The 72,089-nt window shown below is 45.5% G+C and overlaps 1 protein-coding gene across 1 annotated transcript; it reads right to left on the bottom strand.

Annotated features, from left to right (window-relative positions):
* Positions 1-14,491: 14,491 nt before the first annotated feature.
* cacnb2b (calcium channel, voltage-dependent, beta 2b) lies at positions 14,492-71,881 on the bottom strand. Its single transcript, XM_030116056.1, has 14 exons — positions 71,834-71,881; positions 37,201-37,266; positions 34,782-34,904; positions 34,396-34,535; positions 33,798-33,859; positions 30,563-30,588; positions 27,941-28,021; positions 27,781-27,839; positions 27,020-27,129; positions 26,727-26,735; positions 25,277-25,428; positions 21,933-22,028; positions 18,639-18,812; positions 14,492-15,121 (listed from the first exon to the last, which is right to left on the bottom strand). Exons 1-14 carry the CDS (start codon positions 71,879-71,881, stop codon positions 14,492-14,494), a joined length of 1,776 nt encoding a protein of 591 aa, XP_029971916.1.
* Between the last annotated feature and the right edge of the window lie 208 nt (positions 71,882-72,089).

The following is a 72,089-nucleotide window of genomic DNA, read 5'->3' as shown; positions in this document are numbered from 1 at the left end:
AAGATGCAACGCGACGGACATTTGAATAAACTTTATTCAGTTCACAATGACTGTTTCTTAATAATGATGTACATTTAACAAGCTGAGTATGGTTATAGATATAATTTTCCCTCCAATTTTTGTGCTCGTAGGTATGTTATGTTACGAGATTTCTGATTGGATTTACATTGATTAAAAATATTAAAAAAAAAAAAAAAACACTTACATCTGACAACAAGTCCATGTTGAAAGCGACCATGATGTACCGAAGACGGCGAGCCGATCTTTGTTGAAGAGCCGAAAAAACTCTCCGTCGATAAAGCATCATAATTGGCATAATAACTGGTCCGTTAACGGGACACCGGTCCAAACGGCGACGTTAAGCGAGATATATTGCTGAAAGATTGGCTTCTTGTTTTCAAAGTAAAAGCACAGATTTATCACTGAGGTTTTTTTGCATGAGAAAGGGAAAGGGGTGGTTTATTTTGGTGAAAATAATCGGAAGTGCGTTGCTCACTGCGGCTGGCTTGAATTTCTCCGAATTCGTCCGAACAAAATCATAAACGGCTGATATTCGGACAAATAAACGACACACTCGGCTCTAAACCACCACTTTGTCGCCTAATTTACAAAAAATCTCGATGAAGTTATACATTTAAAGAGTTTAGAGCTAAAGTGAAATCAGCTTTAGCAGGTCGATTTCTGCTCAGGGAGGAGTGCAATGCATTGTGGGTTATTATGTAGTATGCTGTAGTGTAAACGCTTCGCATACTGTTTGATGGACTGAGTAAGCAGGATGCAGGATGGATAGTATGAGTATGGAAGGATGTAGTAGGCAGTATGCGGTTTCGAACACAGCCTAAATCAGTGATCGTTGCTCTCATCACTCACAGCTCCTACCTCCACTCAGTGTTTCTATCCAGTGACGATAGAAACATATTGAAATGAGCCTCTTCATCAAGTGGTGCTGAGTCTAAACCAGCAGGATGAGGAGAGGTCATGACCTTTATCTGGAGTTTGGTTCCACTGAGAACAAAGACTGAAGACCAAGATGTGAGGAGAATCTTCAGCTGGTAGCAGATGAAGCCACGGAGCTTAAGCAGAACCTGATCACCAAGAAGCAGAGTTCAGAGACTAAACAGATCAGAGAGTGAGGAGAACATCAGCCTGAATCAGGAATGGAGAATGGGGAACACCTGGAGGAGAACCGACACACAGAACTGACAGAACTGGAGCTCAGGTAGGTAGGTGACGTGTGATGTGGTAAGTGACGCACTTCCTGTGAGACGGCAGATTCAAACTAAGCACGCTGACAGATTCATATGTTTACTGAATTTCACTAACTCGGCTCTAAAAAGTCGTAGAAGTAGAGAAATGAGTGTGTTTTAGGTTCACCCTGGAGCACAGTGAAGAGGATTTGACCAGCCTGACAGAGTACATAGATCGCTGCTTCGACCGGATTGTCATGGGGAAGCCGAATCAAACATCCACCCCCTCTACTTCCTCATCGAAAGCCAAGAGACAGCGGGAGGAATCGTCTGGAGCTATTTCTCCACCTGCGAACGACTCGACGGACGTTCTTATCTCCACAGATAAGAAACTTTCCAGCCTCGATGCTCGCCTGAACCTGTTGGAAATCCTCCACAAGGAGTTCCAGGCTGTGCGCGAGTCGCTGGAATTCAGCCAGCAGCAGGTCGAGGCGCTGGCGGCGGAGAACGTCAGCCTCAGAGAGTCGGTGAAGACCCTCACGGAGGGGCTGACCCGACTGTCAGAGGAAAACAAGAAGATTAAAGAAACGGTGATGGATCTCCAGGCCAGGAGCATGAGGGACAACTGAGTGTTCTCTGGAATCCCGGAGCAGACGGAGGAGGACCTCGAGGCGACGGTGAAAAGTTTCATCAGAACGCAGCTGAAGCTCCCGGAGGAAGCAGTGAAAAACATCTCCTTCCACAGGATCCACCGCCTGGGAGGGAGAAGACCCGGCGAGTCCAGACCCAGACCCATCGTGGCCAAATTCGTGAACTTCAAACAGAAGGAGCAGGTGAAGAGCCAGGGCCGGCAGCTGAAGGGAACCCACTACGGCGTGAATGATCAATTCCCGAAGGAGATCCTGGATCGGCGCAGAGTTCTGTTCCCGATCAGGAAAAAAGCGCCGTCATCGCTGTGGATAAATTATTCATCAACGGCCAGCTGTTCCGTGACCCAAACATCACTCCGTGGCTCTACTGATCTCAGGTGCTGCATTCTCACTATCCCATAATCACTCCGTAAATATTGATACATAAAACAGCCATAAATTAATTAATAGTCAGTCACTGCCCGTCTCCACTGCACTGCTCACCCTGGATGTGTTTTTTTAAGCATTTGTTTCTTTTTTCACTCTCACTTTTTTCTCTCTTCATCCTTTTTCACTCTCACCCTCTCACGCTTCACTGTAGCTGCACCCGTTACCATAGTAACCCGACACGCGGGGCGCACCGGGACATCGGCTTGTTGACACACATCACTGTACAGGTTCACGCGCACTCTAAGCATGTTGATAGACAGATTCAGATTCACACTCAGCTGACATGCACGGGTGCACACCAGGAAACAACGGGCTCCATTCAGACACCAGGTTCAGTGAAATGCATGTAACACTCATAGCTGTCTAGTCATGAACACTCTCAGTTTCGTTTCCTGGAATATCCGTGGGGCTGGTACAAGGGAAAAGAGATTAAAAATTACCCATCGGCTTCAGGAGCTGCAGGCAGACATTGTCTTATTACAGGAAACTCATCTAACAAACTCATCAGTAGATCTTCTCCGATCAACAGTTTCCACACTTGTACTCAGCCTGTTACAATTCCAGGCAAAGAGGAGCAGCAACTCTTATCAGTAGAAGGTTAAACTTCTCTACTGACAGTTCAATCATAGATCCAGAAGGCAGATTTGTTATTATCACATTATCTATCCAGAATGTTAAATTCTGCATTGCTAACGTGTATGGACCTAATGTTGATGACCCCTCCTTCTTTCACTCCCTCTTCTCCTCACTGGATGATCACTCAGGTCACACATTGATTATAGGAGGGGATTTCAACATGGTTTCTGACCCACAGCTGGACAGACTGAGTACCACAGGAAGTCAGCGACTCTGGCAATCCTCAGAAACTGTGAAACAGTACATGAAGGATTCTGGTCTTTGCGATGCCTGGCGCTCTCACCACCCCACTGCAAGAGAATACACATTCTTCTCTTCAGTTCACCATTCCTACTCTAGATTAGATTATTTCTTAACGAGCAGCACACTGATGAATGACATCTCAGAAATCCAAATTCATCCCATCGACGAATAAACCACCAGCTAGAAACTGGAGATTTAATACATCATTACTTAAAGATCCAGAGTTTATTAGCTATCTAACAAGAGAATGGTCTATATATTTAGAAAATAACGACTTGCCAGATACTTCAGCATGTGTTCTTTGGGAGGCAGGGAAAGTGGTGATGAGGGGAAAAATAATTTCCTTCTCCTCACACAAGAAAAAGAAAGAAGCTTCAAGAACTTTAGAATTGGAATTAAGAATTAAATGGCTGGAGGAGGCTTATCATGTCTCCCCACAAGAGAACATACTGAAGGATATAAGGAAAGCTCAACTTGAACTGAATGAAATTCGAGATAAAAAAAACTCAATTCCTGATCCAACGACTCCGTTTAGAGAACTTTGAGCATAGTAATAAATCTGGAAGATTCCTGGCGAATCAGTTAAAAACAAACAAGGAGAAAAACAGGATTTCAGCTGTTAAAGACTCAGAAGGAAACATCAGCCATGACCCGGACAAGATCAATAATATCTTTAGAGATTTCTATCAAGGATTATACCGATCACAAATAGACACAACAGATGAGGAAATTAATACTTTTTTTAATGATATTAACCTTCCAAAATTGAAAGATGAAAATAGAATAGTGTTGGATTCTCCTCTTTCAGTGGATGAACTCCATAAATCTCTGCAGGATATGCCCAACAATAAAGCTCCAGGTCCAGATGGCTATCCAGCAGAATTCTATAAAGAATTCTGGACCATGTTGGCTCCCACTTTTCATAAAATGGTAATGGAAATAAAAAATAAACAAACAGTACCCTCAAATATGAACTTAGCCAAAATAACTTTAATACTTAAACCAGGGAAAGACCCCACACTTCCGTCCAGTTATCGTCCTATTTCATTAATAAATGTAGATCTCAAAATAATCAGCAAAGCCCTGTCCAGGAGAATAGAAAAGATAACCCCGCTCATAATACATCCTGACCAAACAGGGTTCATTAAAGGCAGCCATTCATCCACTAACATGCGCAGATTAATTAATATAATAGATTACTCTACAATACATCATCTAGAATCCATAATTATCTCTTTAGATGCTGAAAAAGCTTTTGATCGAGTAAATTGGAAATTTCTATTTGGAATATTAACCAAATTTGGGTTTGGAACGTCTTTCATAGACTGGATTAAAATCTTATATAACAACCCAGCTGCATGTGTAAAGACTAACGAGCAGACTTCTCCAAGCTTCTGTCTGCAGCGAGGAACCAGACAGGGCTGTCCACTCTCTCCTCACTGTTTGCCATCTTTATCGAACCTCTGGCAGCTGCTATAAGACAAAATAAAGACATCAGAGGGATCCTGGCTAACAATAAGATAGAACATAAAATAAGTCTTTATGCAGATGATGTATTGCTTTTCCTGCAGAACTCTCCATCTTCTATCTCCCAGACAATCACACTTATTGACAACTTCTCACTAATATCTGACTATTCTATCAACTGGTCTGAGACTACAGCCATGCCTATAAACTGTGATTTACAAAGTATACCCAATGCTACAATCCAGTCTGGAAACATTAGATATTTAGGCATAAACATTTCTCCAAGGATATCAGAACTTTTAAAACTAAATTACGTTCCGTTACTGAAATCAACAGAGGATGACCTCTTACGGTGGAGACGCTTACCTATATCTCTTATGGGGAGGGTTGCCACCATTAAAATGATGACTTTACCTAAGGTTAACTATTTATTCTCAATGATACCAACCAAACCATCGTCTGGCTGCTTCAAAACACTGGACTCATACATATCTAAATTTCTCTGGAAAAATAAACCATCACGTATCAGTTTAAAGACGCTACAACAGACTAAAGACAGAGGTGGACTAGACTTGCCTAACTTCAGTAATTACTTCATAGCCAGCAAGCTGCAATATATCTCCAAATGGCTTAAACCGAACAATCTAGATGAGCCATGGCTGGATGTAGAGCAAGCATTATGTGAGGATCTAGTCATCTCTGACCTGCCATTCCTCAGTCCCGCCATCAAATCCCATCGCTGTTTTAAAAGTGTCAACATCAGTTCCTCTTTAATGGCTTGGTGGGACTTTCTAAAGCTAACCAAATCTTCTCTGATCCCGTGTAAACTCACACCCATCTGGAACAACCCGGACATCCTGCAAAACAAAAAGATGATAAACTTCACTCAGTGGAGAAATAAAGGAATCAGCCAGCTTGCACATATCATTGAAAACGGCAACTTTCTATCATTCAATACTCTCACCTCACAATATGGAATCAGCAGCACAGCATTTTTAGAATATCATCAACTTAAATCTATCATAGGTAAAAAGTATACCTTTAATCAATTGCAGGGACAGCTACCTCTCGGGGTCGAAGAATTCTTAAACCTCAGCTCCCCAAAGTTGCTATCAAAGATATATAAAATATTATCAAAGGTAGAAGATGAAATCTTCCTTCCGACCTTAAAATGACAGGCTGACTTATCTAACAACTTTGACCAAAATGCGTGGTCACAAATATGTTTAAATACTTTCAAAATGACAAAGAATTCAAATATACAACTAATACAATTCAAAATTCTGCATAGAATTCATTACACAGGACGAAGGATGTTCCAGATGGGTCTATCACAATCTGATATCTGTTCACACTGCAATGAGAACATGATGACAGCTCCCTCCATGCCTTGTGGTCCTGCACACCAGTGCAGAGGTTCTGGCTTCAGGTGTGTGAAGACCTGTCAACATGGTTCACTGCAACATCCCTGCAACTCCCACACTGAGCCTTTTAGGTGATCTGGGTGAAATTAACATGTCGATAAACTCTGTCTACATGGTTCTCACCATCTTGTGCGTCGCAAAGAAAACTCTCCTTGTAAATTGGAAATCCAGAAGTAATCTGAGTATCAGGCAGTTTAAGAATCTTCTATTAGATCATATCAGCTTGGAGACGATGTCTGTCTGTTCAGAGGATCAATCAGCTGAATCTGGTTCCCTCTGGTCCCCTGTGATCAGCTCCATCACTTCATGTCAGGGGAAGATGAGGGCCTCTCCACTCTGGGGGTTGGTTGTTGGTGGGGGGGGCCTGATGGCTGCGGGTGGTTGGCACTGTCTTGGGGTCGGGATCTGGGCTGCTTCGCTGGGGGCTGTCTTCGTGTTTGGTTTGGATTGGGGGTGGGGGGGCCGCCGGTTGTTGGGGCTGTCTGGCGGCGGTGGGGCGGGGGCCCCGGGGGGCCGGGGTCGGCGGGTGCCGGTTCATGTCCGGGCGGCCGGGGTGTCCTGGGGCGGGTGTGGCTGGGGGCCCTGGGCCCTGGTGCCTGGGGGCTCTCTCCTTCCGTGAGGGTGGGGGGGTCGACCTGGCTGGGGGGGCCGGTCGGCTCGGGCGTGCTGCCGCGGCTTCGGTCGCTGCACGCCCTGGTGTCTGGTTGCTGCCCCGGAATCCAGGGCATCGGGGTGGGGGGTTGTGGTGGTGGGGGACAGGGGGGTGGGGTGGATGGGTGGGGGGTGGCGGGGGAGGTGGGTGGGTGGTGGGGGATGGGGTGGGGTGGATGGGGGGGTAGATAGGGGGGTGGTGGGCTGTGGGGGTTAGGGGGTTGGGGAAGGTGCGTGTACGTGTATGTGTATATGTGTGTGGGTGTGTATGTGTGAGTATGTATATGTGTTTTTGTATGTGTGGGTATTTATGTAGGTGTATGTGAGTGTGTGGGTGTGTATCTGGATATGTATGTGTATGTGTGTGACTATGTATGTGTAAGTGTGTATGTGTGTGTGGGTGTGTATCTGTAAGTATGTATGTATGTCTGTACGTGTGGGTGTATATGTGTGGGCGATTGGAGCTATGTATGAGAGAGTGCGGTGTCCTGTGGGGGGGGGGCCCCGGTGGGCCTGGGGGCGGTGGGCCCTGGGTCTGGGTCCTTCTGCTGCCCCCTGTCTGTCCTCACCTTCACTCCTCCTGATGCATGATGGGTGTGTGCTTCTTGGGTCGGTGGCTCTCTGGCTATGGTCGCTGTCCGCCCTGGTCCGGAAGGGGGGGGGGGGGGGGGGGGGTCTTAATTGCACTTAGTCATCTAACACGACCAAATACATACAAACACACACGTCGGGGGGTCTTGGCACGCTGTGTCAGGGGGGGGGCTGTTCAGGTGGATGAGACTGCTCGTTTGGCCTCACTCGCGGCACGGTGTGGTTACTGACCCTCAAATTTTAATCGCAAACAACATATACTCCCATCAACACTCAAGAGACGGAGCGGGGGGAGGGAGGGCAATGGGGTCTTCTGCGCCCCCGTTTCCAGATTCCTTCTGGTGGGGGGTGGGGCGGGGGGGGGCTGTTGTTTTACCCACAGGCCTGGGGTTTGGAGCAGCTGTGGTTTGGGGGGCTGCTGGCTCTGGGGGGTGCATATCTGTCTGCGGCGGTGGGGTGGGGGGGTGGGGGCGGCAGTTGTGGGTGGCGGGGGGTCCTGGATGTGGGGTTTGGTGTTCCCTTGCCTTCTGGGGGGGTCTCCCACAGGATGTGACAGTTGGACGACGCGGGAATGTGAGTGTGTTTGGGTTAGGGTGTACTGTGTGTGTGTGTGTGTGCGCGCGCACGTGCTTGTTAGCGTGTGCGTGAGAGTGTGTGAGTGTGTTGGAATGTGAGTGTGTGTGTGTGCGTTTGGTTTAGGGATGAGTGGTTGTGTGTGTGCGTGTGTGCATGTGTGTGTGTCAGTATGAGTGAGTGGGTATGAGTGTTGGGTTGGGGCGGGGGGGAGTGAGGCGGGAGAGGACAGGGGGTGGGAGGGGTGGGCCGGGCGGTGGACGGGGGGGTGGTTCCGGTGGTGGGGTGGGGGGGGGGGGGGGGGGGGGGGGGGGGGGGGGGGGGGGGGGGGGGGGGGGGGGGGGGGTGTGGGGTGATGCCCTGGATCTCGGGGTGCGTGGCCGGAGCACTGGGGGGTGTACTGGCCTGGGGTGGGTAGCCGCCCGTGTGGGCCGGTTCTCCCGGGGGGGGTCATGGCCCTCCGCCTGGGTGGGGGATCGGCTCCTGGGCTCTTGGGCCTCGGGCTCTCGGCCCTGCCCGCCCCGGGCGTCCGGCGCCCGGGGTGGACCGGCTCCTGCTGGTCGTGGCTCCGCGGGGCCCGGGCCCCGGGGCTGCCGGGGTCCCCGGCCGGGGCTTTCCTCTGCCCCGTTTCTGGACCGGAGCGGGGGCGTCTGCCTGGGGGGGCGGCTTGGATCCGGGCTCTGTGATGTCCGCCGGCTGTCTGGGCTCTGAGGGCCTCTCTGGCCTGCTTCTGGCCTTCTCAGAGGTCAGAGGTCATATATGCATGATCACTATCACATCACTGTCACCATCATATTCACATGATCACGTTGATCTTTAATCACTCTTCACATACTGGGTTACCTTGTCTTCTTGTGGTGGTTAGAATAATGGTGATCTGTAGCAGACCTCTCTTGATGCACGCCCCGAGTTTACTACTAGTTACATATATTATATTAAAAAAAAAAAAAAAAGGGTTTGTGGTGTCCTTGCATTTCCCTCCTCCCCTACACCTCCTTTTATTTTTGTGGCCTGGTCTGTTCACTAATATGGTTCGGGAAAAAAAAAAAAAAAAAAAAAAAGTATGTATGGTTCTGTAATTTTCTGTGTTGGTTGTCGGCTCTGTTTTGGTGTTGTCTAGATTGGGGTTTGGGATTGTTCTCGGTTGCGTGTGGTGCGTCGATAACACTGTTTTGTATTGTGACTTTGTACATAGGTTGTGCCCCCCCCCCCCCCCCCCCCCCCCCCCCCCCCCCCGTTCTCCCTCTCTTTATCTTTCTCTCTTTCTGTCTCTCTCTGAGCGTCTCCGTCCCGGTCCTGCCCGGCAGCCATGCCGGATGCCAGCTTTAAATAAAGGCAGCAGCAGGAGGAGACTCAGTCTCGTCCTGCTGCTGACATTAAAATCTGTTCGGATAGTAAAAGGCTACAATCATACAATATTGCACGCCCCAGCTGCCGAACAGGACAAGGGAAAAAAAAAAAAAAAAAAAAAAAAAAGGGAATGGAGAATCTGGCTGTAACTTCAGAAACAGATGATCCAGTGGGAGAGGAGGATCTGGGTCTGTTTGTCATCTATCAGTCAAGAATAGAGAAACTGTGCTGTGAGAAACAGACTCACCTTCTCACTAGTTTACCTGTTAGTGATGAGAGTGACTGAGGAGTGCGTGGTAAGACTAATTACTGGATGACTCCGTTATCATCTGTTTGTCAGTTTTCTACCAATGATTCAAAGAAGTGGCAATAAGTGCTGAACCACTTCAGAAGGTTTTGAGCTGTTTGTTCAACAAACTGGGTTCATTGGGACAGAGTCAGTGTTCAGTTTTGGAGTAACTTTGCTAACACTTTACTTGAAGCACCCGGTATAACACATTATAAGTGTTTATAAGTAGTTATAAACACTCATAAATGATCACAATGCTTTATAACGCACTCTACAGCATAGGATTAGGGTTAGGGTTAGGGTTAGGGTTAGGTCCTGGCAATGTGATCATCTATGAATGTTTATAACTATAGCTACATGTGTTATAATGGCATTATAATGCTTTATAAATGTACTTATAATGTGTTATACAGGGGGGCTTCAAGTAAAGTGTTACTATAACTTCATATGAAGGAAAGGATCTTCAGAACTCCACACTTGATTAACAGCTGCTGCACAGAATGTCTCACTGCTCACACTACCTGGTGAACGCCTTAACTTCCTGCAGCCCACTAATAGGGAAAGTGAGCTGGGGTTAGACCGTCGTGCAGGGCCGGCTCTAGGCATAGGCGAACTAGGCGGCCGCCTAGGGCGCCACGTCCCGAGGGGGTCGCCGCGGTCGTACAAGGGGCGCCACGACGCTCTGTGTTCCGTGTGCCCCGCTGTGCAGCGGTCCGACGCACTGCGCTCCTCGTCCTCGGCGCTGCCCGGCACAGATCGGTATTGTTCGGCATCGCTCCTCAGCGCCCCCCCCCCCCCCCCCCCCCCGCTCAACAAATGTTGGGACCGCTCGAAAAACACGCGGCGCTCGTCTCGGGCTCGCCTAGGGCGCCTCTGAAGCCCGGGCCGGCCCTGCCGTCGTGAGACAGGTTAGTTTTAACCCTACTGATGATGTGTTGTTGCAATAGTAATCCTGCTCCAGCGGAGTCCTGCAGTTATCCAGGACCCCACTGGAACATGACCTCAGAGCTAGTCAGGCGACTAGAACATAACTTCCACATTACAGCACTGCTCATGGTGACAACTTCAACAAGACTCCGGTGGAGAAGCCTGAAGAATCAGACTGGGATGAGACTTACAGCTGGTAATGCCTGTTGATGGACCTGGAGTTATCAAGTTTGCCTTTGATCCCTTCCTGGTCTTTGAATATTTTTCTGAGTAATGTATTAGTTTCCCGGCCTCATGCCTGTTTTTTCATGGCTCTATGCCTGTCTTCATGGCTCTATGCCTGTCTTCATGGCTCTATGCCTGTCTTCATGGCTCTATGCCTGTCTTCATGGCTCTATGCCTGTGTCTTCATGGCTCTATGCCTGTCTTCATGGCTCTATGCCTGTGTCTTCATGGCTCTATGCCTGTGTCTTCATGGCTCTATGCCTGTGTCTTCATGGCTCTATGCCTGTGTCTTCATGGCTCTATGCCTGTGTCTTCATGGCTCTATGCCTGTCTTCATGGCTCTATGCCTGTCTTCATGGCTCTATGCCTGTGTCTTCATGGCTCTATGCCTGTCTTCATGGCTCTATGCCTGTGTCTTCATGGCTCTATGCCTGTGTCTTCATGGCTCTATGCCTGTCTTCATGGCTCTATGCCTGTGTCTTCATGGCTCTATGCCTGTGTCTTCATGGCTCTATGCCTGTCTTCATGCATGTTTATTCGTGGATCTATGTTGTTCTTATTGTTTTCTGTTTCACATCCTTCTGCAGAGCTTTGATCTGCTTACTAATGCTATCAAGGACATTTTGGCCTGTCGCTGTCTACATGTATGTAAGGTATGGCCTCTTTTCCATTCACTTTGAGCTGTGTTTCTTGGGTTCTTTGCTTTCACTCTGGTTAGACTCTTACCAGTTCATGTGATTTTCCATTAGACATTATTGATCATGCGTTTGACATATATGATTACAATTAAGGATGTCCTTTTGATCCGAATGCTTGACAAAACAATGAAACCTAGTTGTGTGACGACCTTGCATTGCATTGCATTGCAGAGGTTTTTTATTATCCTAAGCAGACTGCTCTCTTAAGACACTAAAATTAAAATCCTGCATGAAATTAATAAAAATGACATTATCAAATAAATGCTGGAGTGCATTTCTGATTTTAATAATTTAAAACAACAGAATGCATGTTGATTAAAATTAACCTCTGATGCTGTAAAAATAAAAGGAACCAAACAAACCTTAAAAGAAACAAGTCTATCATGTCAAAAATAATTGTCCAAATTTGATTGAGTTCTACCAAACGGTGCAAAAGGCTCTCTGGTTCTCTGTACATTGAACTAACAAGGCAGTTATGACACATGTACAAATGCATAGAGATAGCATTCAAGCAAGATATTCTTTTCACAAGGAAATGCATAGAGTCTCCAGCGTGTTAGCACAAGCCAGTGTCACAGATTCCTCATACTTCTGGACACAACAGACACAAATTAACAAGTATGACTGAATACCATTGTAAAAACTCAGGAAGTTACTTCCCTTTGGAGTAGAAAAAATAGTTTGGCCCTCCATCTCAACGTGTGAAAGAAACCGATTACAGAGGAGAAAGGAGAAGTGAAAGGGTCCTGATGATCAACCACAACACAGTTAGCACAGTCGCACAAGCAAACAAAAGACCCTCAAATAGAAATTCTCCAACATTGCTTCAATCCAGTGATTAATCATCTCCACAGGACCAGTTTATTTTCATCATATCGCATAGAGAAGTTGTTTGTTTTAGTCTACATTTTTTTATTGATTTGTGAGTCAATTTCACAACGTACATTTAAAGATTTTTGATTTCCTAGAGTACACATTGGTTAACTTTGGAACTGTGTTTTAGAAATGTGCTGTCAAAATATAGTTCAACAAGATATAATCACTCACATCATTTCACATCTAGTTAAAGAAAAGTAAAACTTGGGTAACACTTTACTTGAAGCCCCCCTGTATAACACGTTATAAGTACATTTATAAAGCATTATAATGCCATTATAACACATGTAGCTATAGTTATAAACATTCATAGATGATCACAATGCCAGGACCGAACCCTAACCCTAACCCTAACCCTATGCTGTATAGTGCTGTATAGTGAGTTATAAAGCATTGTGATCATGTCGGAGTGATTATAACCACTTATAATGTGTTATACCAGGTGCTTAAAGTAAAGTGTTACCAAAACTTGTCATTAGAAGTATTTCACATCAGTTCACACCGCAGTGATTCAGAAGATAATAATGTTCAGACATCATTACAAAGAACAACACAGGAATTACAAAACAGTCTGATATATTAATAAAATCCCAAACACTGAGCACAAACACACAAACTACAATGGAATAGGGTGGTCTTATCGCCACTGAAAGATGTACATGATATCTTCAACCTGAGTGACTGATTTTGACTCCAGTGAGTTATATACTTAAATGTGGCACAAAGTGCTCCTTTTTTAATATTTAGTTAAACTTATTTCTGACATGATGAATCCACAGATAATTTGTCATGTCTCACACTTCGAGAAGAACTGAATTAAATGAACTTATGTCTATTTTATTTTGCTGAGATGAAAACTGATGCAAAATACTGCTAATAAAGGTAAAAAGTAAAAAGCAGTGTTGCTGAGTAAGAAGGGGCTCTCTCTCCTGCTACACTGTTATCTCATGAAAGCCTTTTGTCTGCGGTTAGTGAAAATTGATCATCCCTCAGATGCGAACCACTCAAGGTGACAAAAAAATGGCTAAAATAACATTTCTGACCACAAACCGCTCTTTCCAAACATTTTAGTGAGAAGTCTGAACTCAAGAAGTACATTAAAATGAAGGAAGGACTGATTCAAATCTTTTGGGAAAAATGCTGTGCAGCATGCGCACACACACACACACACACACATACACACACACTCAGAAATGTATTGTACGTGTGCTGCTTTTTGTGATGAGATGTGTGTCCCGTTTTTCCACCTGCTGTTAAAATGCATCTGGGGTTATGGGAACACGTGTTGAGGCTTGAGGACGAAAGAGTTTCCTCTTGTCTGCATCGAGTGTTCTGGGCTAGATGCTTTAGATCAGAATCCAGTGATCCCTTCATGTTGCTTTGCTTAAAGGTCAAAGGGCAAGGCAAACAGTTGTGACCTCAGTCACTCAGTTTTTTGTTAACTGATAATAATGACAATGTTTCAAGAGCTACTCCCAAAGTATGGACTGTTCCACATTTTCCACATGAACGTGTGTGTGTGTGTGTGTGTGTGTGTGTGTGTGTGTGTCGATTTCAACGTCTGTCGCACTGCTGGAGAAGACGCTGGAGGATTTCTGTGCATGCTGCTGCCACTCCAGCGCACCTTAATGATGACTCAGAAACAGAAAAATAAATAAATAAATGATGATAAGCTAACAATGTATGTGCGTCATGTTCTATGAATGATCTTAATTATTATTTTAGCCTTTATTTTAACCTGCAATGAAGGAGCAGATAAACAGTTTGGAGCTCCTGGCAAGGCGGGTCTTAGTAGGGGATCCAGCAATCTCTGATCAATATAAATGCATGAGATCAAATTAAACCAGTTTGATGACTGTAGGTCTGGGTGAAGACTATACTGTCCATCACTGTCTGGCTCCTAAACTCACTGAAAGTGAACACTCAGAATATTGACTGACCCTGACGAATGCTGAAGCTGCTACCTCAGAAACTTACACCAGCTCCACTGTGTGGGACAGATTTCCAGCTACGCCGTCATCCTGCCTGCATTCCAGACACATATTGTTCTCACTACCAAACACTGAGACGATCTGCTGCCTGACCACCTCAGGAAGTGGCGCCTGGTCACACTTGTCTCTGTGACTTGTCTCCACATGTGCCCAGACACATTTTAATGTTAGGTGTAAACAGGACCAGAGGGTTAAAAATGTCACAGAAAGAACGATACTGCTGCACATCGTCCCATCAATATTTTTCAAAATGGTCCGCAAAAAATCCCAAGTGCAAACATCAGTCATGAGTGGATATAAGAGTCTCTGTGCCACTGTGGAGCGTCTCTGTCTCTCTCCCTGTGCCTGTCCCTGTCTCTCTCTCTCTCTCTGTCCCTCTCCCTGCCTCGGCCTTGGTAGTGGTGGTAGCTCGGATGATGGTGTGCAGGATGGCGGTCGGTCTGAGACGGCGTGTGCTGGTGACGCCGGTGCTGTTGGTTGCGTCTGTTGTGCTCCTGCTCATAGTCATCTCCCAGGTGCAGCGTGCCACGGTGGTGCTGGTGGTGCTGGTGGTGCTGGTGGTGCTGGTGGTAGTTGGTGCCTCGGTGGTTGTGGCGACCGTCCTCCTCCTCTTCCTCGACGTCGGCCGGGCGCCTCCGGGGAGCCCTCTGAACCCTGATTGGTTGTGCGTCACTGTCGCCAGGGGCGTGGCCGTGCTGCTGTGCGTGGTTGTGGTGATCCTGACGGCGGTGATGGTGGTGGTGATGGTGACGGACGTGCTGAGGTCGCTTTGATTCAACCCTCAGGAGTTCCTCCTCCTCTCCGTGCCCCTCCTCAGGCTCCTGAGCTGGGGCCGAAGGAGCCTCGTTGTCCAGATGGTCCTCACGGGAGCTTTTTCTCTTGACAGCTGCTGACTTCAAGTTTTTCTGCTCATCCTACAACAAAAAGCATCGTGTCAAGTGGTGAGCCCCCTTCAGCGTGCAACATGCAGGTATACAGGAATCTGTTCACTATTACTTGCCCCTTGTTTAAATGTGCAGTCAGTACTGTTCCAGAAACTCCAAACACATCATACTGTGATGTGGACATGCAAGTGTGTGTGTTTCCTGCATATACACATTACTCCTGCCTGCAGAACCAGGGGCCTCATTTATCAACCATGCACACGCACAAATGTGTGTGTAATGAGTGTCCATTGAGTGCGTACGAGCATTTCCAGGCAAAGAGTGTCATTTATCAACTTCTACCTGTAAATGTGTGAAAATGTACGCACAACTCTGACCAGGCTCAGAAAAACTCTAGAGGCAGAACAGCAAAGAGAGTCACGGCAGGGTAAAATGCAGCATATGTCGTACGTTTGCTTTAATTAAAAATGCTTAATTAACATTTCATTGAGATAGGAACACACGTTCTGTATGTGGGGGGAAAGTTTCTAAAAGAAGCGGAGACCTGGCTAAAATGTTTGTTAAATACTCACAGAAGTTTTGAGGAACCATGAGTACTGCAGGAAAAGAGTTTTCAAAGTTCAGCTGATGAGTTTGCTGAGAGCACAGAGCGGCTTCTCAAGAGGGAAAGGAGCTGGTTGATTGATTTATACTTCCATCCGGGGATTCTCCTGAGTTCTGCGAGTTCCGTGAAACACTGAGTAAAGCCTTGTAAGAATCATAGATTATTATGACTAACGTTAGTCTGGTGGCGCAGTTCTCCCTCATCATGTGGGAAGCTGTGATTCAGTTTCCTACTAGGATTTTTTTGTTCTTTCATATTTTTTTTTTTTTTGGCAAAACAAATGTTAATGGATTTATGCTGTGATTTATTGGAACTGTAGTGGAACCAAAGACAGAAGAACCAGAGCCATTCATCCAGCTCCTGTCCACTCTGGGATTTCTGACATGGACTTTAAAGGGGCTGTATCATGCAGAATTCACTTTTGTATGTTTCAACCTTGTTATATAGTTATTTATTCATCAAAAACACCCCAAAGCGGGTTTTTCCTTCATGCGTGCGTGTTTGAGCTTTCCTTGTTTTTCTCCTGCTCAGAGAGGCAGCCCCTCCCGTACCCGTGAAAACAGTCTGTCTCTTCTAGTGACATCTCTAGCAGCAGAGCGCGCCCCTGAGCCCGCCCCTCTCCCATTGACCCCGCCCCTCTCCCCCTGAGCCCGCCCCTCTCCCATTGACCCCGCCCCTCTCCCCCTGAGCCCGCCCCTCTCCCATTGACCCCGCCCCTCTCCCCCTGAGCCCGCCCCTCTCCCATTGACCCCGCCCCTCTCCCCTGAGCCCGCCCCTCTCCCATTGACCCCGCCCCTCTCCCCCTGAGCCCGCCCCTCTCCCCCTGAACCCGCCCCTCTCCCATTGACCCCACCCCTCTCCCATTGACCCCGCCCCTCTCCCCCTGAACCCGCCCCTCTCCCCCTGAACCCGCCCCTCTCCCCCTCCCCTGCAGGCCCTCGGTCGTGAAAAGGCTGAGCCAATCAGCATTGCTTCTTTTCGTATCTCTGATCACGGAGATAAACTTGAACCATCGTCTGGAAGCTACAATCAAGCAGGAGCAGGAGTCTGAGGGGTCTGCGCTTGGTGAGTTTCTCACAGGAAAAGATAGGGAGAGGTGGGATTTTCAGTCAAACAGAGCATTTTCTCTTCCAGGTTTCAGAATTAGCCCCAGAAAGTCTTTTATTTCACACAAAATGACTTTTCCTTTGCGCCAAAAATAAACTATTACCATGTTAATGCCTATGCTAGGGTTTGGATTAGCTAAAAAAGCAGGATACAGCCCCTTCAAAGTCAAACCATCTTTCTTTGCTCTGGCCATCTCTCCTCTGAGCATTAACTGTGGTGGTTACTTTATCAGGCAGAATCTCTCCTTTTGTTGGTTTTCCCAATATTCAATGTACCAAGAGTGTTTTCTGGTATTTTTCAACCTGCTGACAAATGTTTCAGCTTGAGAAAAGGTCGTCTTTTACTGGCGTACCACAACAGGTGTCTACACGCTTAATAGTTATGGATTTTTTAGTGTGTAGACGCATTGTAAATTTCATTTCATTTAGACGAAAGGACTTAAAACCTGTTCTATGCACAGATTGATAAATGAGGCCCCAGAACTTGAGCCTCTGATGGGCGAATTTACATTACATAGCTCCCGGCCAAGCTCCCAGGCTCTGATATAGGACCCGAGCATGTGGGACAAACCGCCAAGGAAGGGCGAGAACACACACACTCACATATATTGTATAAACGAGTACGAGTAGTCCCTGTTGTATTTTAGATTTATGTTGTATATAGTAGGGGTGAGCCGAATACTCATTTTAAACAAGTAGCCTACTCGTTACAGATAATGCATTTTTGCCGAATCCGAGTGTAGCCCGAGCATTGTCCGTCATTATTCATACCCGTGCTGATGGGAAATCCTCATCTAAATCATCATCTTCATCAAAAACTAGGGAAATCGGTGATAATGGAGGTGTGCGATGCATTTATTCTGCTTCGCGCTTGACAGAGACGACAGGATCCTCATGAGAGAAGCCATTCGGTGCTGGTAAATTTCAAATTTAGTATTTTATTTCATTTTGACATGATTGTGCCTGAGGAGGACCGTTAAAGGTTGAAACGTTGCATGACTGTGCACGCTCGGGGATTTTTTGGGGGTTTTTAAGTTTAGGCTGGAGTCCGAACAACATAGAGTTATAGAGTGACTCAGTCATAAAATTACATTTAAAAAAATAACTTTGACTTTGACAACTATGACAACTCTTGCATGGCTTGATCATAATCTCTTCCTCCATGCATTAATTAAAAAAAACGTATGTAAATAGTTCCTTTACGACTGGGACCAAAAATATTCCAAATCTTATTTCTGAGGCTGTTGTGTAAATAAATGATCATTTATATAACTGTAAAAATATTCATGACTAAAATTAAAAAAAAACAAACTTGTGCATTGTATAATTGAGACTGTTCTGTAAATAGTTTTCAAACAATGAATATAGCAACTTCTGAACAATCCATATCAATTTCAGACTTAAAATAGTGTTGTGTACCAACTTCTGCCCCACCCCATTTCCAGTTAAACCACGCCCACAGATATGAGTACAGATACGCATACAGATAGTGGTGTACTCGCTCATCCCTCATATGTGTGTGTATATATATATATATATATGTGTGTGTGTGTGTGTGTGTGTGTTCGCCCACTCCATTATATGATTGATATGATATGTGTGTCACTCACCAGAGGTGGGCCTAGTTCATTTCTTCAACTTTCCAATGGAGAACAATGAGAACACATGAAGTGAAAATGTTAGATGGCATTATGGAAGGAAACAATAGTGCAGTAAATCCTCAAGAAACAAAACCAAATCCTTAACTCTTGACAGTCAACACATAGGATGAAATGAGAAGACATGAGATATGAGATGAGGTGAGAAGGGGCTGCAGAGGTCTGTGGGCTTCATGTACCGGTACGACGGAGGGACTGGTGGGCATGGTGTTTTCCGCCAGCTGTGCCACCACAGCGTTGGCAGGCTCCATCTCTGGAGGATGGGTGGCTCTCCAGTACGACTCCAGGTAATCAGCAATGTGCTCACAGGCATCTGTCAGCTGGTTCTCATCTAAGATGACATCAAACATCTCCTAGAAGAACACCGGGGGAGAAGCGAATATCCAGCAATTAGAAACAAACCCCACAGTGACCTTTAACTCAGGGTCAAAACAGGCTGCCAGGGTCCGAGTGGATGTTGAGATGTGTCAATGAAGATGTAAGAGAATGTTAAAGATGGAAGTTTTCATTTAACAAAGTATTTCATTTTACAAAATTTCATTTTATAAAATATTTGCAGGATTCAGATATTTTTTTCTCACTTTTAGGAGAGCACCTGTTCTATCCAGGCCTACAAGACACACAGCATCAGATCTATCCAAGTCCACAGTACCAGATTCACCAACTTTTACCCAAATGCATTATCAGAATCAGAATCAGAATCAGAATCATTTATTAATGGCCACCCAACAAAGTTGGTGGAATTTGTTTCCAGTACAGCACTTAATGCTGACGTCTCACAGGGTCAGTTACAGTGTCACAAACAGACGTTACAGTCAATAGACATAAATGATTATACAGCAGTTTACATCAAGGCAATGACTGGTTTAAAGTCAGTATAGCTATTGGAAAAAAACTGTTTTTAAATCTGACTGATTTAGTTGTCAGAGAGCTGCAGCGCCTCCCAGAGGGCATAAGTGTGAACAGGTGGTGAGCAGGGTGTGTGTGGTCTGAGGGGGTTTTCCTTGCACGCTGTGCGATGCGTCTTGGGTACGGTGTGTCTCTGGATGGGAGAGTGTGGCCAGTGGTTTTGGAGGATTTATTGATTATGCGCTGGAGTTCTGTGTGATTGTGTGACTGTCCAAATTTCCATACCAGACTGTTATAGAAGAGGTGAGAATACTTTCAATGATGGCTGTTTAAAACTGAATGAGCTGGATGTTGTGTCTGACTTTGAATTTCTTGAGTTGTCTAACAAAAAATAGTCTTTTATTGGCTTTTTTGTAAATTTCGTCTGAGTGCTGCTTAAATTTGAGTGAGTTATTGATGTGTGTCCCAAGGAATTTAAATGAGTGGGTAATGTCTATAAGGTCAGCTGATGGAGATGGTGCTTTGAGAGCAGGTGAGCGTGAAAAATCAACGATCAGTTCTCTTGTTTTCGATGCGTTGAGCTGAAGGTTCAGTCTGACACCAGGGAGCCTGGGTGACCTGCTCGCCACGGTGTTTCTCATTATTGTCAGAGATAAGTCCAATTATTGTGGTGTCGTCTGCATATTGGAGGATGGATACTGAGCTGTGTGAGGATGTGAGTGTGTTTGTGTAGAGGGAGAATAACCAGGGCGATAGGACACAACCCTGAGGGGCCCCAGTGCTGAGGGTCAGAGGTCGGGATAAGAGGCCGCCCATCCCGACTCTCTGTGTCCTTTCTGAGAGGAAGCCTCTGATCCGGAGGCATAACGAAATGTCAGTGTCCATGTCCATACGTTTATTGAATAGATTGACCGGGTCAATGGTATTAAAGGCGGAGCTAAAGTCAATGAACATCACGGGTGTAGGTCTTAAGATGGTGAAGGATCTTGTGAAGAGCCAGATTTATTGCATCTTCACTGACCTATTGGCCCTGTATGCGAACTGGAAACTATGGGTGCTGAACATGTAACAGCTCAATACCCTGAATCAAGATAAGTACTGATCATATATCCTCAGTGTTCAGTCAATGTCATCAATGCTTATGTGTATATCTACCTTTCCTTTGCTGCTTTTGATTATACTTGATTGTCTTTTACTATACACTCACTGGCCACTTTATTAGGTACACCTTGCTAGTACCAGGTTGGACCTCATATAGATTCAACAAGGTGCTGGAAACATTCCTCAGAGACTTTGGTCCATATTGACATGAGAGCATGATGCAGTTGCTGCACATTCATGATGCCGATCTCCCGTTCCTCCACATCCCAGAGGTCTATTGGATGGAGATCTGGTGACTGGAAGCTGTTGGAGTCCAGTGAACTCATGGTCCTGTTCCAGAATCCAGTCTGAGATGATTGGAGCTTTATGACGGTGCGTTCTCCTGCTGGAAGCAGCTGTCAGAAGACGGTCCACTGTGGTCATAAAGGGACGGACATGGTCAGCAGCAAGACTCAGGCAGGCTGTGGCGTTGCAACCATGCTCAGTTGGTACTAAGGGGCCCAAAGAGTTCCAGGAAAATACCCCCCACACCATTGCACCACCAGCACCAGCCTGAACCGCTGATACCAGGCAGGATGGATCATGACGCCAAATTCTGACCCGACCATCCGAATGTCCCGGAGAAATCCAGACTCATCAGACCAGGCAACATTCTTCCAATCTTGTATCGTCCACTTTCAGTGAGCCTGTGTGAACTGTAGCCTCAGGTTCCTGGTCTCAGCTGACGGGAGTGGAACCCAGTGTGGGGTTCTGCTGCTGGAGCCCGTCTGCCTCCAGGTTTGACATGTTCTGCGTTCAGAGATGCTCTTCTGCAGACCTTGGTTGTTACGAGTGGTTCTTTGAGTTACTGTTGCCTTTCTATCGGCTCCAACCAGTCTGGCCAGTCTCCTCTGACCTCTGGCATCAACAAGTAAGTAAGTAAGTAAGTAAAAGTTTATTTATATAGCACATTTACAAGCGGCTTAGCCGTGCCAAAGTGCTTCACACAAGTGCAGAGAATAGAAACAAACAAAAAACGGTGAAAAGACAAAACAGCACAAACAAATTAAAACACAACAAGACATTTTCGGCCACAGAACTGCTGCACATTGGATATTTTCTCTGTTCCGGACCGTTCTCTGTAAACCCTAGAGATGGTTGTGCGTGAAAATCCCAGTAGATCAGTAGTTTCTGAAACACTCAGACCAACAACCATGCCACGTTGAAAGTCACTGAAATCACCTTTCTCCCCCGTTCTGATGCTCGGTTTGAACTGCAGCAGGTCGTCTGCACCATGTCTGAATGCACTGAGTTGGTGCCATGTGATTGGCTGATGTGAAATTTGCATTAACGAGCAGTTGGACAGGTGTGCCTAATAAAATGGCTGGTGAGTGTATAAATTGCATTCATATCTATAGATTTGATATCTTTTCTCTTATCCCTGTAGTTGTATCTTACGCCACAAGTTGTCTTTTCATTTTTTTAAAATTCTGTTGCACATGTTTAATGACAATAATTCACAACAGCCACTAGGAGGTACTTACCGGAGGACACTGGGCAAGTTTGTCTGCTGCCACCAGTTGAACATTGAGATGTTTGGTCTGAGACTTCCCTCTCGTCTTGATCAGCCTTGTCAACACCTACACAGTGTGTTTGGAGTAAGAAGTAGAAGAAACAGAAGAATCACAGTCAGCTGATATTTTAGACTCAATTACAAGCTTGCATACTGATTTTGGATTGTGTTTTCATTCTATATCAGGTCAGTACACACAAGATTAAGGCATTTAGCCAAAAAGAATAATGTTATATTTGAATCAACTCCAACTTTGTTCATAACTGATCTCTTCTCGACCCTTTATTCAGCTCAGAGTTCAGCATGTGATCCCAGCTATAAAGGTGAAGTGAGGTTTATCTGGACATGTCAGCTGTTTCTCTACTGAGGGAGGAAATACACAAGCTCACAGAAAGCTTTAAAGGGGCTGTAGGTCTACACGATTTTGACAAAAAACCTAATTGCGATTTTTCTGACCAATAATGCGATTGCAATTCGATTTGCGATTTTCACATTTTATTCTTTCAAATGCAGAAAACAGGTAAAATTATGGTAAAAAAAAATTCCTGTTACTTTTACATGGTCTTGCTCAAATTGACACATAAAATAACCTAATGTAAACTAACCTGACAAAGCTTCAGGCAGCGGCAGCGAGACGCCACCGTCCGTGTCTGCATCACGTTTGAAAAAAAAGTGCATTGTTTTAATGAAATAACAAAATAATAAAAACCCAATGTTGTCGAAATTGTAATTCAATACTGGTCTTGCTTGCATGTTTCACAGAAAATTACTTAGACAACAGTTTTCAACGTGAAATAAATGGAAATTGAAAACCAGAACCGCAAATAGGCACCACTGTGAAACCAACTTCAGCTCACACAAAAAAAAAAAAACAACTCGCCAGCCTCTAAAGATGAGGGTAAAAAAAAAAAAATTAAATCCTTATTGCTGTAATATTGTTAGATCACAGTCAGTTTAGTAACCCTACTCTGGGTCATGATCGTCCCTCTCATTCTTGGGCTGCAGCTTCATGTTTTCATGGAGAGAGAGAGAGCATCACATGCTGGATGAAGGCTGAGCTGTGGGGCGATCAGGTGAGAGAGAGAATAACCTACGACTTGTCTGTGTTTCTGTAATGTGTAGCGGTGAGTCTTCAGGTGTTGGTACAAATTAGACGTGTTTCCTCTGGATCTGGCTGCTGCACGGCGACACCATCTACACCTGGCTCCACGTGGTTCTTTTCAAACCAGAGTCCAAACAGCTGAGCTCCAGTTCCTTCTGACACCAGCGGCTCCGCCCCTCTCCTGCTGTCATCTCAGTCATTTTCACACCGTGATCGAGTCACACTGAAGACTTGTTGCTCCTCACGACACCGCAGAGCACACTGCAGGGTTTGTTGTTAGCAACCTGACACTAGTTAGCTGCAGCAGTGCAGTGCAGACATATTTGCTTCCTATTGTCATTTCTGATTGGCCGGTGGCCCGGAACGCGAGACTGGAACGTTTTGATTGGCGGACAGGTCTGTCACTCAAATGCCTCGAAAAAAACCTCAGCCCTGTGCGGTTCGGTTACCGCAGCAGTTAAAACCTCAATTTCGATGAGGTGTCGGTTAACCGTCCGGCCCTAAGGGGCTGTATCATGCAAAATTCACTTTTTGTATGTTTTAACCTTGTTATACCAGGGGGTACTGGAAAGAAACCAGACTGTGGTTATAACTTTTTATTTTTTTATTTTCACATTTAATCAAAACTGTCACCTTCACAGTCCTCTCCTTCGGCTTGAATCCAGCGCTGCAGCCGGGATTTCCACTGCTCAGAACAGTCACCATGCTGCTGCGTAATGGTCCCTTTAAGAGCGTCCTTCGATTTTTTTTCACCTCTCCACGTCATCAAAGCTCCGCCCCTTCAGTTCCGTGTTCATTCTTTTGAAGAGACAGAAGTCTCACGGGGCTGAATGGAGGGGATACGGCGGACGGAGCAGCAGGGCCATGCCGTTTCTCACCAGAGCCCTGTGGGTAAAACAGTCCCCCCTCTCCCACAGCGCCGCCGCTTCAGCCTGACCGCCTCCCGGAGCGCCGCAGCAGGGAGGATCTTCCAGACAGCCTCCATCGTCCTCCAGCTGCCTTTCAGCTCCTGGACATGTCCACCCAGCCTGGTTCTGCTCCTGGTTCAGAGGCGCCGGAGCATTCTGGGATTTTTCAAAGGAGGGGAGGGACTGTAGTAACATAAACACTGGCTGTGAGCTGCCTGTGTGTCTTTGGGAGGTGAAATTTTTCACAGTTATCCTCAAGGCTATGCTATAGCGACATATAATGGCCACAAGTCTGAAATCATTCTTGTTTTAAAATTATAAACACAGTCCGGGAACTTTCCGGTACCCCCTCGTATAGTCATGTTCTCACCAAAAACACCCCAAAGCGTTTTTTTCCTTCGTGCCTGTGTGTTCGAGCTTTCCTGGTGTTTCTGCTGCTCAGAGAGGCAGCCCCTCCCACACCGTGAAAACACTCTGTTTTCCCACGTTCACGTCTCACGGAGAAGATGGCTCCCCTGAGCCCCCCTCCCGCAGGCCCTCAGCAATCAGCGTTGCCGCTTTTTTCTAACTCCGATTACGGAGATAAACTTTGACCATCGTCTGAAAGCAACAATCAAGCAAGAGCAAGAGTCTGAAGGGTCTGAAGGGTCTGGAGGGTCTGAAGGGTCTGGAGGGTCTGAAGGGTCTGAAGGGTCTGAAGGGTCTGCGCTTGGTGAGTTTCTAACAGGAAAAGACGTTTTCGCGTGTTTTTGTGTGTAGAGAAGCTAGAGCTAAAGAGCTAAAGCTAGCTAGCGTATTTGTTTTGAAGCGCTGATTGGTTGAAGTAGCTGTCAGTCAAAGTCCACAGGGGGAGAGGCGGGGTTTTCAGTGAAACGGAGCGTTTTCTCTTCCGGGTTTCAGAATTAGCCCCAGAAAATCTTTTATTTCTCACAAAATGACTTTTCCTTTGCGCCAAACATAAACTATTACCATGTTAATGCCATTTCTAGGGTTTGGACTAGCTAAAAAAGCAGGATACAGCCCCTTTAAGAGTGGCACCAAAATCAGAGTTCAAAGGTCATTATCCTCTGGATCCAGCCTTCTGTCAGGTGTAGATTTCAGGGTGATGTGTGAGGCTCAAGTGGATAAAATGAAATTTAAATATTTTTAGACCTCAGTTTTGGTGCTTTGTAAGGACCAGACCTCAGTCTTGGTGTTTCATGGGTTTCAGACCTCAGCGTTCGTGTTTCTTCGGGACCAGACCTTCACTCAGTTTTGGTATTATGTACTTCATTGTGAAACGCTGCTTTCTATGATGAAGCCTACCTTTGGCGAGGAGATTTTGACATAGACGAGGATCGGAGCCAGGGAGGTCTTGGACACCTGTAGAGGGTGGTTGACTGTGTCTGCATCTAAAACCACCAGCTGCAGGCTGCGGGCCAGTTCAAAGATACGCTCCACCTCCCCCTGGATCTGAGCTGCAAAAGCAAACAGGAAAAGGTGTTTACAGCTCAAACCCTGCTTACAAATCACAACCATCCAATGAAAACATCTGCTTTATTACATTTTGATTTTTAAAAAGTTTGGGGATCACCTACTGATCAGTGCGCCACATGGATCAGCAATAGTCAGCTAAGCACCATCAATGACACAATGTCATGCTTCATTAAAAAAAAAAATCTGTTTTGGGACGACACCACAGTGTGGGGCTCGTCTCAGGAGCAGATGAGACTGCTTATCAGGTGAAGCTATGAGCAGCGACTCCAGTCTTGTCACAGCCTCATCTAGAACACTTTCAAGTTGAAGAAAGTGATTATCGACTTCAGGTGGTGTAAACTGGACATTCAGCCCATAACAATAAAAGGGGGCAGGGTGGAGATGGTGCCAGATTTCAGGTTCCTGGGCACCTACATCAGTGAGGACCTGACCTGGACTGCAAAGTCCAGGTCAGTCCTGAAGATGGCACAGCAGAGACTCCCTGAGGATTCTCCAAAAGAACAGTCTTGGTGTCCTTCTGCTGCTGCTGGGTGGAGTCAGCGCTGTGCTTCTCCAGCTCCAGAGGCTCATGAACACTGCCCAGAGACTGACCCTGTTCCATCTCTGGAGGAGATCAACCAGAGACAGACCAGATGTCCTGTCCCGTCTCATCAGGGACTTCTCACACCATGGTCACCATCTTTTTGAACTCTTACTCTCAGGAAGGTGTTTTAGGTCAATTATTGACAAGAACAGTTTTTACCCAAGCGCTGTTGTTGACCTGAATGCTGCTCAGCATAACCAGACCTTGAACAGCTGACCATCCTCAATTTTCACTTTGCATGAATCCTTCCAATACAAGGTGCAATAAGTCAACTCAATTACTACTGCAGCAACACATCATCAGCAGGGTAAAACTAACCTGTCTCACCACGGTCTGACCAGCTCACGTTCCCCATTAGTGGAGAACAATCCACCGCTTGGTGAATTCTGCTTCACAATGAGAGGAAGAGTCGACATCCAAGGATCAAAAAGCGACGTCGCTATGAACGCTGGGCCGGCAGCCAGTTCTCCCTGTGGGAACTCTTTCTTTCACCTATCTTTAACCTCCCTCCCCTTTCATATTGGACTGTGTATAGTCTTTTAATATTTAATATTTGTCATTTGCAGTTTATTTTCTCGTTGCATTGTTGCGAGAGCTGCTGCTATTTTAAATCTTAAATTCAAACATGGGAACAGAGGCAGGTGCAGGAATGAGGAAATGAAGGGAACAAAAGAGAAAGATTTCAGTCATACATACCAGCAGTATCTGGGAGGAGATAGCAGAGAAAGAAAGATAAAGACAAGTAAATCTCATTCTATTCTGCCACAAATGAAGTTCAAAATTATAGAATTTTAAATACTAAATCCAAATGCAAATATGTATGAATAACTCGAACTGTGAACTTTAATCATGTAAAAATTTTAATTGATTGCGTCTTACACTGGTTGTAAAAAATGCATCCTGTCAAAGCTGGTGTAAATTATGGGAAAAGTAAATGATGACTTCCAAAGTACAAAGAAATTGTCATCATACAACTGAAATAAAAGCACCTAAATTGGAGCGAGTGTTGGAGCGGTCCATTAAGGCCTTTTTCCCAGGGTTGTTGAGAATGGAGCGTTTAGCCAGAGAGATGTCTGCTGTCACCCGGGTGATCGTGATTCTGGGTAAAAGGCAAAATTATCCAAATGGTTATATGCTCGAGATTGTAATAATGCTTCTTCATTACATTATCACTATTATTGATTTTACTATTATTATTAGACAGTGTAGTAGTCATTAACAGAAAGAAAGATTTGATCTTGCTTTTTTTTCTACCTGTGCAACATAAGCAGTAGAGCTGAAAAACAGTCCATTCACAATCATTTCTTCATATCAGTGTTTTTCATATCACATATTGTTATATATCAGGAAATTAAAAAAAAATCAGGTTTTCTCAATGTTAAATGTTCACTCTTAGTGAGATTTGAAGACATCAGATTAATTTTAATGCGAATATTAATTTTCTATCAAAGTTAAACGTAAGATATAACTTACACTATACAACTATACAACTCTTTCAGATAATAATAACAACAACAACAATAATAATAATAAAAATAAATTTGCTGAGCTGCTTGACCTGTTAAGGGCAGGTATGAGCCACCTATGAGCAAAGACACTTCATATGTCAGTACTGTCATCGTTCTGTTAGCTAACCCTAATAAACAGACTAAATAACATCTAATAGCTGGCCAAAAACACCAAAAACAACCAGATAGAGACAGAGAAGAAGGAAGAAATACCTACAGAAAATATGTGTGACAGAACTTACCTGCCTTCAAATCGATGTTTTAAAAAGTCGAATAGTGCTTTTTGCATCATATCTGTAACCTGGCAATAAAAAAAGAGAAATATAAAATTTCAGAGCCTGACATAAGCCTGAAGGATAGCGCGAAACCTCAACATCTGTTGTCAAAGGAAGTCTGCCTCACCTCCAAGCCCTTCAGTGAAGGTCCCATCAGAACCACAGGACGCATTGTTGGCACCACATCATACATGGCCACCTGCTCACCCTGCAGCCATCACCAAGCAGAAACAAAGGTCAAAGGTCAAAGGTCAAATGTATTTATATAGCACATTTAAAACACAGTAGCCACTGCCCAAAGTGCTGCACACATTTTAAAAAAGCATTAAAATATAACATACAAGAAGGAAAGAAAGGAAAAGAAAAAACTATTTAAAAAGAAATAAATAAATAAATAAAAATAAATATAAGGCACACTGTCTGGTTCAGGTTGTGTTGAAGGCCAATGTGAAAAGATGGGTTTTAAGCTGTGATTTAAAAGTTTCAATCGAGGGGGCAGACCTGATGTTCAGAGGGAGACGGTTCCAAAGCTGTGGTCCCGCAACTGCAAAGGCTCTGTCACCTCTGCTCTTACACCTGGAGCGAGGGCATACTAGGAGTCGCTGGTCACATGACCTCAGAGCTCTGGCAGGTGTATACAAAGATAACATTTCTGTCAAATACGAGGGCGCTAGGCCATTTAAAGATTTAAAAACAAGCAGCAAGATTTTAAACTGAACTCTGAAACAGACAGGGAGCCAATGAAGAGACTGCAGCACAGGAGTGATATGATCAACACGCCTCGCCCTGACAGGAGGCGGGCAGCTGCGTTCTGGACCAGCTGTAACCGACGCAGAGAGCAAGCAGCCAGACCAATGTACAGCGAGTTACAATAATCCAAACGTGATGTGATAAACACCTGGATTAGTCTTTCTAACTGGTCGGAAGGCAAGTAAGATTTAACTTTAGATATCAGACGTAGCTGGAAAAAGCTTGTTTTAATCACTGAGCGAGCTGATCTGTTTTTCCAAGCTGAGTGAGCTGTCAAAACTAACTCCTAGGTTTTTTACAAGAGGGCTGCAGGAAAATCCACAATCAGTAGAAGGCCCAGGTTTACCAAAGAGAATCATTTCGGTTTTGTTTTCATTTAAACTTAAAAAGTTCAAATTCAGCCAATCCTTTACCTCCTGGAGGCACTGCTGTAAAGATGAACGTGCATTTTCAGCCTGCAATGGTAGATATATTTGTACATCGTCAGCAAAACAATGAAAAGAAAGCTGGTATTTGCGAAAAATTGAGCCAAGAGGCAACATATAGATAGAAAATAGAGTGGGGCCAAGGACAGAGCCCTGGGGGACTCCACATGTTAAGGGGGCTTTAGCTGACGAAAATGAGCAGAGGCTCACTGAGAAGTGCCTTCCGGTGAGGTAGGATCTAAACCATTTCAGGACTGTGCCTTTCATTCCAACACAGGATTGCATACGATCTAATAAGATCTCCTGGTCCACAGTGTCAAAGGCTGCGGTGAGATCTAAAAGCACCAGGGCTGCAGGCTGGCCAGAATCAGTTACTAAAAGCAGGTCATTTAGAATTTTTAAAAGTGCAGTTTCAGTGCTATGATGTGATTTAAAACCAGATTGGAATTTTTCTGTTAAATTATTTGAGTCCAGATAAGTCTGCAGCTGACAGCTGACAAACAGAAAAACCTGCTTACATTCAGTACAACCGCCATTTTCAGGGAGACTCTTATAAATATGAGCCATTAACACTGTGGAGTCAGAGCTTTATGGACAAACTCCAGGCAGCTCATGTGTCTGGTTCTGTGAATGTTCTGTCATGTTGATATACATGAACCTTTATTGGGGGAATTTACCTTGAAATGAACCTTTAACCCTTTTAAAGCAGTTCTGAAGCTGTTTGAAATGTCAAATAAAAATAATATAGATATGGCTATTTCCACATAATAGGGTGGAAGCTTCATTGCGTCCGTTCAGAGGGGCAGTAGAGCCACAGGTTGCTCATGGCTCATGAAGTACATGAAGTCTTCAGGTTTTTTTTTCTTTCTTGTTGTTTGTCTGTCAGTAGGCAGTGGCAGCACCCAAGCAACCAGCCAGCTTTTCAGAAAAGATCATTCAAGGATTGTTTGTGTTGAGGAGTCTAGATGTTGGTTTATAGCATCAAAGTATCCAAATATGACCAAAACAAAACCAACAGTGTCACGCCCTGTGCCCCTGCGACCTCGTGGAGGTGCTGGGGTCCTGTTCTGTGTTTGTCTGCCCTCATGTTCTCCTGCCTGGTCTGTCTCGTTAACTCCCTGATGTGCTGCACCTGTCCTGCCCCCTTTATTAAGCCCCGATGTCCTGGTGTGTCTTGTCGGCTCCTTGTGGGTCTGTCTGTGTGTTTGCGTGTCCTGGCCTGCACCTGCTGTGTTTTTTGAGTTTCCCAAGTTCCTGGTTTCCTGACCTCCTGAGTTCCTTTTGGAAATAAAAGACCCTTTTTGTACTCTGCCTGCTGCCTGCGCCTGGGTCCTTCCGCCTCGCACCGTGACAAACAGACACTGCTGAAAATGTGATGGCATTATGTTCTAACGGCAGGTCTGTAGTCTGGCGAACACGCCTGCTGGCTCCGCCTCCTCTTGGAATGCCACTTTGGAGCATAATGAGGTGCAATGAATGTGTGCAGCAGATGATTGGTTGAACAGATGATATAAGTCAAGTGTAGTACTTCATCAGCAGTAAGGGTGTGTCTTTGTGAATGTCTCTCCACTTACCGGTTTCTTCTTCACCTGCTGATTGGCTGTTCAAACAGAAGCACAGTATCTCACGTTAGCTCTCCAGTCATCAATGCAATTATTATGGAATATAATGTTATATACACTTGGGCAAAAAATTATTTATTCAGCCACCGATTGATCAGGTTCTCCCACTTAAAATGATGGCAGAGGTCAGCAATCTTCATCATAGCTACACTTCAACTGTGACAGAAAAAAAAATCCAGGAAATCACATTGAAGGATTTTTAAAGAATTTATTTGTAAATTGTGGTGGAAAATAAGTATTTGGTCACCTGCAAATAAGCAAGATCTGTGGCTCTCACAGAGCTGTAGTTCTTCTTTAAGAAGCTCTTTTGTCGTCTACTCATCACCTGCATTAATTGTTCCTGTTTGAACTGGTTATCTGTAGAAAACACACCTGTCCACAGCCTCAAGCAGTCAGACTCCAAACTGCACCAGGAACCAACTGCAGACCTGCACCAGGCTGTCCAACAACACCAGGAACCAACTGCAGACCTGCACCAGGCTGTCCAACAACACCAGGAACCAACTGTAGACCTGCACCAGGCTGTCCAACAACACCAGGAACCAACTGAAGACCTGCACCAGGCTGTCCAACAACACCAGGAACCAACTGTAGACCTGCACCAGGCTGTCCAACAACACCAGGAACCAACTGTAGACCTGCACCAGGCTGTCCAACAACACCAGGAACCAACTGTAGACCTGCACCAGGCTGTCCAACAACACCAGGAACCAACTGAAGACCTGCACCAGGCTGTCCAACAACACCAGGAACCAACTGAAGACCTGCACCAGGCTGTCCAACAACACCAGGAACCAACTGAAGACCTGCACCAGGCTGTCCAACAACACCAGGAACCAACTGCAGACCTGCACCAGGCTGTCCAACAACACCAGGAACCAACTGCAGACCTGCACCAGGCTGTCCAACAACACCAGGAACCAACTGCAGACCTGCACCAGGCTGTCCAACAACACCAGGAACCAACTGTAGACCTGCACCAGGCTGTCCAACAACACCAGGAACCAACTGTAGACCTGCACCAGGCTGTCCAACAACACCAGGAACCAACTGCAGACCTGCACCAGGCTGTCCAACAACACCAGGAACCAACTGTAGACCTGCACCAGGCTGTCCAACAACACCAGGAACCAACTGCAGACCTGCACCAGGCTGTCCAACAACACCAGGAACCAACTGCAGACCTGCACCAGGCTGTCCAACAACACCAGGAACCAACTGCAGACCTGCACCAGGCTGTCCAACAACACCAGGAACCAACTGTAGACCTGCACCAGGCTGTCCAACAACACCAGGAACCAACTGTAGACCTGCACCAGGCTGTCCAACAACACCAGGAACCAACTGCAGACCTGCACCAGGCTGTCCAACAACACCAGGAACCAACTGTAGACCTGCACCAGGCTGTCCAACAACACCAGGAACCAACTGCAGACCTGCACCAGGCTGTCCAACAACACCAGGAACCAACTGTAGACCTGCACCAGGCTGTCCAACAACACCAGGAACCAACTGCAGACCTGCACCAGGCTGTCCAACAACACCAGGAACCAACTGTAGACCTGCACCAGGCTGTCCAACAACACCAGGAACCAACTGCAGACCTGCACCAGGCTGTCCAACAACATCAGGAACCAACTGTAGACCTGCACCAGGCTGTCCAACAACACCAGGAACCAACTGTAGACCTGCACCAGGCTGTCCAACAACACCAGGAACCAACTGTAGACCTGCACCAGGCTGTCCAACAACACCAGGAACCAACTGCAGACCTGCACCAGGCTGTCCAACAACACCAGGAACCAACTGTAGACCTGCACCAGGCTGGTGAGGCAAAAAAATCAAATCTCCGGACCTGGACCCTGGAGTGGTCTAAGCCGGTCTCCAGACCTCAACTCGATAGAAAATCTATGGAGGGAGTTGAATGTCGGCGTTGCCCGGCGACAGCCCCAAAACATACCATAGATATGCTCTAGAGGTCTACATGCATGGGCCGAAATCATTTCTACAGCGGGTGAAACCTGCTGAAGACCTACAGTTAACCTTTGACCTGTGATTGCTGACAAAGATTATACTACAAAGTCAACAACTTTTATTATTGACCAAATACTTATTATCCACCATATTTAACAAACAGGCCTTTAAAACATTCTACAGTGTGACTTCCAGGATTGTTTTCCACATTCTGTTTCTCACAGTTGAAGTGCAACTATGATCAAAATGACAGACCTGTCATTATTTTATGAGGGAGAATTTGCATAATCGGTGGCTGAATAAATCATTTTTGCCCCACTGTGTAATACAAAATAATGACCACAGGCCTCAACGCAAACTCATATCAACAATCACAAAATGCACATCACAACTGACTGAACACATTACATCTGTTCATTATACAGTCATGTCAACACATCTGACAGTCCTACTACATTACTGTTAATAACAGATTCACTTCATTATTTCAGCATTGTTTATTTCATTTATTTTGTTCATTCAAACCTCTGGTCAAAGTTACTGTAATGAGTTTCTTTCTCTCAGTGAGTCTTCCAGCCCGGAATTGACTAAAACCGGCCGTTCATTTCCTAGTGAAGTTTCTGCAGGTTAAGAGAGGCATAGGACCCACACTGCTTCTTTACTTCCTCAATCACCATCTCTCTCTCTCTCTCCCCCCCCCCCTCTCTCTCTCTCTCCTTCTCTCTCTCCTCCCCTGGGTCCGGTCCTTGGAGTTTCTTCCTGAATTCTTCCGTTCAGCTGACTGCTGCCTGTGCTTGCTCATGTGGAATTGTTGGATTTTTCTCTTTACAAGTGTCTTGAAATGACTTTTGTAAAAGTTCAGTTTTAATGAATTTAACCACAGATTGTTGAATATGTGTGTGTGTGTGTGTGTGTGTGTGTGTGTCCAGTATATGACTTCTTATTAGTGTGTGTTTGTTTCTCAGAACATCCCCCTTGTGTGCTCACGTTGGCTTACTGAAGTTTAACTGAACTGAGTCATTTTGCATGAGCAGTTTTCAACATGTTCAGCAGTGCTGTGCACTATTTCTGAGCACTGACGTCTTGAAGAGGCTGGGACCCCATCATTGATCAGTCAAGCTCTCGTAATGCGGCCTTTCCACGGTTGGCTTGCTCAGCTGACTGTGCTCACGCTGCGGCGGTACATTGGACACAGTTTGATCCAGGTACTGACCTTGTGATGGAGGAGTGTACTTCTTTGAGTTCATATCTTGAGCTGCTTGAGCCGCTGCTTTGCTGAAAGATTAGAGAAAGTTCCATTTTCATGGCTCATCTCTTCTTGAGGATGAATTCAGTAAAAGCAGCAGGTGGATGGTAGCGTCACGTCAGTCTGTCTGCTGAGTGTGTTCTAGCAGTACACCATTAAAAAGCATCATTCGGCTTTGGTAGGATTGTTTGCACAGATGGATGCAAATGCAATTTGGATAATGTGAGGAAAGTCAACAGAAGTTTTAAAAAAAGCCGAGCTGCTGTGTTAGATGAGTCAACAGCAGAGAGGAGAAATGAAACATGAAATGTTCAAACTAACAAAACTCACTTTGTGAGAGAGACAGTTCACTGTTAATTGTTGTGAACTTTAAATCCTCTTCATTTCACACTCATGCATTTTAATCAGTTGTTTACAGTTTCACTTTTTTTTTTTACTGATGTGTGGCAATTAATTGATATTGAAGCTCCTAATGAAGTTTTGGGGACAAAGTCCCATCATGAGTCAACGGTTGGGATTTGCACCCAAACATCTGAAGATCAGTCAAAGTAAAGCTTGCTCATACTTGGCTAAGGCCTTGGCAGCTTTCCTGGCTTGGACTTCTCTCCTGATGAGAATGGTTTCCAGGTTGACTGGACTCGGGACGAAGCCCACCACGCCATCCTCCTTCACCGGCCGGCCAATCCACCAGTCATTGTTAAACTTCTGCTCATTGAGAAGGACAAGAAAAAAAAGTTTGAATCATGGTACTGTGATGGGCCTCAGAATGTTTAAATGGCATATCATCAATGAAAATCAGTAAATATGGCCTTGTCTTTAAAGTTTTTCATGGTGCTGTACATCCAGCGGCGCCGTGAAAAGAGCTGTCAGACCATTGCTCACCACTACAGCAGCCTCCGTCTCACACTGGCTGTATTGTCACTGACTGACTGGTGTGTCTGTGTTTCAAACCTCTTTGACATGTATGAAGTCTCTGGCTTCGAAGGTGACGGCCTGGCCTGGGACGGGAACGTTGTCGTCATCTGCTGGTGTGTAAGAGAAGTTGCAGCGTACAGCAAACGCCACAGGCTTGTACTGGGAACACAAAAGAAGCGTCACAGTCACTGCGAAACAACAGGTTTCCTGTTGTAATGAAAGAAAAATATCTGGTTGTGTAAAAACGACAGGTCTTAAAATATGCCAAGCCCAATATATTTTTTTCTGTTTTCTGCCTCCTGACATCTTCAGTTTGTCTGTTTGTCTTCTGCAGCTCAACATTTCACTTTGTAACAGGTCATCTCCCATACTGGGTTTTTTGCTTGATTTTTAAATTTTTTTGTTTTTCTTTTTGTTTTTTTGTCAACTAAAGAACATATCTACTGTAATTTTCAGATATGCTTCCTAACTTCCTCCATTGACACGTCTGTTATATCACAGGTTAATTTTGTGCATGTGGTGACTCATCCAGTCACTCCATGCAGAATTATGGAGAAATTAAAAAAAAAAAAAACTGTAATAGGAATACTTTCCTCCCATACCTCTGGTTTCCTCTCATGGCCCAATAATGTGGTATGAGGCTAATTGGTGTGAAAGTGAGTGTGTGGCAGTATGTCTCACTGGCTCAGTTTAAATGGGTGTTCTTTCAATCCGATTGAAAACAGGTTGAAATCCTCTTGAACGCATTTTGTACACATGGACAGCAGACAAAGCAATCCACGATGAATCCTGGTTCTCCAGGGTCCTGGGTGAAGCGGATTACAGGGCGTCCTGTGACACGCACACAAAGTCTCTCACTGAATGTTCAGGTCTGTAGCTCTGCAGCAGCAGTGCTCGGAGCCCAGCAGAGTGTTTTTATCTGCCGGATCTCTGCTCAAATGATGCTTCAACATCCCCATGAGACGCTGCTCAGAGAGCTCCTCCCCCGCCCGGCGCCACATCCCGGTGTCGAGCACCGGTCGGTTGTGAGGCTCTGCTACGCCTGCCAATGTTTCGAATTAACTGGTGTCCGTGTTAACTTGTGACCAACTGATGTGGAAAACCGACTAAAACTTGTAGAGGTTCTGGTGAACGTTGGTTTTCTACAGTTACAGTAAATGTATTAGTTTAGAGTCTTTTGTGAGTCTTATTTTAACATCTGCCGTTTCCAGCATGTGTTTACAGGTATCCGTCTCTCGTTACCATGGGAACCAGTGAATCCAGAACACCGGCGGCGGTCCACTGGTAGTCTACCACCAAGCTCTTTCAACAGCTGGCTCCATCTCTCCTCCAGTGTTTGTTCTCTCAGGGTAACACTTAAAAAAGTGTTTCTCAGCCACCGTCCAGTTCTTCTGCTTGTTTTTTACTTTCCTGCTTCCTGTTTCCTGCTTCCTGTCGTGTCGTCACATCACTACGTACAAGGGAACACAGGGCAGAACCAATAATCCCCGTTTAATCTGCTCTGCTGTCAAGGACCATATATATGAGACACAGAGCGGATTATTGATCAGTTTAGATGACCTCGAAGCGGATCCTCTCAGTATGACTCATTTACAATCTGCTACACCTTATAATCCGAATATACAGAGGATTTCTGGGTCTATGTAAACGTGGTCAATGTGATGTAGTGGAGACTGGTCCAAGTGGACTCCATCCTCACCCATCAGTAGCTGCGATTAGCTCCAGCAGCCCATGACCCTGAACAGGGTAGGAGGTGTAGAACATGAATGAATGAGCCTTAAAACTGCTTTATAGTCTTTAAATTTAGCAGATTGAAAGGATTAAATGGTAAATGCTGTCCAGGAAATGTGTTAATGGGAAAAGAACCCAGCAGGTTTAAAAAGTGAGGACTGCTGCTGTGTCCTCAGTTATTTCATGTAGTGTCTAATGAACGATCTGAGGTGAAGATGTTTTTACCTGCTGTGTGTGAGATCTGAACGCATAGTGTGGTTTTGATCACAAGAGAACTGGTTTTGAGGCGATAATTCGATTTTGACAGAAATGTCTGAGTTTTTTGTGAATGTAGTGTGGATTTTTGGATTTGTGTTTAAGGTTTTGAGAAAATGGATGGAGGTTTCAAGAAATGTGTTTTAGCAATTGTGAAAAACTGTAAAAGAAGTCTAACTTTGGCATTTTGGATCAATACACTGTGGTGTGGATGACAGTGCTTTGGGGTTTGCTCATTCAGATAACAGTTTTCTTTCGCTTGCCTTCATTTATACCTAATGTGACTTTGAGTACAGATGCAGATGATCAACAAGTCAAAATTGCTTTAAAGATGCAATAACCACCGCCACCAGTGGAACTGTTGATGCAGTGGTGTCTGGTGCCTTTGTGCTGTATTGCTGGAAAACACTGTAAAAGAAGGAGCTTGCTCATTAAAGTCATGTTGTGAAGCTACAGAGTGTGTGAGTACCTTGGCCTTCTCCAGCTGGACCTGGGCGTTTCTTTCCTCAACGATGTCCGAGTCCTGACGCTCTCCCTAAAGGAGTCAGAGACAGACTGCAATTACTGTAGTCAGTAAAAATGAAAGGATTTTCAGAACGAAAACAACCACTAATCTAAAAACAGAAAACAATCATCAAGAACTCTGTGATCTGGATTCAGCTGCAGTGATGTGAGTAAAGTCCCATTAACAGGTGCCCTCTCCCTTCGACTTCCTCAACTTTTCAATGTCTCGGCGAGGCGGCAGCACATCTACACCGGTGGTGATCCCGGGCCCCAGAGACCAGAGGCGTGTGTCCGTGGGTCCCGGTGTTGGACAGCAGTGATGCTGTGCTGCTGGCGGCTGGCGGCCTCTATATGGCCGCAGCCATGCATGCCGGACCTCAACCGCACCTCCCGTCTCAAAAGCAGATAAAACCATCGCTGACCTGAGGGAGGACATTTGCTGGTTTTCGGAGGAGCTCAGGGAGAAAGACGTTATGCTGGCTAAGACTATGCTGTTGGCCCACTCAGCAATCTCTGGTAATAGCGTCATTTTCAGCCGCCGCCGCCCCGACACCCTGGGCTCCATCCTGCGCCACACCAGACCACCAGCAGTAGACAAAGCATAATCTCACAGTGGTTCCGCCTCCACTACCCCTCTCTAACCACTGCCTTGCCCTGCAGCACGACAGTGACGGTGCAATGGATGGTGAAGGCCTCTGCTGTTCCCGCGTCCTCTGGCAGCCCACGGCTCTCTGCCACTACAACCTGGAAGCCATGGACTTCGTGGCTCCCTCGCCACTGCCAGACACCACAATAGTCCCCCATCTCACCGGATTCGGACCTCGTCGCTCCACCGCGGTCCCGGAGACAGATCACTTTGCTGTGGTCCTGGAGCTGCACTGTTGTTCCACGCTGCCGGAGCAGCAGCAAAAATCCCAGGCTTCAACCTCTGCAGCTTGCCGGAGGCTGATCAAGGAGAGTCAGTCCGGAGTCACTCTGGGAGCCACTACCACCTCAAAGAGAGCCAGGACTCCTGCCCCGGAGTCCATCCCCTCCACTGTCCAATAGGTGATCATCCATGTCGGCACCAACGACACGGCCCAGGGACGGTCTGAGGTTATGGAACAGACTTTCCCAGGAGTCTGATCAGCCTCCGGCAAGCTGCAGGCTGAGGAGTCTGACCCCCCTATAGTCGGAGCACACCCTCCGGTCCCCCTTTTTAAACAGGGGGACCACCACCCCGGTCTGCCAATCCAGAGGCACCGTCCCTGACCGCCACGCCATGTTGCAGAGACGTGTCAACCAAGACAGTCCTTGCACATCCAGAGACTCAAGGTATTCAGGGTGAATGTCATCCACCTCCGGTGCCTTGAGACCGAGGAGCTTACCGACCACCTTGGTGACTTTGACTTGGGTGATGGACGAGTCCACCTCTGAGACCTCAGCCTCTGCTTCCTCCGCAGAAGACGTAGTGACAGGATTGAGGAGGTCCTTGAACATAGGCGGTGCCAGGGTGGGGCTTGGTTGGACTAAAGCCCCACCAAGAATTGTATCAGCCCTACCATAAGCCAACCAAGAAAAAATAAAAGTTTTAAATCCAACAGCGCCACTGCGGCGCATGTAACGACATTCAGACAGGCATCTGCGAGGACAGCTGTCACTCATCGGGGTCCCGGGATAAATGGGGTCCTTAGCTAACCTGGCTGTAGTTTGTATTGGCTTCTCATAGTCACCCGTGATTAAGTTAACGGCAGTAAGCTGGTCAAAACATGGACACATTTGTTTTGAAATGCCGCTGGACGGTCCGTCTTGTTGATGAACAGTTTGTCCTGCTTCTCCTGGTGTTCGAGGAGCTTTTCCAGGTCACAAAATTCATGTGTGACCAGCTCCAATCTCCGCTCTCGAGCTTTCATCCACAACAGACTCATCAGAGTCAGTCACAGCGACATTATCAGACAAACGTGCAGAAGAGTGGTGGAGTGAGATTCAGGACCGAGCAGCAAACCTGTGCTCCTGTGGTTTTTGCCTCCAGTCATAAAAACCGGAGGACTGTACTTCTGTGAAAGCCTGGTGAGTTTAATATTGTATATTATTTTCCTGACTGCTGCGTGTGGTTTGCCTCCTCGATGCGCTCTTGCTGCCTGCATTCTTAATTTTTTGGAGCTGTGTTTAGATTCTTAGCTGTTCTGTGGAATACAGCTGTATGACCGGAGCGGCTCTGTGTTGCCAGATTGGGCGGGTTTCTGCCAAATCAAGCTTCTTTGTTGAACACGTCGGACGGGTTGATGAAATAATTATGTGTTTATGACGTGTTTTTTTGGACTGCTTTCTATTGAGTTAAAAGGGTTTCATGACAGATCTGGCAACCTCCTCCAGCGGACTGCAGAGGCACTGCAGGTGGTGTGCTGCGGTGATTCCGGACCGGAGACGGATCACAGCCAGAACGGTTGTTCTGTTGCACATGATTTTTCTGCAGGCCATAGAAATCATTGACTTTCAGAGGAAAGACCATAGATATCTTATAGAACACTTAGATGCCTCGTCACGCTGCTGGCCAATGAAGTTGGACGTCCACAGAGGTCGGCCATCTTTGTACGGGAATCTCGCTCTCTCATTACATTGTGTTGATGAGACATGAACTGTTTAACAAGCCATAACTTGCTCAAATTTCAACCGATTTTCAAACGGTTTGGTTTGTAATAAACATCAAATCTCTGTTAATGACATGACATATGTTTGAATAAGCATGGCATGCCCTAAATATATACAGTATAATGAATATATATCATATCCTGAATATTCATAATATTCTTCATATTAGGCTCCATGTTCAAATCCTTACACTGGGATATATTCAAGGGCAGACTGGCCATCGGGAGCACCGGGAGGTTTCCCGGTGGGCCGCTGCCTCAGTGGGCCGGTCGGACCACGAGGAAAAAAAAAAAGTCTGACATGACACCGCCAACAGCGCTATGGTCCGCTCCACAAGGAGGCTGGGCTGTCAGCTGGACAGCTCCTGATGCCAGAGGCTGGTTTACCTGGGATTGCTGCTGATAGCCAATCACATTTCATCCCTGCAGTGGTTAAGTCCCACCCACTCCCTCACTCTGCAGCTGCTGTCACCTGTCAATCACACACAGCCCAGACGGACATCTGAAGGGAACTTTGGATGGGTGAAAGTAGGCCAAAATATGGAGAACAAAACAAAACGAAAAGGTGGCTCTGAGAAGCTCAGGGACAAAAAGAGAAAATCCCTTCATGACTGGCAAGTAAGTTGTGTTTGGTACTTGTTGATGCTTTGGTGAAAATGTCAATTTGGTTAAAGTGAGATAATTCAGCACAGTGTTAGTGTGGGTCCCTGGGACCACACCTGTAGGGGTACCTGTTCCAGTAGTTTTTCTGTGATTGGAGAGTCTGTGTTCTCTCGGCCGTGTGTTCTTTCTAGAGTGGTTTTTTCTAGTGTTTGTGCTGCATGTGATCTGTGAACAATGCGGTAGATGTTATTTTCTTTACAGTACTGCAGTAGTGGGTTAACAGTGGGGCTCCAAACGTTTGATTTGTCCAGGGCATGCTTCATCATGGGGCCCAGGTTCTTGGCTTGTCCTCCGGCTGCCACTGCCAGAGTGATGTGTGGCGTTGAGTCATGGTCAAGTGCGTATAGCGGCGTCAGTGTGTCTTGTAGATTCACTGCAGCAGCCACGCCTTCTGGTCCAACATAGATGTTTTCCACCGTTAACCACGGCGTGCCCTCCTGGGTGAATAGATGTTCTTTTGCTTCCCAGAGGGCATCGTATTCTGGATCAGGGTTCAATGAGTAGTTGTAGGTACAATGTGGGGTGTCGACGGGGGGCACGTATGTTCTGAGGCTTCTAATCCATGGCTCCCATTTTTCATAAGCCTCGTGGAGAGGTGTTTCGGCGGAGTGTCTGAGTCTCCCCCACCATATCTCGGCCTTGGGCTCCTCCTGTGTGTCGGTGTGTTGAGCTGCTGCTTGTGTCAATTGATGGGATGTTTTGTCTATGAGACATCGCCTGATTTTACCATCAGGGAAAATAATGTCAGTGTGTTTTCTTCCACAAATTATTTGTGCATTCATGGTTGCAATCACGTCTCTCGCCAGTAGATTTACAGGACATTTAGGCGAGAGCAAGAACCGGTGTTCAAATGTATAACCTTCCCATTCACATTGTAATTTTTCAGAAAATGGCCATAATTCTGTTTTTCCCGAAAATCCTACAACTGATGTTGTGTGTAGTGAGGGTGGGTATGGCTCGTTTATTGTGCTGTATCGTGCTCCGGTGTCTAGCATGAATTTTGTGATTTTTTCATTTATAGTTAACTCTACAATAGGTTCAGGAAATAATTTTTGGTCGAACACAGAGTCAGCTACTTCCCCACCCCTTGTAGGACCTCGGCCACCCTAGGGCATCATTTGTTGATTCGGGGGCTGGTGTGGATTTTGTTGTGGAGGCCCCTGCTGCAGGTGCTCCCCTTGTGCTGGAGGTTGGGGCCGTGACGGGCCCTGTGGCTGGTACCCCCCCCCCGTGCCACAAAAGGTGGTCTTCTTTGTTGAGCATAGGGTACAAAGCCGGCACCGTGTGGGCAGTCTCGGGCCCAATGGTCATATGATCCGCAGAGATAACAGTCATTCTCTCTGTATCTGTATGTTTGAGGTGGCGGTTGCCAGGATCTTCGTGCTTGGGCTCTGTACGGTCTCCCTCTGCCTCTGGGGGCAAAGGATTCTCTCTGTGCGGCCTGAAAAATGGGAATTGGTTCTGACTTTATCACGACCGTTGAAGTTTCTGGCTCCTCAGTTGTGACCACCATCTGTTCCACATCCTTCTGTTTTGTCTTTTTGTCCTCGTTAATCTTCTTTCTGAGTTCTTGCAGCTGGGTTTTTACGAACTGGTACTTCGTGTCCTTTATCTCCTCATTTGTTGTTTTCTCTTTTTCTTGTGCTTTGTTAATGTGGTGTTCCACGTGTGCTTTCCAAGTGTCAAAGTCCATTCTGTTTAGTCCCACGGTGTCCTTTAGTTTTTCTGAGATTTGTGGGGGCAGGGATGATTCAACAGCACTCCGATACACTCGTTCCATGGCACCACGAACGGTTCCTCCTGTTTTCTCCTGCCACTTTATTTGTGTGCGCGCGATGTAGTCCGGACCGGACTCGCCTGTTTTCAGGGTCATCTTTATAAGTTCTGTGTGATCCAATCTCGAGGGGTATTGTTCACGAATAATTATCCACAGCCGTCTGTTATAAACCCCAAGTCTCTCATGGTCATAAGCCTCATTTGTACCAGCTCGATGTTCCAGCTCTCTCAGCTCAGTCAGGGTCAGAGACGCTCCGGCGCATTTCCGGAAGTCTCCCATCGTGAGCGTTGAGCCTTTGCCCAGTTCCAGGAATTCTCGGATCCAACATCCCCCTCCCTCCTTTAACGAAGGAAGTTTCAATCGGATGGATTCCATATCCTGACATGTGAATGGGCAGTATGTGGTTGTCCGCTGTCCATCTTGTGAAATTGCCGTTACCAGGGGGAACATTCCATTTGAGGGTGTTTCATCATCTGGGTCAGAATCTGAGGTTAGGCCTCTGTGTAGATTCAGCTCACTGTCCAGTAACCCGTATGAGTTGAGAGGTCTACCCTTTCTGCTCACGAATCTTTCCCTGTCCCCCTCACTGCTCTCTCTGCTCTCTTCCCCCCTTTTACGTCTCATCTCCTCCAGCTCAATCTCTTTTAGTTTTCTGGCTAATTCTGACTCCCTTTCCTCTCTCTCCCTCTCTCCTCGTGTCCTAGTTTTGAAATTGGCCAGTGATTTTGTGCGAGGTGTCTGCATTCGGATTAATTCTCGGACCTCTCTGGTCTCTCTCTCTGTCTCTTGTCTCATCCTTTTTAGCTCTCCGAGTTCTCTGTTTATCTCACACGCGACATCATGCAGGCTTGTGTCGAGGTTATTAGGTGAAGACTGTTGTGTTTTAGCTTCACCAGGGACTCCATGTGCTTTTTGTTGTGTCTCCCCAGAAGGTCCAGGGACACTTTGGTTTCTTTCCATCTCCTGTATTGCTCTGTGCAGAGGGGTCGCGTCTTCACCCATGATCACAGCGTCCACCAGAGCATTGTTTACTTGTAATATAGGTGTTTGGGTTGAAACGAGGGAGTCACACTCCCTTTGTTTTGCTTCTTCTTGGGCTTTCTGAAGTGCCAAGAAGGCCTCAGCATAAGGCACTGATAGCGGCTGAGGCTGCTCTGAGTATGGGGGAGGACTAGTGGGTTTTTCAGGGTTTTTTAGTGGATTTTCTAATTTCTCCAGCCTCTTTTTGTCTTCAGGTTGTTCAGAACGGATTACGCTAAGATAGTCCGCATCGAAAACTCTAGTTAATGCCAGGCAGTCCTCCATTTTTTGCTGTTTATTTTTAAGATTTCTACTTTTGAGGTGGTCTGCCTGCTCAATGAGTTTAGCAATGTTTTTTATTCCGTCCTCAGTAGTTTTTATCAGGTTTCGTATTTTTGACGGTTCCGGGCGCCGTCCTTCCCATACTCCCAGGGTTCCCTCTTTCTGAAGTTTTTCTGCCCAGTCGATCAAACGTTCTAACGCCGGTCCCTGTTCTTTCTTGGTCAGTCTGGTGTTTTGTTTAAGATGAATTTTGAACATCAGGCCTCCCAGGCTGTCTGGTGGCAGTTCCTGCCAACACTTAAGAATTTTGTCTTTCATTCTGTCGCTCTTCTACACCTGTCGAGGTGAAGTAAATTACCAAGTTACACAATTTACGAGTTCTTTTGACCTAATTTTAACAGTCGCTTGGCTAAAAAACTATTTTAATTGTTTAATTATGATTATTTTAACCAGAATTTTACACTTTATCGTTAACTTCTCTTTTATCTGAGCACCCTGTGCTCTGGAGCCGCATATATCTACAGGTTTTTCAGTTAGTTTGCACTCCGTCAATAACCTTTAAACCTAAGTTTTACACAAAAATATATTTAGGCAAAGATTGCCACACACACACTGAACTGCTTCCAGCAGTGGTTTTTGATTCAGAGGAGGTGAGAGACTCAAAAGCCAAGAGGTCACACGCCTTTCTGCGGCCGAGTGAATGTCAAGGTATGAGGATCGGTTCTCCCAGTGTCCTCTTCGTCTAGGGAGGTGATAGACTCGCTACTAAGAGGGCAAACGGTACTGCGATCAAATGAGTGTCAAGGAGTGAGGTTCTGCTCTACCGATGTCCCCACGTCTGTTTCATATAAACAAAATTGTGCAAATTGCTGGAGCTGTGATCTGTGGTAATTAAGGGTTCAAAGCTCCTGAAGGAAAGGTTTTCCGTCAGTACGGAGGTAGACAGGCCCAGATCAGTGAAGGGACGCTTGCTGTTTTTTCTCTTTTATTTTTACCTTCTTATTTTTATCCTTTTAAATTTTTCTCTTTTCATCTTCTTTCCCTACACATGCATATTTACATACGCATCCGGCAATGAAGAACGCTTGCTGCTCTTAACTGCCTTTTCAACACGCTTACACATAGTCGCATTTGTCTTGGGATGGTGAAGGATCCTGTCTGAGATCGGAATGTACCGAGAGGGGGCGGGGCTACGTCATAGAGGATTGATGACAGGCTATTTTACCTACCTCGGCTTACACATTGCCACTCACACACACACATACGCACTCACACACAATCACACACGTTCATTTTTTGGTGATATGATGAAATCATATCAAAGGGGAGAACTGTTAGGGATATACTTTAATTAACACTACTACTATGGAATAATTGTATTAACTGTATATTAGGCCTTTCCTGAGAGAAGTACACCAAGGTTATAAGATGCTCTGCTAAGGTGTAAACATACCCACACGTTCCGGAGAAACCAACACACACTCACTAGTGTTCCAAAACATACCGGATAAGGATGTCAGCTCTTGGTTGGCAGCTGACATCAATACCAAATTGTCCAATTGCGAACAAAGTCCAGCCTCTCTGTCGGGGCCCCGCCCAGAAGAACATGGAATAAAAACTCTGATTCATCAACAATCAGGATCCTTTCGGGGCGAAATACTTTGTATCTTTCCCTGTAAGGTCCAGCTGAGCATTACATTTGGCTATACATAAATAAATGGTAATAATCTGAAGTCAGTCGTTTTGGCATTCTTTATACCAAGCATAGAATAAAAGAACCGGGTGGAGTCAGCGGGACGGAAGTCCGGGCTCCAACATTAGCTGTCCTGTTAGCACAGCGCGCGCTAGCCTCTGGAGTCCAAAATAGCCACCATTTGCTTACCAGACATTTCCTGTAGATGTGAACCTGGCTGTGCTGTTGCTAATTATGATGGGATGGGGTCTTTCACCTTTGTAGCCACGTTATCATGTGGTTGAAATTAACCTGTTATTATCAATTAATTGACTCTAATACTTAATGATCATAAATTAATGAATGGTTTACTTGTCTGTACAAGTTGGCTGTCAGAATAATTCAGTGATACCATCCCAGAATTTATTGATTTTTCTCTTTTTTATGTAAAATACCTACTGATGATGATGTGTGATGATGATGATTATTGGTAAACTAGCATAATCTAGATTGAAGATAACCCAGATGTGGACAGAGGAGAGGGTCCCAGACTTGTTGGTAAGACTGATGACAATAATGCTTGTTTGCCCAACCATAACCCACGAGCACTGATATCAAATGCTGTTGATAGTAAACCACTAAAGCAGCACACATTAGATGATGAGACTGTTGATCAAGGCTGTTTTTTTAGAGATCATTCTTTTACTTGGAAAATATGTTGTCTGTCTCAAGGAACACCTCACTCTCAACATAGAAAAAAACCAAACAAATCCATCAGTCTGACTCTGGATCCGGAGGAGGTCGAGGTTCCCTTGTCACTTTCCTATCAAACAACCATCAACTACATCATCACCACTATCCAACACTATATGAAGGTCACCATCGCCGCCGAAATCCAGGAATACTTCTATTCACATTACTTTTAGTGTGTGACTGAGCTACTTACCAATCTTTAAATTAATAAATGACTTATTGTTACAGACTCTTGAACTAACATTTACAAGGTGACCTATTAGTTTTAACCCAGGTTTCAGGACGGGAGGATGTGTTATAGCTAATGTCACGTTTTGTCTCTCACCCATAAAGGCCGGCATGTGTTCCAGAGGGACCCGGAGAGTTCTGTGATCCACACTGTGGATGGTTGTGAACATTTCAACACAACTGACTGACAAAGGTTAAGGTATAACTAACTATAAGTTTGTATATTGTATTATTGTATATTGTTTGTATAGTAGCTGCACAGTTGTTATTTTATATAAAGGATAAGTTATCACATGATTCTATATAGCTGTTTGTATAGTTGCTTGCTGTTTAGTTTATTTATAATATATCTAAAAATAATATTTACATCTATATTGTTCATCTATTTTTAAATAAAACAAACTTTGAGAAATGAACTTATTGCTGTAATGAAGTTGCCCTCTAGTGGTAGACTCATGGTATAGACAGGTGGTGTCACTGACAGACTGGCAAATAGGGAAACTAAATTCTATTGTATCAACATGCTATAAAATCATAATATACCTGCAGTTATTTTACAGTAAGCTACTTAAAGCATAAGGTTAATTATTATTATATGATTATGGTCCAAATTGCTTCTTTTTTCAGCGAGGAACTCAGGAACATGAAACTTGTGTTGCTGCCTGGTTGTGGTTGGTTGTCACACCACGTATGAAGTGGGCCGGTCTGTCCATGTCTCCCGGGCCACTTTTACCCCCCAGTCCACCCCTGGATATATTTATAGCACTTATGAATAATTTAGACAAACCATACATGTCCATATTTTTAGTTTTGTATGAAAATGTTTTAAGATGTGGCAGGGCTGCAGTGGAGGCTGAAGATAAACTATTTACCCACCTGAAACTTCAGAAATACTTAAATTAACCTCATTATATTGCATATATTATATTATATTTATTCATATAAAACATTAAACAGTAACCTTTCACATTATTAAATTATATTGTGAATGTATAATGCCCCCCATAGATTATTTCAACATGAAATAGTGCACCAGAAAACACATTGTTAAAAAATATTGAATTAGGCTTTGCAAAAATGTATAAAAGGAGCTCAGAAAGTCTCAAGTCAAATAATGGATTACAGTCACAATATAATTAAGTAAACGAATAAAAGGCAACTGAGTGAATCTCTTCATCAATCAATTTTTATATAACTCAGAGTCACAACAGCAGTTGCCTTATAGTGCTTTAAGATGTTCCACTGAAAAATGTCAGCGAAATAATAGTATAAAGGTCTGCACAGATCACCAACCTTACATTGCGTTCAAGCGTGGCCTTAACCAATCTGGCGCCCTAGGCAAGATTTTAGGTGGCACCCCCTTGCATTGCCAGCGTAAACTGTATACTAACAAGAAACTTGATAGATTTGTCTTTGATAATTGTTTTACTTAAAGGAAGATAATTCCCAATCAGCATAGTCAACAAGATAATAAATTATAGATAAATATATGCAAAATTAATTGAATATATGAAATACAATATGAATACCTATCATGAAGTATAGATTGTACAGAAAATCAAACATCAAGCTTCTTTCAGCAGAAGCCACTGGACCAGGAGGAGAGGCAGAGATTCTCAGTGTAGCCCACATGTTGGGGTGAAGTTCTTCCAGCTTCTTGTCATGAAGGTGTAGCTGAGGTGGAGGCACCAGGAGGAGTGCGTGATTCTGAGGTGGGGGCACCAAATGAAGCCTTGATTCTGCTGCATGCTAGCCCCGGGCCTCCTGAACACGGGCTTTGCTTTTCGACCGCCTCGGGAGCCACGGAGGCGGAGGTGGAGCTACGTCACTGCAGAACGTCAGTACGTCACTGAGGACGCAGTCTGCTCACACGCTAACTAACCACAACAATGACGGACTCCCAGAAAGTGTTTCTGGCTCTCTATTTTTCATGGCGAGCTATCAAATCATTATCAAGCTGTTAGCGACGCCCACCCTCGTCTCACCAGCGACGGTGTTTGAGAAAGAAGGTAAATATCAGACGTTTTACTGCTCTATAGTGAACGTGTTACCGTTAGCCTAGCTGCTAACCAGTACGCTAGCGTCAATCAAGTCGTGGTTAAACAAATTCAGTCAATATATGATGATGTCTGTGTTTCACTTTCTAGATGATCTTCAGCTCTGAGCTGCAGATCTCCTGCTGCCTGGTTCCTCCTGGTTCCTCCTGGTTCCTCCGTCATGCTGCCGCTGGACACATTCCAGCAGCAGAAGTTTGTGCTAAACTTCTGTGTAGCGGACTTATTCTTTGTGCCTGCCCTTGGCAAAGCGCAAAGATTACTATCCTAGGCGGACCTCGTCAAGTGTCGACATTTTCATTTTAATATTCTTCTGACACAAAAACTTTGCAGGTAAAACTCGTCCCGCACCGTTTGGAGCAGCACCACAAAAGTCACATCAAAACGTGTGTAAATTCCGGGAATGGTGTGCTGTGACTTTTGTCGCCGTTCCGATGAAAAATGGCCGAGAAAATCCCCAAAAACCGGCATTTTTGTCCCATTCATTTCTCATAGACTTTTCCCGAAAATCACAAAAAATTCATCCCTGAACAACTACCAGGGGATTCGCCATACTTTCATGCAGAAATGTAATTTTTCCACCAAAACGTAGGCATTTTGTCCTCTACAAAAACTCCATTTTTGGAGTTTACAATGGGTGTGTATTGGAGAGGCTAGAGTGGGAGAAAGGAATTTAGAGTGCGGGAGGCTCTGGATTTTATCCAAAACATAAATTCTATTCTCGTCCCCCCGGCCACATTTCTGGCTCAATCTTCACAAATTATAGCTCAAAACGTAGGAATTTTTCTTGTGACACATAAAATTGAGTCACTTTGTCTCTATCTCAAACGGTTCTCTCTCCAGCTGCATTTGTTTGAGGAGAGCGCAGGATTTTCTCCCATCTGCTCCAATGCATTTTGGAGACACCTGAATCTAAAACTTCTCTCATGTTCACACAATTGCAGGCCGCGGCGCTCCACTCCTCTATTTTCTCCAGCTGTAAAGCCGGACGGAGCAGATCGCACCACACAGGAAGTCGGGAACGGAAAATACGAGACAGTCTGGTCCATTTTCAAATTAAAATCAAGTAAAATAACATAAATTATGTTGCTTTTCGGTTTTCCTTTTCAGATAAACACACACACACACACACACAGGGAGAGAGGGCGAGAAGGCGACAGAGAGAGGCGCCGCACGCTGCAGCACTCCACTCCGATCACCCCCCCCCCCCCCCCCCCCCCCCCCCCCCCCCGATCACAGTGTTGTTTTATTATATCTGCTGTTCTTCTGGTTGTTGGTGACTGATTTGAGCTGTGGAGGAGGTCTGCCTCTCTGAGGGCCAATTTCTAGTTACAGCTGCTTTTATTCACTCCACACCGGAAAAACACCAAAGATAAATAATATTTTATCTATAATGAAATGATACAATAAAAAAAAAAAAACATATACATGTATGATGTTCACTATGGAGTGTATGTATATTATACAAGGCACTTGTTTCTGATTTGCAAGTTAGATGTTCAGTTTATTGTCAGTACAGTGGAATGCTGAACAGCACAGTGTAAAGCAGCAGTGAACTGCAGTACTGATGTTATAATACACATCTGACTGAATGACAGCAGAGCTGATACTCACAGCAGCATCCCTCTCCTGTGATACTCTAAATTAACATTACCGATGAGCCCACAGATATAAGATCTGGGTGGAAAAGTGACTATTACCAGCAGGGCCAGCGTTAGCTACCCAGATGGCAAATAAAACATTTATAAAAAGAATGAAAGAAAATATAAACGCCGTCTGAAATGATCTAGTATAAATTTCCCTGAGGACTGTAAGCTGAGAATACCAGTGGTTATCTACATGATCTACGTCATTTTCTACAACAAAAAGCTCCTCCACATTATTGATATTGATTATTGATTAGTGATTAGCAGCCATGTAGCTTAATCCAGGTTAATGTCGCGTTCTGCAACTGAGACATAATTTCATGCAGCATTACCTCTGTCTTTCTCTCGTTTCTCCTCCTCGTTTTCTTGATTTTTCTTCCCGGGGCACCGGACAGTTCTGGTTGCTTTGACATGTGTTCACACGCTGATGAGGGACGTCCAGAAACAGTCATGGAGTGAATCAGGAAGGAGGGGGCACACCGCCATGCTTGATGTGCGTGCTCAGAATAACAGTTTGTGTCGTGCGTTACGGAGGCCTCACACGGACAAAAGTGCGGCAAACGAGGAAAGTCGGCTCGACCCAGGGAGCGACCGTGTTCTCACCGCATCTAGATGGAGCCGGGGTGTTGTTTTTTTTAAATATACATTCACGTTGAAGTTCTGGCATTTTTTGGAGCCCTGCCACAATATGGGTCAGCCCCACCTTCGCCCCACCAGAAAAAATACTTTGGCGCCGCCACTGTCCTCGAAGTATTCAATCCTTCCTGGAACCCAATGTCTCTACTGCAAATGTCTTTCACATAATTCCTCAGATGTTGGACACTGACGTTGTGGAGGATAATTGATGGAGGGAGGGAGGGAGAGAGCTTTAGTCGTTAAACAGTGTGAGATCTCCCCAAAATTCTTACGGAGCATTTTTTGATTGGGAAGAGAACAAACAGCAGATCACAATTTAACTTTACATTCATTCAGCTGCACGCAACAAGACCGGGAGTGTTGCACCCACATTTGCCTCTACCCTCTCCTACATTTCCAGGGACATTGGAAGCAGAGTCTGGAACTTTTCTTGGTTACAACATCAGAACTTTCCCCTGATTCAGAGGTTGATAAATAATTAAGGTTAATTCTTGATTGACGTATGGATAAGTGTGTGTGTGTGTGTGTGTGTGTGTGTGTGTGTGTGTGTGTGTGTGTGTGTGTGTGTGTGTGCAGGACAAGGCAGGAGTGAAGGCGAGGCCCCATCTTCCCCTTTGGAAGCTGGGGATCAGCTGATGGAGCTGATCACAGGGGACCAGAGGGAACCAGATTCAGCTGATTGGTCCTCTGATCAGACAGACATCGTCTCCAAGCTGATATGATCTAATAGAAGATTCTTAAACTGCCTGTTACTCATATTATTTCTGAATTTCCAATTTACAAGGATGGTTTTCTTCGCTATGCACAAGACAGTGAGAACTATGTGGACAGAGCTTATTGTCATGTTAATTTCACCCAGATCACCTAACAGACACAGTGGGGGAGTTGATTTAAACTATGGTGACAGGTCTTGACACACCTGTAGCCAGAACCTCTGCACTGGTGTGCAGGACCTTTGTGGATATTAACTTCATGAATGAAAGGTTTGACTAATGATTTTTCATACATGAGCCTTGTGGTTAAAGAACATACCTCTTATGGCATTGTCTGGCTCCTCTGAAGGGTCCTGGGTTCAAATCCCAGTCCCTGCACCCTTTGGGAGTCTCATTCCATCAGGCCTGTCAATCATGGGGCTATAAGCATAATGTTCTAAATTATCTGTACCTCAACAGGCAGAATGGCTCCATCATGGCAGCATGGAAACTCAAACAAAATACTTGGAAGTAGTTCAGTGCATTCTTTGACCCAGAAAACATATATCTTATTGAAACGCTTATTGCCCAAATTACAAGGAAAAATACATTTGGCGGCCATCTTTGATTCCATCCTGAATAACCACTTTTGCAAGAAAGTGACTTAAAAGCCAACAACGTTTGAATTCAGCACCCTAAAAGTAGTCAGTCAATGAAAACCAATGTCAGTCAGAATACCTTATTGGTCCGAATATAAGACGATGTTTTTTTCCAGAAATTGTATTCTCCAAAATGGGGTCGTACTATAATCCAATACTAGATTGTAGTTACACATCTGCGCCGCTAGATGGAGCCAAAGTACCGGTGACCAGGAAGTGAATGGAATTTTCACAGTGATCTGATGAAAAATGGAGGAACGTCACCAGGTCGAATGCTAGACAAGTGAGCAAACGACAGAGAAGTTTTGATGCCAACTTTAAACTGATGAGTCAACAAACAACTGCCAAGGGGGTCGTCTTATAATCAAAGTCATCTTATATTTGGGCCAATACAGTATGACACTTTTCTACTCAGCTGAATATGACAAGATTTGTCTAACTTGATCCTTGGGGGTAATTTGTACTTGTGTCACTGTTTGATCTTTCAATGATTCCAAATAAAATATGCCAATTTGCTGAAATTTATACTTACTGTATCACATTACTCATGATAAAAAATTATTAAAGCTGGTCATATGGAGCTTTATATGACCAATCAGTGTGGAAATGTAGTCAAATTGCATCACAAAAATTAAAATTTCTTCTTCATTGGCTGGTTGGATGACTGTGGCTGAAAAATTATGAAAAAAGGGAAGTGATACTGTCTGCCCCCAATTCCAGTGGCAGAGGAGCAAGATGTTATTCATTTATTTAGTTATTTATTTATTTATTTATTTATTTTTTGATAGTTGTTACTTGTGTGTGTACTCTGTGGCTTTTTTTTATATGTAACCGGTTGAAATGCATGTTAAATGCTTTTTACACAAATCGCCACCAGACAGTGTTGCTAGATTGGGCGGTTTTCCACCCAACTGGGCTAATTTTGATTACATCTGGCGGGGAAAAAATGCATTGGGTGGGTATATAATATTTGGGTAGCTTTTGCCAACATCTGGCGGTTTTTTATATTGTGGAAACAGCACAGCAAACTGTTATTTTATGGTTTAAAAACAGTACAAAAACAAAATTCAGTATACTTCATTCACTCGTATTTTATTTAATTAAAAACACATTTGTTTGCAGTGTTATTCAGTCGCTATCAATGTCGCCATAACAACCTGACGTCACATCAACAAACTAGCGTATTGCGCCAACGCAGAAGCCTGAGGCAGAAGCCCGCGCGCTCTCTCGTCTCTAAGGTGGTAATCTGTTAGCAAAATAATCATCATGCCGAAGTGGGGAAAATACATAAAACTTTACAGGATTACGCTGATTCTGCGTAAAGGTAAGATGATTTTTATGTTATATTATCTACGACATGTCAACTTTGTTAATTCCATCCACTGTTTTAATGCATTTACTGACTGTCTTAAAATATCTTTTCACGGCGTTGTGTGCTCTTGATCTCTGATCATTCAGCTGTCATACTGCACAGCTGTAGTGCTGTTCGTCTTTCAGCACCACTGGTGTGGAAGGTGGCTGTTCATGTAAATCTGCGGTCTCCATGTCTGTAGTAATCGTTTTACCGGTGTTCTGGTACGTGTAAATAGCAGGTGGTTGATGTTACTGCTGCTGTGTTCACTTGGGCCTGGCACTGGGATACAGGAGGTGCATTTTTTCCACATTTTCTGTGACATGCACTGTCTGTAATAATACAACTTGCCATTTGGGCTTAATTGGGTAATACTGTCAATGCATTTAAATCCACTTTTATTAAAATATAAATGTTATCGTGTGTAAAACACTATTGGGCGTTTTTTTTGCGAAAGCGGGTGGGTTTTGGAACATGATTGGGCGGAAATAGCTCAACCAAATCTGGCAACACTGCCACCAGAGGGCACTTTTGTTATGGAGTCATCCCCTGTGCCAACTCTAGAGTTTTGGGGTTCCAGACAGCAAGAATGAGGAATTTCATTCATTTCCTGAGTGCAACACATACATTTTGACTGGAAAAGTTGTCTCCTGTTGCCTAAGGTAAATAAACTGTCATTGGGTATTTCTTTTTTGACTATCTTCGTTTGCGGTGATTTCAATATCGACTTATTAAATTCTGAGAATGACAAAGCGACTGAAGAATTTATCAATATAATGTATAGTATGAGCTTTTATCCCCGAATTACCAGACCAACTAGAGTAACCTCCCACAGTGCTACTCTGATCGATAATATATTCAGCAATGACATTAATAATGACTAAGACAGTGGAATACTTATATGTGACATTACAGATCATCTTCCGGTATTTACAGTCAGCAGTGGTTACTTTGGTGAGGAAAAAAATGATAAAAAAAATTGAATACAGACGAGTTAAATCAGAAGAAGCTTTAAGGGCATTCCAGAATGATTTACTGAATCAGACTTGGGATGCCGTATATGTTAATCTGGAAACGGAAAAAGCATATACTGAATTTATTAAAATCTTCCTGTTTCTGTACGATAAAAACTGCCCCATAAGACGGTATACAAATAGAAGGAGAGACAAAGGTTGTCCGTGGATTACTAAGGGTTTGGCTAAGGCCTGCAAAAAGAAAAACAAGTTTTCAAAAGCCTGCAGGGGGCGCTGTTTCGCATAAAACGTGCAAACTCCTTAAGGCACCTTTAAAGCTTGTGTCTGGAGTTTTGAAAAAGAGAGGTTTTTTTAATCCAACGTCTCAGGTTCCCCCTCCCTCTGCTTTCATGAGCGACCAAGCCACGCCCCTTTAGTTGTGCACGCTATTATCTGTCGGGTGAAAATGAGAGCCTCTGAGTCCAACAGCATCCTCCATGTTGAGCTGTTTACAGTGGATGTTCAGCAGACAGTGGATATATCTGCTGCAGAGCTAACTCTCCTCTGCTGGGCGAGCGGCCGTGCTCTCTGGCTGCTCCACACTTTGATTGACGGCACGACAAGGCAGAAGCTCGAACTCTATTGGCCGAAGCTGACCGGCGCTTTTTCAGATAACATGGGGGTCTATGAGACGAAGGCGGGGCTCATAAATAAATTCTTATATTGCTTTATGCTAATATGATATTATAGTATCGAACCAGACTGACACATTTAAGTTCTGTTGAAAAATGATACATACGTTGGAAACGAACGGAAACTCCAGACACCAGCTTTAATCTCTTTTGATTCGGTGTTTTGTATATGTTAACGTTGACTTGATACAACCCAACCTTGTTTAAATATAGGATTGTTGAAAAGTCAAAGTCTCTCTCTCTCAAGGCCCATCCATGTTTCACATGTCCGTGTGGGTGCGTGTTGGTCATCGGTCCCCGTGACGTCAAAATCGTCATGAATTCCTGTCCTCTAGGGTCTGCACAGATCGATCCGCGGACGTCAGCACTGCACCCAAATTTTTTGACAGTGATGCACGTATGCGACGAGTCCACATGGCAGTCACGCGTGCACGAATGGCTTTATCTGTCGTGCACGCGCCAGCCAGAGTGTTCTCCAGTAGCGCCACTGAACACTGTACTGACGCTTATTATTTTCCCTCTCGTTCCGCTTAATACAGCAGAGCTGCATCTCCCTCTGCTTTCTCTTGGTCGCCATGTTGGTTATGTGCATGCGCGCAGGCATCAGTGCGCATGCGTGGAACGCGTACCGTCATGAGTTCAGAAATATAGCATGGGAGCGAGCACATGCACATTGGTGGTGCACGGACGCTCCAAAGTGGACGCAGACACACAGACGTGAAGCATGGGCGAGTTCTCTCTCACACACACACACACACACACACACACACACACACACACACACACACACACACACACACACACACACACACACACAGGTCCTGATTGTCTCTGAGTAAGGAGATTAACCTAGCATGCGTCACTCCAGGATTTGGAGACAGAGAGACAAATTCAAGCTCCTCCCAGGAAGCTGCTGCCTCCCACACAGACATAACATCCCCAAACAACCTGGAACTCATCTGAAACCTTCTGAGTTTCTGAAATAGACACTGCCCTTCCACAGTCCATGCTCTCATAATGCTGTGTGGCTGAAACTGACAGGACAGGATATCGGTCTGTTTTGGTATATTAGGAAATATTTTGGCATATCATCACTCACTATTATTGGAGCCCCCTGTATATGTGGTCTGAGGTTGAAAAGAGGATCACAGAGGTGTGTGGCGGATTTCCTAACCTCTTCCTAATCTGGCCCATTACTCCCTCCTACCCCCTCCTACACCAACTGGCTCTCCCATTGTGATGCTCACATCCCTCCATAGGGCATTGGATTCAGCCCTAACATATTGGCATACATTATTATAAGTGAAAGATTGGCACCGACGATGATGACTATTTTAAATGATAAAGATTCAGCCCCTGATCCATTTGGAGGACATGTGTACTGAGTATTATTATGAGAAAACATTTCAAGAATCCCTAATCACAGAACTAGATCCATCCTGACTGTTCCCGAAACCTTCCATTCAGCATTAAAAATCCTACTGCCCCACTTCCCCCAGCAAAGCAGATACCTGCCTGTAAAACCACAGTAAGAGCTAAGAGGCCTTCACTATTCTGAGTAGCATGCAGCATTAGCCAAGAGGGGTTTCCTCTGACCAAGTTTCAGCTTTAACCACCAGTTGTCCTGGCCCTTCACTCTCTGGTAGTCTTGTTCCTTCACTCTCTGGTAGTCTTGGCCCTTCACTCTCTGGTAGTCCTGGCCCTTCACTCTCTGGTGGTCCTGGTCCTTCACTCTCTGGTGGTCCTGGTCCTTCTCTCTCTGGTAGTCCTGGCCCCTCACTATCTGGTAGTCTTGTTCCTTCACTATCTGGTAGTCTTGTTCCTTCACTATCTGGTAGTCTTGTTCCTTCACTCTCTGGTAGTCCTGGCCCTTCACTCTCTGGTGGTCCTGGTCCTTCTCTCTCTGGTAGTCCTGGCCCTTCACTCTCTGGTAGTCCTGGTCCTTCTCTCTCTGGTAGTCCTGGTCTTACAGTCTCTGGTAGTCCTGGCCCTTCACTCTCTGGTAGTCCTGGTCTTACAGTCTCTGGTAGTCCTGGCCCTTCACTCTCTGGTAGTCCTGGTCTTACAGTCTCTGGTAGTCCTGGCCCTTCACTCTCTGGTAGTCCTGGCCCTTCACTCTCTGGTGGTCCTGGTCCTTCACTCTCTGGTAGTCCTGGTCCTTCACTCTCTGGTAGTCCTGGCCCTTCACTCTCTGGTAGTCCTGGTCTTACAGTCTCTGGTAGTCCTGGTCCTTCACTCTCTGGTAGTCCTGGCCCTTCACTGTCTGGTAGTCCTGGTCTTACAGTCTCTGGTAGTCCTGGCCCTTCACTCTCTGGTAGTCCTGGTCTTACAGTCTCTGGTAGTCCTGGCCCTTCACTCTCTGGTAGTCCTGGTCCTTCACTCTCTGGTAGTCCTGGTCCTTCACTCTCTGGTGGTCCTGGTCCTTCACTCTCTGGTAGTCCTGGTCCTTCACTCTCTGGTGGTCCTGGTCCTTCTCTCTCTGGTAGTCCTGGTCCTTCACTCTCTGGTAGTCCTGGCCCTTCACTCTCTGGTAGTCCTGGTCCTTCACTCTCTGGTAGTCCTGGTCCTTCACTCTCTGGTAGTCCTGGCCCTTCACTCTCTGGTAGTCCTGGTCTTACAGTCTCTGGTAGTCCTGGCCCTTCACTCTCTGGTAGTCCTGGTCTTACAGTCTCTGGTAGTCCTGGCCCTTCACTCTCTGGTAGTCTTGGCCCTTCACTCTCTGGTAGTCCTGGCCCTTCACTCTCTGGTAGTCCTGGTCCTTCACTCTCTGGTAGTCCTGGCCCTTCACTCTCTGGTAGTCCTGGTCTTACAGTCTCTGGTAGTCCTGGCCCTTCACTCTCTGGTAGTCCTGGTCTTACAGTCTCTGGTTGTCCTGGCCCTTCACTCTCTGGTAGTCTTGTTCCTTCACTCTCTGGTAGTCCTGGCCCTTCACTCTCTGGTGGTCCTGGTCCTTCTCTCTCTGGTAGTCCTGGCCCTTCACTCTCTGGTAGTCCTGGTCCTTCTCTCTCTGGTAGTCCTGGCCCTTCACTCTCTGGTGGTCCTGGTCCTTCTCTCTCTGGTAGTCCTGGCCCTTCACTCTCTGGTAGTCCTGGTCCTTCACTCTCTGGTAGTCCTGGTCCTTCACTCTCTGGTAGTCCTGGCCCTTCACTCTCTGGTAGTCCTGGTCTTACAGTCTCTGGTAGTCCTGGCCCTTCACTCTCTGGTAGTCCTGGTCTTACAGTCTCTGGTAGTCCTGGCCCTTCACTCTCTGGTAGTCCTGGCCCTTCACTCTCTGGTGGTCCTGGTCCTTCACTCTCTGGTAGTCCTGGTCCTTCACTCTCTGGTAGTCCTGGCCCTTCACTCTCTGGTAGTCCTGGTCTTACAGTCTCTGGTAGTCCTGGCCCTTCACTCTCTGGTAGTCCTGGTCTTACAGTCTCTGGTAGTCCTGGTCCTTCACTCTCTGGTAGTCCTGGCCCTTCACTCTCTGGTAGTCCTGGTCTTACAGTCTCTGGTAGTCCTGGCCCTTCACTCTCTGGTAGTCCTGGTCCTTCACTCTCTGGTAGTCCTGGTCTTACAGTCTCTGGTAGTCCTGGCCCTTCACTCTCTGGTAGTCCTGGTCCTTCACTCTCTGGTAGTCCTGGTCCTTCACTCTCTGGTGGTCCTGGTCCTTCACTCTCTGGTAGTCCTGGTCCTTCACTCTCTGGTGGTCCTGGTCCTTCTCTCTCTGGTAGTCCTGGTCCTTCACTCTCTGGTAGTCCTGGCCCTTCACTCTCTGGTAGTCCTGGTCCTTCACTCTCTGGTAGTCCTGGTCCTTCACTCTCTGGTAGTCCTGGCCCTTCACTCTCTGGTAGTCCTGGTCTTACAGTCTCTGGTAGTCCTGGCCCTTCACTCTCTGGTAGTCTTGGCCCTTCACTCTCTGGTAGTCCTGGCCCTTCACTCTCTGGTAGTCCTGGTCCTTCACTCTCTAGTAGTCCTGGCCCTTCACTCTCTGGTAGTCCTGGTCTTACAGTCTCTGGTAGTCCTGGCCCTTCACTCTCTGGTAGTCCTGGTCTTACAGTCTCTGGTAGTCCTGGCCCTTCACTCTCTGGTAGTCCTGGCCCTTCACTCTCTGGTAGTCCTGGCCCTTCACTCTCTGGTAGTCCTGGTCTTACAGTCTCTGGTAGTCCTGGCCCTTCACTCTCTGGTATCCTGGTCTTACAGTCTCTGGTAGTCCTGGCCCTTCACTCTCTGGTAGTCCTGGCCCTTCACTCTCTGGTAGTCCTGGTCTTACAGTCTCTGGTAGTCCTGGCCCTTCACTCTCTGGTAGTCCTGGCCCTTCACTCTCTGGTAGTCCTGGTCTTACAGTCTCTGGTAGTCCTGGCCCTTCACTCTCTGGTAGTCTTGGCCCTTCACTCTCTGGTTGTTGCTCCAGAGCAGCATTGCTCTGGCGTCCAAGCTAAAACCACGGGCCTCCATTCTGTGTGACATGTTTTAGGAAACCTTCTCATTTTGAACAGCACCATGCAGCTCCTCTCCTGTTATGGAGAATAGAAACTGTCCCTCCTCGAGCGCGATCACATTTCAAAACAACCATAGTGCACAAAGTGCTGTATGTGAATGACAATAGGGCTTGGTCTATGGAGCTGTTGAAATGTGGCAGGTTTTTGGAGGGATGATCAGCAGACAGGCAGTGTTGTAACTCCACCTTGTGGAAACCGTACCAATGTGTCAGGTACCTCAACAGAGGGGTTATAATACTGGGTAATGTTAGGTACAGTACTTTTGGTACTTTCCACAAGTTTGGTCAGTGGAAGCATCCAAAAACCTGTACCCTGCTGGATGGTAGTGACACATACTGCACTGTGAAAATGGGGCTTTTGGCTCTTCAGCCAACACTGGGCTGACCATGACGCTCCTCCCAGTCAGACCTGCCTGGTAAACCTCTAAAGCAGGGGTTTTCAAAGAATGGAAATGTGAGCCCCTCCTCCACCCCCATGAGGGAGCACAGTCAACTATTTACCTCAAGATGAAGCGATAGTGTGAAAGAGCAGAATCAGTCAGAGAACAAACAAACACAAACGTTAAGTTCCTTTTTAAATCATTATGTCAGAATCATGCAACTCATTTTCATTTATGCTTTTAGCAAGAACCAAATGGCCAACATTGCTTAACTGCTGAGCTCACCTCAGTTTTAGTGGAAACAATGAGTTTGTGTTTTTGAAGCAGGAATCTGGTTGATGTGGGGTTGCACTGAGGAGAGGAAGAGCTGCAGATCATCCTCAACCAGCAGTCTTGACCAACTTCTTCCTTTTTATCATTGCCAGTGCAGAAAACCACATTCACAGAGGTATGCTGAAGTGAAGGGGATGAGCACTTTCCTCACCCTCGTGGAGAGGTGTGGAAACTCAGTCTGTGCTGACAGCCAAGTGGCCCGTACCTCTGTTTTAAGTCCATGTCCCAGTTCAGCTGAGCTGGAGCCTCTTCCTCCCCGACTGAAAGTCCATCTTTGAGTGTCACCAAGAAAGAAAATGGATTTCTCTCCCACTGGTCTGCCATTGTCACCTCTCCAAAATATTCTCCAAACTGCTCACGCATCCCCTCCAAATACACACTGACCATGGGAGAAGCTCTGGCCAAAACATCCTCCAAGGTGGGACCCTTTTCCGCTGATCCCCGCTCAACACACACCCCACACTTCCAGCATTTTCTTAAATCAAGAGACTTCATCTTGTGCTTGAAAGATGTTGTACTCTTTGCCCTGCAGACAGGTGTTAAACATGTTTAATTTTTCAGAAACGTCTGAGAGATAGGCCAGCTTTACAAACCACTTCATGAAGGACTGACAGGCGCGTGAGGACGATCCCTCGGGAAAGCCGCGAGATCTCGAAGCGCAGAAGCAGCTGTTTGAATTTGTACCCATCTCATTACAGAGGATGCAGAGGAGACGGGCATTCATGGGACTTGATATGACTCATGGGACGAGTCCCCATCCTGCAGAGAAATGTCCTCCTTTTTTTTTTTTTTTTTTATTTATGTCCACAGGTGAGGATGAGGATGTAGACTGACAAGTGAACAGAAAGCTTCACTTTACAGCTCAGGTCCTCTTCACCACTACAGTCCAACACAATGACTGCAGTCGCCTTTCAAGGCCAATCGATACACTTCTTAACTGTAATTAAGACATCAAATCCTAGATGGCAAAACACTTTCTCCAACTTAACCAGTACAAAACTGAAGTTTTAGTCATCGGTCCTGATGTCCAGAGAGAGACGTGTCCCTGAATCCTTCCCCTCAAGTCAAAATCCTGGGTGTGATCTTTGACTCTGGCTTGACTTTTATGCCACATATTTAGAACGTCACAAAAATAGGTTTCAGTCACTGAAAGAACACAGAGTCTGCCCCGTTCTCTCTCCAGCCAGCATGGCGCTGCTGATGCAGCTTTGGTCTCCAGTTGCATTGATCACTGCAATGCCTTGCTTTCTGGTGTTTCCAAAAAGAATATTTCAGTCCAGCAACTTTTCTACAACTCAGCAGCTGGTGTCCTGACCAGACCAGAAGGTGGGCTCATATTCCACCTTTCTCTCAATCGCTGCATTGGCTCCCTGTGTGCTTCAGAATGGATCTGAACATTCTATTGAAGGATTACTCACGTCTTCTGACCCCTCACGGCCCCTGCGCTCCTCCAGCACCAGGCTGCTACTGATCACACACTTCTGTACTGCAGTCCTGCAGCCCTACAGCCCTACAGTCCTACAGCCCTGCAGCCCTACAGCCCTGCAGCCCTACAGTCCTGCAGCCCTCCAGCCCTACAGCCCTACAGTCCTGCAGCCCTGCAGCCTTACAGTCCTGCAGCCCTGCAGCCTTACAGTCATACAGCCCTACAGCCCTGCAGTCCTGCAGCCCTACAGTCCTGCAGCCCTCCAGCCCTGCAGCCCTGCAGCCCTACAGTCCTACAGCCCTGCAGCCCTACAGCCCTGCAGCCCTACAGTCCTGCAGCCCTCCAGCCCTACAGCCCTACAGTCCTGCAGCCCTGCAGCCTTACAGTCATACAGCCCTACAGCCCTGCAGCCCTACAGTCCTGCAGCCCTGCAGCCTTACAGTCATACAGCCCTACAGTCCTGCAGCCCTACAGTCCTGCAGCCCTGCAGCCCTACAGTCCTACAGTCCTGCAGCCCTCCAGCCCTACAGTCCTACAGCCCTCCAGCCCTACAGTCATACAGACCTGGAGCCCTACAGCCCTACAGCCCCGCAGTCCTGCAGCCCTACATTCCTACAGCCCTGCAGCCCTACATTCCTACAGCCCTGCAGCCCTACATTCCTACAGCCCTGCAGCCCTACAGTCCTACAGCCCTGCAGCCCTACAGCCCTACAGTCATACAGCCCTACAGCCCTGCAGCCCTACAGTCCTGCAGCCCTACAGTCCTGCAGCCCTGCAGCCCTACAGTCCTACAGTCCTGCAGCCCTCCAGCCCTACAGTCCTACAGCCCTCCAGCCCTACAGTCATACAGCCCTGGAGCCCTACAGCCCTACAGCCCCGCAGTCCTGCAGCCCTACATTCCTACAGCCCTGCAGCCCTACATTCCTACAGCCCTGCAGCCCTACATTCCTACAGCCCTGCAGCCCTACAGTCCTACAGCCCTGCAGCCCTACAGCCCTACAGTCATACAGCCCTGCAGCCCTACAGCCCTACAGCCCTGCAGCCCTACAGCCCTACAGCCCTGCAGCCCTGCAGCCCTTTTTGCTGATTTATCTAGTTCACAATTTCATTTAGCAGATGCAAAGCGACGTACAACACAGATAGACATACAACCATTTTTCTCACATGCAAACCTGGGGGCAGTTTACACTGACCAATTAACCTGAATTTTTTGGACTGGGGGAGGAAGCTGGTGTATCTGGAGGGAACCACCGCACACACGGGGGAGAACATGCAAACTCCACACAGAAAGGACCCCAGCCCCCGGGCGGTACTTGAACCCAGGACCGTCTTGCTGTGAGGCAAGAGCGCTGCGTCAGCGTGCAATTTATTTTCCTTTGATGGTGTTTTCTCTGATGGCTCACATGTACTCAGCTTCATGTTCCTGGTATTTATATTAGTTACTTATTATGTTGTGTGTGTGTGTGTGTGTGTGTGTGTGTGTGTGTGTGTGTGTGTGTGCGCGTGTGTGTGTGTGTGTGTGTGTGAGAGAGAGAGAGAGAGAGAGAGAGAGAGAGAGAGAGAGAGAGAGAGAGTAGGGAGAATGAAGGGGTGTCTGCGGGGTCTGGGGGTGAAGTGGGCTCTGTTTTTAACCTATGAAACACTTTGAATTATTTGTTTGAAAAGCACTTTATTAATCAACTTTGATTTTTATTCTGTCATTTCTACAGCCATCAACACATCCTTTTTATTAGGCGTCTAAACAAAATGAACTGTCGGCCTTTTGCATCGTCCTGTTGCAATCCGAATGTTTTCCACAAATCCAGGTTGTGAGGGACTCACCACTGGCTGAAATGTGGAACTCAGGCTACATTTGGGGAACTATACTTTGACCTCTGACACCCATGTGAAGTTAGTGAAAAACTGTTTATTATGGGACCTTGCAGCTCAGATTTATTTGGTTCATCATTCGGCCCTGAGGGGTGGGATCAACCACAACGTCCCTCTCACCCACTGTGTCACACAGTCAACACAAAACCTGCCCGAACACCACAACAACAAAGAAGAACCGATAAAGGACCCAAAACTGATCACGATAAAATAACAGAAATGCAGAATTATTTGGTGTAACGATGCTAAACTTGCATGACCAAAACTATAGCTGCAGCAAGCTATAGCTATAAGCTAAAAGTGTCAGTACAGTTTAAACATGTCTTGCATGTTTTATTTGAAGAGTTTGTCATTTTTTTTTAATCTGAAAGACATATAACATCCATGCTTGAAGCAGCGGGTGCGAAGGCAGCCAGACCTGGAATCTGCTCTGAGTTGTCGTGTTGTGTCATAGATGAGAGAGAATCAAAGAAAACGGGATTAAATCCTTCTGAACTTCATCCATCACCGGTTATGCAACCCTGACATGATACAGGAGTGTGGCTGAGTCTCTGCACTGCGCCTGTGTGCGTTGATGTGGAAAGGCCTCACACAGGGATTAAGCCCGGTGCAACAGATGGTGCACCAAACCCCCCCCCTTTCCCCACCACAGCGCCATTCAGCCCACATGCATGTACACATTGTCATTATACAAGTATACGGAGTATACTACCTTCTTTTTGGGCGGCATGCTGCTTCTAGGTTTCCAGGCGCGTTAATCCAGTTCAGGTTAGTTTCCGGGGCCCGGATAAAGGACAAACATGCCCTGAAACTTGTTTCTCTTCTGCAAACCAACCAGGGATGAATCCAGGGACGCTGTAACTCTGTGCATTGCAGTGAGTGCTCGTCTTTCCCCGAGAGTCCGGCACGCAGGCAGGACGCCGCCGGAGACAGCGAGCTGTGCCGCTGTGCTCATTGAAGTCAGTCCAGCCAGTGAGCACACTGATCCTTCCCCAGGTCCCGGGGTATTAAAGGCTTATTTCCCCACATGGCATCTGTTGCGTCGCTCCGCTCGCTCTGACCTCAAGCCCAGCACACACCGAAAGCGGTGTCCAACCCTCCACCAACCACAAAACACTGCAGAGTCAGCAAGTCTCACAGCGTGGCCCACAGCCTGAGCAGCGAAGGCCTGCATATGTGGACAAACAGCTTTCTGGGATTGTTCTGGGATCGTTCTGCACAAATGGGAGTGTTTCAATGCTTTAACAGTTTTTTATTGGTTGACTGAAAATAATACAGAAATAAACAAACACAAAGTCCAATTTGTGTTTCAACAGTGCAAAGGCAGGTTATTTATTAGTTTACTACAATATTTAGGTAAACATGAATAAGGCCACAAACTGAAAAACACTTCAGTAGAAAACATTTACGGCTGCAGGGTTAGCTGCTCAGGGTGAGTGATTTAGGAAATATGTTGATGAAGATTAGAGCCAAAAAAAAAAAAATATATCACTGCAGCTGTACATGGCATTGGAATGAATAATGAATGAATAATAACAGCTTCATCTGAAAATGGAACATTCCAGCTGATTAACTGGCACTATTTAATGCCAACGTGCAAACAAAGGAATAACGTGCATTGTTAACATGAACACATAACACAAAATTATCATTAACACAAAATACTTTAACAAATTTGACAAACAGTCAAATCAACATAAATAGCATAAAGAGAAATTATGCACAGGTCAAGTTGTGGTGCAGAGAAGTATGGACATGCTCAGGCGTGAGGCTCGGCCTTTTCTTCGTTCCCAGCTGGTGAGAAAAGACGCTCTGAAGGAGCCGAGGCAACCGGAATGCCAAGACTCTTCACAGAGTGGCTGCTTCCACCAGCAGGCTTTCAGTACATCAGCACCTGCACACACAAAGTGTGTATCATGTTTGTCTACTACTTCCATTCATACTATTGGTCTCATTAGTTCAAGCCTGATTGTGGCAGGCTGGTTGGATTCACCCTCACTGTCAGCTCAATCATTGCTTCCAAGCTAAACTTCCACTGCTGTCTCATGGACACTGTGTCCACCTGGTGGCGCTGTCACCTTGGAAAGTTTAGGCCACTTTTGCCTAAACTTCTCCTCGGGTCTAAGAAATGTCATTTTCTGAAAACAAGGCTTCAGTGCAGCTGCAGGTGTTTACTGAGCGAGTTGTCTGAGGACCAGCAAGTGGCGATGTCCTGCAGTGCTGCAGTTTGGAAGGCTTCCACAGATAAGCTTGGTTTGGCTCTTTGAGTGATGGACGAATCATTGTTCAAGAAGACAAGAGGAGCTGCTCCACCTGGTCCAGACATCCTGGACTGATTTGTGTTTTGGATTTGGTTTGGTTTTAAATGTTGTCGACTCCACCAGACACCGAGCTGCTCCCAGGGCTTCGCTGATCTGAGGCTGTTTGAGGGCAGGATTAACTACCAACTGTAACATGTGGCTGGCACAGTGGACAGATGTCCATCCGTGCTCCTGCTCTGAAATATCGTATTGACACGAATATAAGATGACATTTTTTCCAGAAATGGTATTCTCAAAAATAGGGTGGTGCTCTAATGGAGGACTGGATGGAGCCAGAGTCCCGGGGAGCTGTCCTGCCTCTGCTCCATGCAGTGGCTCCGCCCCCCGTTAGGGGGAGCTAGTGAGCTGGACAGAGTGTCAGCCTGCAGCAGTGAGAGAAGACTGAGCAGTGTGGCTGCTGCTGGTTTTTCTAAGCTTCATTTCAAACAGCATCCAGAATACCTGCCTGTCAGTACTCGAGTATACTTAGCTGATGTTCAGGATGGAGGTGGAACTGATACTTGTGAGTTTGTCCGTTTGTTTTGAAGTTTCAATGCAGATGCTAATTCTGTTAGCATGTCAACGGTTTTTCCATTAATAGTTAGCATTGAGCTAGCAGCTCTGATTCTAAATACTGACTGGTTTTGTTTTCAGACAGTGATGTATGCTGTGATACAGCTTGTGGATTTGTTCACCTCTATGTATATCTGGTTTGTTTCACCTTTACAGCCTTCAGGAGAAAGTTCTTTTATGAGTAACCTTATTGTCTTCAACATATTTTTATTTTCACAAAATGATATTTGAAAAATAGGGGCCGTGTTATGATCAGAGTCGTCTTATATCCGGGCCGATACGGTACTTGCTGCCATTACAATATTCGATCCATTGTCATGTACAATTGCAGTGATCTTGGTTGGAGGTATTTCAAAGTATTCCACAGTTTCCTCAATCCAGGCAGCCCTGCTTTGTGCAGCTCAGTAAGAGGCTTTGTATAGTAGCCACTCATCAGTGAAAAAGTGGCCAGTGACACCTGGGTAAGCCTCTGTCGCCATACTTGTCCACACATCGGTTGTCAGAGCTTCTGGTGCTAGTTTTAAGTCTGTCTTTGAACTTCTGGACATCTTCGTACTTCTCCTCCATCAATTTTGTGAAATGCTTTCGGGAGGGTAGGTGGTAGCCTGGAGCTGTGGTTTGAACCTTTGACAGAGGCCTTCCCTTTATTAAACATGTTGAGAAGGCTCTCTGTCATTATCCCAGCCATTTGGGGAGTGTATGGTCTTTTTTTAAGAGAAATTCATCCACCTGTCTTTGACTGTTGTTGCTGTGAAATAAACAGACAAAAACAAGAAAATATTTTAGCAGTAGCCGTGTTTCAAACCCTGACTTCAATTTTAGCCCTTTAGGCACCAGAGTTTTTGGAGAAATGATTTGATTTTGATAGCAATATTTTAAAGAGTTGTATCTGGAAAGTGGTGAGAGTTAAAGGAATGTTAAAAATGGAAAACTATACAGTATGACCAAGATTCAGGCTGAAGTAATTTACTCCTCTAATGTGGAGTGACACAACAAAGGTTGCCTCTTGCCATTTTACAACTTTGAAGCTAAAGGGGTTAAGTGTACGAAACAAATGACAGCTATTAGTGCAACACTTTTCCAAAACTTCATTTTGGAAGCACAAAAGCAAAGCAGCAGATTGAACTTCAGTGCTTTCTTACTTCTGCGGTAACATGCTGAATCTTACGGTGTGTTTCCACCGGCATGGCCGCGGGAACGTATTGTCAACAGGGGGTGCTGCGCCTGAGACGCGCTTTCATCCAACGGGGGGGGGGGACACGAGCGTGGAGCGTCGCCCTCATCCAACGGGAATACCAGCGGCGCAACAACGGCACACCAGACAACTTTACCTGGATTTTTTTTTTTTCATTGTGACAAATACAACATGTGGCGTGACTGCATGACAAAAGACCGGGTGCTGCAGCCCCCCCAGCCCCCCACTTCCTGCAGTAATGGACAACTGGGGGTGCTGCGGTGCTGGTCGAGTACTAGGTACTTTGAAATAAGGCCAGTATCGGCCCGATACCGATACCTGGTATCGGTACTCACATATCCCTAATAATTATGCATGTAAGTTGTTTAACTTAATTGAAATTTACGATTTACAAAAAAAGCCCTAACTTTTATTTTGTTGAGATTTTCAACCATTTTATTGATTCATTTTTCTTTCTTTCTTATCCTTTTGTTTAATTTTCTTCAACTTTTACTGTGAATGTTAAAAATAGCGTGTAATTGTTTGTATCTACAGTAGCCTGTCATTTTGTACCTTAAAATAAAAAATAAATAAATTAAAAAAAAGCGCTCGAGTGACGAGTGTCTGGTTTTCTGCTGGGGGTTTTCTTGGTAAAATAAATGCTGGGTTTGGACTCTCTTTTATGTTTCTGGTGTTTGTTAATCACTGGAGCTGGGAATTCTGGCTCTTTGAAGGGAGCCGTTCATTTGAAAGAGCCTGGCTCCCTGACGAACGTCACGTGACTCTATTAGAGACATCAGCCTCATTAGTGGAGTCAATCCGTTGTTTTCTGACTACTGACACAGTTACTGTCAGTTATGAGTTGTTATCTGCTGCTTTAATGACACAGATTTAAGAGATGTTTTTCTGATACACATTCGGCCTGGTCACAATCTTCCTGTGAAATGTATTGTGTGTGTTGTTATTGTCTTCTAATGTGGTGTAGGCTAGTGTTTGAAAGCATTTGAGAGTGTGTTTGGACAGCCAATGGCTTACTGAAACAACAACATGCATTTATTTCTGCATGTTTCATTGATCATCTTCATCAAGACGATTTGATGTAAGGTTTTTTGTAGGAAAAAGGGCGTTATATCTGGTCAAACAAGATTGTTTGAATTTTAGGAGCTTCATTTTCAAAGGGAATCAGAGATATATTGAAATACTGTGATGTTTTTTGATAATGGATGTGATTACTTTTATTTTGCAGGTTGTTTCGTGCAAATTCGAGCTGTGGGGGCCGAGCTGTGTTCCGCGAAGCTGGAAGCTCAACTCGTTCTATATTTCTCTATTTCAGCTGATTTTTGACTTAATGGAGACTTATTTTTTTAAATAAGCACAATATAAGCCAAGGCCATGTCTAAAATATATCTATTGTGGTATTGGATCAGTTTCTGACCAAAAATAGCATCAGCAATATACTATCTATGAAGTTACAAAGGCTGAACTAATATAGTATCTCCATGTCCAGAATTTCCGGTCGTGTCCGTACCCCTATCCAGTTCCTCATTCCTACTATGTATTTGGCTTGAGCTGAATGTTCTATTTTATATACCTGGGTAGCACTATTTGAACGATGATATGTTGTGGATATAGTGCACACAATTAATATTACAACAGTTGCAAATGGGATCTGTTGTTTGCAGTTGTAGTGTCCGTACCCCATGTAGTGTCCATACCCTCGCATTTTGTTATTCCACTTAGAAGTTGAAATTCTTGATATTATTGGAACATGTGAGCATGTTGAAAAGGGGTGTATTTATCTACAACTCTCAAGACAACATATTTGCCTAAAAGTACATCTTTTACCCACAGAAAACTAACGCAGAGAATCGAAGCAAGGACTTTGAATTCCAAAATTCCTCTTTTTGAATAACTCGCATAATGCTACGGGAACATTCTCATTTGGTAAATTTGGTAATGGTAATTGCCAGATAATTTAAACAACAATTTCAGTGACTTTATGTTATTTCACTGCACTACCAGTTAGAGGTCGACCGATTCATCGGATTGGCCGATTCATCGGCCCGATAGGACGTTTTACAAACTTCTGAGTGTCAAGATTTCAGAAATAATGCAGTTGTTGTTGTTCATTTGATACAAATCAGTTAAGAAACATAAATTACAGCAATCCAGCAATGTGCAAATTGTATGTGCAGACATTTATATTAAGTTTGCAGAAAAGATAATTTATTTTCCACATATTTCATCACATTTGCACGTTATAGAGTCTTTTGTGGTCATTTGATGGGCAATAAAGCAGAGTTCTGTTCATATATTTTACTAAATTAAACAAACAACTGAGTTTATTAAGTTGTAGTGATGCTCTTCATCTGTTTTAAGTCTTGTTATGCTATCCAAGTCATGCTAATGTAGAGTCCATACCCCATTTTACCTCGACATCTTTAACTGATCACCATTTTACTACCAAATAAGATTACTGGATGAATTTTTTTGCATCTGATTGCTCGAAAACTGTAGTATAGTGAAAATAAAAATTGGCACAGTTTGTTGAGGCTGAGTTTTTTAGTCTGCTGTCCACCTGGAGTCAATGTTGATTGTGACCAGGCCGATTACATTGGCTTACCTTGCATGTTGTCCCCAGAAAAGAGCTTCAAAATGCTGCTACATGTCCTTTAAAGCTCATGTCCATTCGTTTCCGTTCGTTTCCAACGTATGGATCATTTTTCAACAGAGCTTAAATGTGTCAGTCTGGTTCGATACTACAATACAATATCAGCATAAAGCAATATAAAAATGTATTTATGAGCCCCGCCTTCGTCTCATAGACCCCCATGTTATCCGAAAAAGCGCCGGTCAGCGTCAGCCAATAGATTTCAAGCTTCTGCCTTGTTGTGCTGTCAATCAAAGTGTGGAGCAGCCAGAGAGCACGTCGCTCGCCCAGCAGAGGAGAGTTAGCTCTGCAGCAGATATATCCACTGTCTGCTGAACATCCACCGTAAACAGCTCAACATGGAGGATGCTGCAGGACTCAGAGGCTCTCATTTTCACCCGATGGATAATAGCGTGCACAATTAAAGGGGCGTGGCTTGGTCGCTCATGAAAGCAGAGGGAGGGGGAACCTGAGACGCTGGATTGAAAAAAAAACTCTCTCTTTCAAAACTCCGGACACGAGCTTTAACTGAGCATTTTATGGTGTGTGTGTGTGTGTGTGTGTGCTCCATTGCTAAAACGTCTGATAAAGCGGCCCATACGGTGTTTCAAATGAACTGGTTTCCTTGTTACCTGGTGACTGACTTCCTGTAGCACTTCCTGCTGCTGCTGCTAGTAGCAGCAGGTGTTGAAATCAGACTCATTAAAGGTCTGAACGGCTTTTTGTCTGGTTTTTAACATCTATCAGCAACAAGGGACGTGAAAGAAACCCAGTCGCCAGTTAATAGGGAAACCAGTTACCTATTCCAAAACACCGGCTCCTCTCCGGGTTCTGGACACTTCTCCTCCGCTAGCTAGCTGCTGCATTCAGGTGACTGGAGCTGCTGCGGAAAACTGAAACTCCGTCATTCACATGAAGGCAGCGGAGACAGCTGGACTCAGGAGACACTCAGGAGACACTCAGGAGACACTCAGGAGACATGTGAAGGAAGTCTGGACTATTTGCACAAAGGAACGGCTCTCAGACAGCTGTGAACCGGCTCTCGTCGTTCACTTAAAAGAGCCGTTCAAACGAACGACTCGTTCATTGAACATCAGCAGCAGAACCGAGGTCTGGCTGCTGTCATGTGACCGACAGATTCACTCTTCCAAGAAGAGCTACAATAAAGCCCCTCTTGTTACCATGGTTAACTTTAGGTACTTGTTTTATTTTGGATACTGATCCATGATATTGCTGGACCTGAGAGGGGGACAGAAAGACAGGAAGAGAGAGAGAGAGAGAGAGAGAGAGAGAGCGAGAGAGAGAGAGAAGGCAACGAACAACAAACAAACAAACAAGTACTGTAAACAAGAGGCAAACAAAAAAAAGAGTGGAGAGAAGGAAGAGAGAGCAAAGATATGACCATCCTTCAATTAGTTTGGTACAGGAGCAGCATGGGTCTCAAGCCTAGAGCGCCCTCTGGTGGCTGTAGATGGTAACGTTTACACCTCGGTTCGTGTTAAATCACACTGTATATTTTGATAGATGAGTCTCATCTGACTGTAAGTCTCACAAGCAGTCTGGAAAATACCATACATCTGAACATGCAGCACACACACACACACACACACACACACACACACACACACACACACACACACACACACACACCGCTGTTGCTATGGTACCAAAGAAAGAAGAGTGAGTGGATGCTGCCATGCTGACTTACATGGGTGGACTGCACTCTCCGCCAGTGTCCCAGCCCACAGCAATACATGAAGACATGTGATGGGGTAAGACGAGGGGACAGGCCGGCGCAGCCTTCCAGGACCGGCTTCAGGACAGACCAGTGCACATGGTCCTCACGGCACAGGTTATCCACCTGATGGGATGATTGGTAGAGCGGAGGTCCTGCAGGAGGACGGCGCTCTGACCTCCACAGGTGGAGAAGGCTCACCACCGCCTCACTGCATCTTCAGAAGGAC

The sequence above is a fragment of the Salarias fasciatus genome, chromosome 18 (assembly GCF_902148845.1).
Source record: "Salarias fasciatus chromosome 18, fSalaFa1.1, whole genome shotgun sequence".
NCBI lineage: Eukaryota > Metazoa > Chordata > Actinopteri > Blenniiformes > Blenniidae > Salarias > Salarias fasciatus.
Note: the sequence above shows the minus strand (reverse complement) of the source record. Positions and strands in the feature narration are given on the sequence as shown.

Excerpts from the sequence above, each read along its gene's own strand:
- cacnb2b (XM_030116056.1), bottom strand. The coding sequence starts at position 71,881 with ATGTATTGCTGTGGGCTGGGACACTGGCGGAGAGTGCAGTCCACCCAT. Across the intron at positions 34,536-34,781 it reads ACTTCATACATGTCAAAGAG|AAGTTTAACAATGACTGGTG; the intron begins GTTTGAAACACA and ends CTCAATGAGCAG. Across the intron at positions 15,122-18,638 it reads CCAGTCCCTCCGTCGTACCG|GATGAGCAGAAAAACTTGAA; the intron begins GTACATGAAGCC and ends TTTTTGTTGTAG.